Genomic DNA, 72,089 nt, shown 5'->3' on the forward strand with positions numbered 1-72,089 from the left:
TGATGTGTTTTCAAAGTGTTCCTTTAATTTTTTTGAGCAGTTTATATATATATATATATATATATATATATATATATATTTTGGATTGGCATTCTCGATGTGATAAACAAGCCTTATTGTAGATGCAAACGATTAAAGGTACGTCAAGATCCTGAGGCAGTGCTCTAAGTTTGATCCTGTTAGTATCTAAGAATTTGATTCCAACAAGATCTCACGGATCTGCCCTTTTTGCTCCTAAAGCAGTCCTATCGGATCAGAGTGTCTTGCACCGTTACTCTCTTGAGTGCTGATCCTGTCATATTCCCGTCACCTGTACTGGTACCCTCAAGTCTGATCCTGTGACATCTTAGGAGCCTGCAGTTCTACCCTCATTGTACTTTGCTTCAGTACAAACTCTATACCATCCTGCTTTGTGTCTTTAAAGAAATCCTTTATTTGCAGTGCGTCCATCAAATCAGCTCCTACTCCACCTTGGGATTTGTTATAATGTGGATGCTCTCAACATATAAAAAGGTGTGAGACCAGTAAAAGCTCAATAATCCAGGCCACAAGTGTCGCCAGCCTGCTCAGACATGGCCTCACCCCAGACAGACAGTCCCCAACTACCACAGGCAGGCTTTGGTCTGCATATGTCTAAAATAAGGCATGGCTTTAAAAGTTCAAATTATACAGGGTGGCGTAGGGAAACAGGAAATTTTCAATTGACGTTCAATGCACGAATAAACACATTACAAAATACATTTAATAATGACATATACTGTACAGGATATGCAATTAATAATGGTAATCAAAATTAATTTTTTGTTTTGACGAAAACATCAGGAAGGTGTTGTCCATTTCTCCGTAGACATTCTGACAGCCTGTTGTGGAAATTCTGCATGTCAAGAGGAATGCCAGTGATTTCCTCTTCAATCCTCCTTTTTAGTTCAGCAATGGCAGCAGGACGTGTGCGGTAAACTTGGCTTTTATGATGTCCCCACAGATAAAAAAAAAATCACAAACAGCGAGATCTGGGGATCGTGGAAGCCATGGAATGTCACCTTTCAAACAATCGTCAAAGACCTGCCATCAATTGTCAGGCAGTAGGCGAAGTGAGGTCCACCTTGGGACTTCTTTTTTTAAGGTTGGACACTTTTCTTCAAAATTCCATACCCATGTTGTAATCGCATGGGCAGACGGGACACAATCATGATGCCCTAATGATGCCGAAATTCCCTTTGCACAGCAGTCACCCTATCTCTATTCTTATTAAAGGCTTTCACTCGATGCGCACTGCTCCACTGGTCCATTATAACTCATGACAAGGGGTTCTAAACGAGGTTGCATTGGTCCCAAACAACTGCTGACGCCCCAGGGTCACCAACACCTAGATCCCCTTTTGAGTCTGACCCTGTATTTTAACTGTAGAATTTAGATAAAGAACACTCACAATAGAAATGCAAACTCCAACAGTCAATGGAGACACTTGCTCTCCAGCCTCATATCTACAGGCTGAGGGTGGACCTTTGGTGGTGACATCAATGAGGCCCCGCCTCTTGTGGCTCCACCCACACAGCACAAGGAACACAGGAGAACAACACTAAATACACAGAAGCTAAATAATAAATAAACAGAATATTAACAAAATTTATATAATCAATGAAAATAGATAATAATAGTAAATCAGAAATAACAAAAGGGACACAAGAAATAAAAATAAAATATGTTCTGTCTGAAACATGACAGGCTTTTAGCAGTTTCAGAGCCTGATCCTGTAAGATTTCAGTAATATGCCCCGTTTATTTCCAAGTCAGGTTCTTTCAGATCGTCGTTTCCAGCAGCTTTCTGATTCGGTCACATTCTCCTATCCCATATCTTTAACTTTTTTGAAGTCTGATCCTGTCAGATTTTACAAAAACATGCAAATTACCTGCTATGGTTGATTCTGTCAGATATAGATGTGCTAAAGTGCAGGGGTGTCGAACTCCGGTCTTCGAGGGCCGCAGTGGCTGCAGGTTTTTATTCTAACCATCTTCTTCATCAATGAGCAGGTTTTGCTGCTAATTAACTTCTTTTACTGTAGTTTTATTTTACTTGACTCGGGCCCCTTTGTTGTTTCCTTAATAAGCAACCAAACAATAATGAGACCCAAAACATGCCGCCACACAACCAGCTCACCTGTGCCCATCACACAGTATCTGAAAATAAAGAAAGGTGAAGGTCTCGGTAAGAGTGATCTGCTCAGGTCACCAAAACATTTTGACCGTGCTCTTAGTGAGAAGATAAGCAAAATGACCCCTTTTATTGGCTAACATAAAGATTACAATATGCAAGCTTTCGAGGCAACTCAGGCCCCTTCTTCAGGCAAGATGTAATTACATCTTGATTACATCTTAACTTCTAACTACATCCATAATGGCTAACATGGTACAACACCCTAGTACTACAGACAGTGTTCTTAGAAACACGAAAATCAAGTTTTGGTAATGTCTGTTATGGAAGAATGAGAGCAGCAACAAGCCATGAAATTGAATAATGGGTTTAATTAACAGCAAGAATTAGCTTCTCATTAAGAAACTGGTTGGAGTGAAATTGTTGGGGTTTGAAGACCCAATTTAGCTGGTCACCTGTTGGCTCACTTCACATCTCGTTTCTGTTTGGCTGCCATTTAATGAGGAAAAGAATCAACTCAGAGGACCGAATCCTTAAAAACAGGTGTATTACAATGAAGGGAAAAGAAATTAATTAGCAGTGAAAATGGGTCACAGATTAGAAAAAGGGTTAGAATGAAAACCTGCAGCCAGTGTGGCCCTCCAGGCCCGGAGCTGGACACCCCTGGTTTAGTGGCGCATAAAGTTATACCTGCATTGTTATCACTCTTTAATTTAATGTTGTTTTTTGTATCAGTAAGGTGCTCCTGGAGTATGTGAATTTCCCCTTGGGATTAATAAAGTATCTATCTATCTATCTATCTATCTATCTATCTATCTATCTATCTATCTATCTATCTATCTATCTATCTATCTATCTATCTATCTATCTATCTATCTATCTATCTTATATATAGTGCCTTTCTATCTATCTATCCTCACAGGTGGCGCAGTGGTAGTGCTGCTGCTTTGCAGTAAGGAGACTGTGGAAGATTGTGGGTTCGCTTCCCGGTTCCTCCCTGTGTGGATAGCGCTTTGAGTACTGAGAAAAGCGCTATATAAATGTAATGAATTATTATTATTATCTATCTAGATAGACTCCTGAGATTTTTTTTTGTGAGGAGTTGTACGTGTGACCTGGGCTGAAACAGAGTCCAGTTTTGTATTATTTTAAGGCTGATGATGCCCATGCATGGACTGGAATTGATTATATATATATATATATATATATATATATATATATATATATATATATATATATATATATATATATATATATATATATATACAGTGGAACCTCAGTTCACAAGCATAATTCGTTCCAAAACTCTGGTCGCAAACCGATTTGGTCATGAACAGAAGCAATTTCTTTTTACATACAATAGGATTGTATGTAAATACAATTAATCTGTTCCAGACCATACAAACTGTATGTAAATATATATTTTTTTAAAGTTTTTAAACACAAATATAGTTAATTAAACCATAGAATGCACAGCGTAATAGTAAACTAAATGTAAAAACATTGACTAACACTGAGAAAACCTTGAAAACTGCGGTGGGTTGGCACCCTGCCCAGGATTGATTCCTGCCTTGTGCCCTGTGTTGGCTAGGATTGGCTCCAGCAGACCCCTGTGACCCTGTGTTCGGATTCAGCAGGTTGGAAAATGGATGGATGGAAACCTTGAACAACAGAGAAAGCTAACACTGCAATAGTTCGTGCTATAGCACTACCAACCGCTGGCTAAAAACACTTTTTTTTTAATGAGTTTTAAGCACAGGTAAAAAAATGAACATTTGAAAAAATCTGGAATTTAATAAACCACCAAGAAAAGTAACATTGCAACAATGCACGCTACGAACTGATCGCTGTAAACAGAAGTGAAAACAAAATCAAGCCCAGTGCATTCTTTAACTGCCTTCCTACCTTATGCGTCCAGCCCTCTCTCTCGCGCTGCCTGTGTGTGTGCGTCTGTCTCTCTCTCACGCTGCCTGTGTGTGTGTGTGTGTCTCTCTCTCGCATGTGTGTGTGTGTGTCGCGCTCTCTCGCTCTCTCTCTCTTGCTTGCTGCACAGGAAATGCACAGGGAGAGACTGAACACGTAGAATCGAAAGGGAAACTGACTTGTTCGTATACCAAGTGTGTGGTCGTGAACCGAGGCAAAAGTTTGGCAAACTTTTTGGTCATAAACCGATTTGTACGTGTACCGAGACGTTCGTGAACCGAGGTTCCACTGTATACATATATCTGGGTTTCTATTTTTCGTCCTTTTTTTTCTTCATAATTTGATTTTGTCTTGTCACAGGATTATTTATATGTTTTTGTGCATCCTTTTTAAATCAATAACTGTTTTTTTTTTTCACTATTCTATAGTGGAATAATAAAATTTCCTGTTGTTTTGAAAATCTGCCTCTCTCATGCCTCTCTTATTACCCCCTCAGTCCTGGTCAGTCCCAAACTACTAGCAGGCCATCTGTTTTAGTAGACGGCTTGTGACACCCACATCTAAAACATTTACAACTGCGCACACAGTGCAATCATTTCTCAGTTGTGTGAATGCTATTGTCAGACATATTTCTTTTAGAGAGAAAGAAACATTATTAACTCACGGGCAGTTATACGTTGCGTTGTCACGATGTAATTCCAAACACGGAATCAAAAGTCAATGCAATATCGACGAAAAGGTAAAAGGAAAAAGAGATTGAATATATGGACATAGGTGATATGACAGAAGTATGTAGATATTGTAAGGCTTTAAAGTTTAAGTCGGAGACTTGTAGATCGTCTAATTTGTGTTGCCATCAGGAAAAAGTAGTGTTTCTTCCCAATGAAGAGGCATATCCGCGAGAATTAAAAGATTTGTTATTTGGTGAAAGTGAAATCCACAATTACTACAGGCAAAATATCTGAATGTACAATAATCTGTTCGCGTCCACAACATTAAGTACTCAGAACGTAGATTTACATGATTCAGGACCATACGCTATGAGAATCTGTGGTCCCGCAACAATTAAAGCTACAACAAGTTTAATTTCAGTGAAACCACAATTCAGTCAGGTTTAGATTTATGATCATGGAGAAGCGATGCAACATAGAATCGAAAGAGTTAAATGCTTGGATGTATTAGAAATTCTACAGACAATAAAGGATACAAATCCATACGTCCAAAAGTATTGCTCTTTACACAACATTCATCTGAAAAACACGGACAAAGAAGTTCTCTTGGATTTCAACAGTCTATGAATCTGAAAGATCACGCTCGCATATATAATAAACCCACATGTGATGAAATTGTCAGCAATGATGGTTTTGAAAGACGAAGATATCAAAGACAGAGTTGATATTCATGTTTGTCCAAAAGCACAGCACGATTCGACGCAAGTGGCAGATCCAAGAAATGACGAGTGTGTGGGGCCTGCACGAGGGTGGCCGAGCGAAGCAAGCAGGGGACAGAGCCCTCTAGTACTTCTAAGGACAATCCTTTCATATTACAGAATTCAACCATCTTTATATCCTTGCAGACACTTCTTGTCACTTCTCTGAAACTTGTGGTTGAAACCTTTAGTCTGAACCCATAATGCCTAAGGCTACTTACCTACAGAGCATTTACCAGGACTGCTCCAGGCCTACTGCAGAAGCTGTCAGGTTCAACACGAGCCTGATACTGTGAGATCTCATTAATATGCTGTAATCCTTTTAGATCAGCTGTAATCATGTGGAGTCATATCTTCATGCCTATTAGTTTGAAATCATTTGAGTCTGATCCTGTTAAATCTTAGCATGCCTGCTTACTTCCTCCTGAGCCTGATCCTGTCTGTTCTTAGTATCACATAGAATTAGGGACTCACACGTCTTATTGAGCAACATCACAATAATCTGCTTATTCACTTCAAAGAGAGATACTTTCATATCACAGGGTCTTACAACCCTTACCTTCTTGGTGATTTTTCCAATAACATCTTGTGGACGCCAAGGGGCGTACAGCTCCCAAACCCCAGATACAACAGACACTGGGCCCAAGTCCAACACACAACACACCTTTATTCAACTATGGGAAACGCTTCTGACTTGTTCCCCACATTGGGACAGTACAGTCGCGGCCAAACGTTTTGAGAATGACCCAAGTGTTGGTTTTCACAGAGTTTGCTACTTCAGGGTTTTTAGATCTTTTTGTCAGATGTTTCTATGATATACTGAAGTAGAATTACAAGCATTTCATATGTTTCAAAGGCTTTTATTGACAATGACATTCAGTTTATGCAAAGAGTTAATATTTGCAGTGATTTTCAGGACCTGTGCAGTTCGCTCTGGCATTCTGTCAATCAACTTGCGGGCCAAATCCTGACTGATGGCAGCCCATTCTTGTATAATAAATGCTTGGAGTTTGTCAGAATTGGTGGGGTTTTGTTTGTCCACCCATCTCTTGAGGATTGACTACCAGTTCTCAATGGAGAGTTTCCTGGCTATGGACACCAAATTTCGATGTTTTGGTCCCTGAGCCACTTAGTTCTCACTTTTGCCTTATGGCCTGGTGCTCCATCATGCTGGATTGTTCATTGTTGGTCACCAAACAGTTCTTGGATGGTTGGGCGAAGTTGCTCTTGGAGGATGTTTTGGTGCATTAAGGCAATCTGACAGCATCAGTGTCCTACAGCTGTAGTCACCTGGTCACAACACAGATTTGGTGTCCTGCAGCTGTAGCCTGTCCATATCCTACTGTTTCAGCCAGGGAGATCTGTCTGGTCCATTTTTGCTGCCCACCAGAATTACCCCCAGAGTGCCAGAATGCTGCCGTAATCTTCTAGATTTATTCACTCCTGATCCCGTAAGGTCTTAGTAAGCAGCTGCTTTATTTCAGTTAGAGTATCTGGCCTGCTCCTACCAGTCCTCAGTACCCAGAAGCTTCACATCCAATCTTAATCCTTTCAAATCCCAACACACTACTCATTTAGCCACTTTATACCTCAAACCTGTCAGATCTTGAAGTTTGGATTCTCCGGAGTTCAGTCTTGTCAGATCTCAGCATGCTTCAGCTTTATTAAAAGAGTCTGATCCTGTCGGCTTTCGGGGTCCCGTTGTTTAAGATCCTAGGCTTGTTCTATCAGAGCTGAGATCTATGAGGGGCAGTTATGGATTGAAAGCACCTGCGACTAAAGTTCTGACATAATCACATCACGCTCAATTCAGTGACCTGATCTTGTAACACAGGGCAATAAGATAAAAAGGGGACATTAGGCACTGCTCTCCTTTCGCACTAAAGTTTGCCACTTGGGACTGATAGAGTTAATGTCATTATGGCTTTGTGAAGAGGTGTCTGGCAGTGGGTAGCAGCCTCTCCCTCCTGCGTGCTCTCCAGGCGGAGACCCGGGATATCTGCTGGGAGACAGTATGCAATGCAACACTGCACATGATGGCCGGTTGCCTAGCAACTAGCAGTTGCTATGGAAACAGATACACTGCCTCCAGAGCTGTACAAGATGCGCCCCTCTACATTGCTCACTGCCCCCTCCCCTCCTGCCTGGTATGCAGTGCTAGACATTCCGACACAAACAGACTGGCCCTGTGAAACATGCCTTCACTCTGGCGTGCTCATTGCCTGGCACGGAAGGAAGTGGGCACAGTGGTCGGCACAAAATGAGTGGGACGATATTCTCTGGCAAACAAATTGTGAGCGGGCTAGAGGTGGGGTCCTTGCCATTTTCTCTTTCAGTCTTAAGGAGGAAGGCAGGCAGACAACAGGGCTGAAACGTAGAAGTAAGTGTACCTCACAGTCAACATATTACAAAAAGGTGAATGAGGGGACACACATCCTGCTGACAACAGGTGCTTCCCCAGGTGTACCTAATGAAGCATTTCATATCCCAGCATGCTCAGGGAGACATTCGGAAATGCAGCTCTGCAATCTTGGGTTAACATGGCTAGAAGACACTGACTGTGAAAGAGGATGAAGTGTTAAGGTTGTGTTATGATTAACAGTAGCCAAAGCAGGAGCGTTTCAAGAACACTTCCAAAAATGCCCACTAGAGGGGGAAATCCTGTCGAAATCCCCAGCTAGAGACAAAAAGGGCTACACGGAATCTCTATAAGATTTGTTATCAAATAATAATCAGTAGGCTTTGCACCCTAGGAACCAAGTTACCCACATTATTCTATAACATTTCAGTAATTATTACCGCTCTGATGATGATCTTTCCAATCATAAAATAGGTCATCATGATAGCAATTGACGAGAAAAATTCATAATTAATTGCAGAATTTGAGGGTTTCTCTAGGGTGCTGCCTCTTTGCCTTGCACAATTTGGCTCAAAAAGTAATCAGCACATTGTCATCTCATAACAGGCTTAAGTATCATCCTCAAGAAACTGTGACACACAGGCACAGAGCACAGACAGACTGGGACAGACACACACCCATCATCGAGATATTGATGTTTTTGGCATCAGGGAACCCTAAAATGTCAAAATTTTTGATGAATCTAAAGCTTTTGCTCCTCCCCTATAGATGATAGGTTACTGGGGGTGAGGCGAAAAGCAACAAATGCTCTTTAACTACATAAAGCTTCATGGATCACACAAGACAAAAAGGAGCCGCCATCAAAGGGACAAACCCACTGGTGAAGTAAAAAAAAATAAAAAACAGCAAAAATAGTCAAAAATCCAAGAAATCAGAAATAGCAGAAGCACAGCAATAACACTAGTAACACTCACCAAATCTCAAGTGCCTTTGAAATGAACTGCCAGGAACTGTGGAAGGGCCACCGAGATTTATATGGCAGAGGGCAGTCCTCAGCAGTGATTGACAGGTGGCCCCGCCTCTTGGGGAACCGCCCACTAAACACATGGAACACAACACAGGCATGGAAAACAAAGCAGACTGTGAATAAAAGTAACATTAATACACTTCAACGGGACAAAGCTGAACAAAAAGGTACAAACCGAGACTTTGATCGCCAGCCTAGCTGAGATACCACAGGTTTCTTTGCTGGAAGAACATCATCTGGAGATTGAGAAGAGAATACGGTACTCCTGCCTCTTCATGATATTTGAGTATTACTGTGAGGTGCAAATGGAAACAGGCAAATAACTTAACGTCAGCCATTTGTAAATTTCACTGTAAGGGTCCTAACCAGGATGAGGATTGTCCATCGAGAACTCAACAGGGTGGTCTTGTTGTCAGGAGGGAGTGTGCTAAGCAATTACAGTGCCTTCAGAAAGTAATCAGTCCCCATCATGTTTTAGACATTTTGTTATGAGGCAGCCTTATACCTATGGTAAGTTGTTTTTAATTTCATTTTTTCCTCTCATCCACCAACACTCAAAACCACCAGAAGGGAAAAGAGAAAACTGGGAAGTTTTGCAAATCGTCTCATTTTATTAATCATCGTTGAGATGTTTCTGCAGCTCATTTAGTGTCCACCTATTGTCAATTCGATCAACTGGACCTGATTAGGAAAGACATGCCTGTCTCTAGAAGGGCCCACAGTTAAGCAAAAACCAAGACATGAGGTTGAAGGAAGTGCTTGCACTAATCATCACCCTTCTAATACCATCCCAACTGGGAAACATGGTGGTGGCAGCTTCATGCAATGGGCGTGCAGGGACAAGGAGGGATGCAGTCAAATACAGGGAAGTCCTTGAAGAAAACCTGCTACTGAGTGTACGCCACCTCAGATTGTGGTGGTGGTTCAATAACCTGAAGCAATCATCAAGTGGCTCTAGGACAAGTCCCTGAAGGTCTTTGATGGCCCAGCCAAAGCCCAGACTGAAACCCCTTAAAACACCTGAGGAGAGATCCGAAGATGGCAGTGTACAGACGCTTCCCATCCAATCAAACTGAGCCCGAGAGGATCTGCCAGGAGGAATGGGATCAACCAAATACAGAGAAGTTCTTGAAGGAATGGATGTAACCTCTGACTGGTCCAACTGTTTACTTTTCAGGACAATAATGACCCAAAACATACAGCCAAGACAACACTGGAGTGACTTCAGGACAAGTCTCTGAGTGTCCTCGAAGTGTCCAGATGTAAACCCCATAGAACATTGATAGAGAGACCAATAGATTGGCAGTACAATTTACAGACGCTTTCAATCCAATCTAATGGAGCTTCAGAATATCTGCCAGGAGGAATGGGATCAACTGTCCAAATCCAGGAGTGCAAAGCTTGTAGAGACTCACCCAAGAAGACTCAAAGCTGGAATTGCAGCCAAAGGGGCTATTCTCCAAAATACTGAGCTAAGGGTCTGAATACTTTAATGAATGAGAGTTTTCAGCTTTTGACTTGTAATAAACTTGCAAACATTTCTGAAAACAGGATTCACATTGTCATGATGGTTGAGTATAGATTGATGGGTAAATTGCAAGGTTATCCATCCATCCATCCATCCATCCATCCATCCATCCATCCATCCATCCATCCATCCATCCATCCATCCATCCATTATCCAACCCGCTATATCCTAACTACAGGGTCACGGGGGTCTGCTGGAGCCAATAAGGTTAGCCATTTAAAATTAAATTTACAGCACAATAAAGTGTGAAGAAAATGAAATGGTCAGACTGCATTCTGAATCCACCGTACCAATACAGTCGAACTGAAGAACCCTGCCCCCACACTTTTGCACACCTGCACAAACACTCTTACCCACCATCTTACACACTCTATTTCACTTCGCACAGACATGCATTTTGACTCTCATCACTAGGAAAGGTGTGCCTATAGGCAGATTATACGTTTAGACCCCTAGACACTACATTCTGGGTAGCACAGTGGCAATGTTTCTGCCTCGCAGTAATGAGTTCAGGGTTCATGTCCCAGGTCATGGATTTAGCATGTTGTCTTTGTGTCTGCATGGGTTTCTTCTGTGTGTTCTGTGCTTCCTGCCACTGTCCAAACACACATAGGTTAAGTGAATTGGTGATGCTAAATTGGCCCTGATGTGTTTTGTGTGTGTGTGTGTGTTCACCCTGCAGTACACTGGAGCCATGTCCGCAGTGTGTTCGTCCTGCCTTGCACCATATGCTGGCAGGGATAGGCTCCAACCACTCTCTGACCCTGGTTTGGATGAAGCTAATTAGAAAATTACATGACATACATTACGTTGTCACAGATTTCTGTACTTCTGTCTTAAATTGTCCCATTAAGGTTTAAACGAGAGCTTCTCTTCTCTTCTCTTCTCTTCTCTTCTCTTCTCTTCTCTTCTCTTCTCTTCTCTTCTCTTCTCTTCTCTTCTCGTGCAGTCTGTTGGAAACGCTGATGCAATAGCACCATCTTGTGGCAGACCTGCGTATTGACCCTTCAAAGTCGATGCTCCGTTTTCCGCACGTCTTGCAGAAGAGTTACAGCCCGACGGATCTTTGGACTTGACGAGCGCCCCCTCCCCACCGTCAGCAGAGGTGACCCCCCTCCAGAACGGAACCGCCGTTCAGTACAGCCTCCCGTACCCGGCCGAGCGCAGCTCCCGAGGCTCTGCGCTCCACTGCTTCGGTCTGCCAATGAACAGCCAGGATGAATCTGCACTGCAGAGGAGCTCCAGGCCTGGGCAGTGAAGGCAGAACCAGCAGTGACAGGGAGATGTGGATGCTGCGGTCAGTTTCTCGGCCTGCCCCCTGAGCGTTGGCTCGGACCCCTCCTTGCTGTCAAGCCTACACCTGTTACTGAGTCTGTGGGGGTTGGGGGGGGGGGGGGGTCTTAGGAGCCGGATTCAGAGTGCAGGTTTGTGCCATGAAAGCAGACAAAAACAGCGCAGGTGAGCAGTCATGTGCATTGCATGTACTTGCGCATGTCCACCTTGCCTGTGGAGGTCATTCCATCCGCCTGCTTGTGTCACTCTGTCCTCCTGCATGTCCCTTGGTTCTGTCTGTCCTTCTGTCTGACCTGTGCCATTTACTCTTTCCAAAGCCCTGCAGGCCAGCAGGCCACACCAGGTGGACACATCATGTCTTGCCCTCCTGCTCCTGCTGCTTCGGTCTGGTAAGATATGGGCTGAGGGTAAGGGCTGCACGCTCACTGCTCTCTCAAGTGTGGGCAGTGCCACTCTCCCCCCTGTCTCAGGTGTGGGCTGTGCCACCCTTTCGCCCCTGTCTCAGGTACTGGGGAGCCTACTGCGCAGATTGACGGCCATCAGAGATCTCTGGCCACGATTCGGGAAAATGCCACACAACAATTCCACTGCCACTCAGAGGGAGGGCTTTCCGTGGCTCCACCCCAGCTCACCTGGTACCTGAACGGGCAGCGCCAGCTCAGTGAAAGCAACCAGACCAACCGACTGGTGATGACATCGCTTCAGGATCTGGGTCTCTTTAACTGGACCTCCTCCCAGAGCACATTCACACTGCAAGCCAGGAAGGGAGACCAGGAGCTCAACTGTACAGCGGTGGACCCCACGAGCGGAGACATGCACACGGCCAGTGTGGTGCTTAACATTGAGTGTGAGTCCAAATTATCATCACAGCATGGCTGCCTGTGTGTTTTAAAATCTTATTGATTTAGAGGTGGGTGGCAGGTCAGAAAGTTCAGTAAAATGCTTGCAAGGGGAGAGCTGGTGAAGTTAGGCTGCCATTGACCACATAGAGGAGCACAAGAGCAACAAGTCCCCTTAGGATACCATTGACCATCAGCTTGGCTAGGAGCTGGATTAGGCTATCATTGACAATAAGGGGGCATGAGAAGAGAAAGATCAGACTGTCATTGAAGTGAATACAAGAGGGTTGGGGGCGAGTCGGAAAAGGCTGATTCTGACCACTAGAATGGACAGAAGGCTGAATTAGACTGCCATAGATCAGAAGAAAAATGAGGAATTAGAAATCACCTCAGCCAACTACTGTCCACTAGTGGTCAGTAAGAAGAAGAAGTCAAAAGAAGTCAAAATCAAATCAGTCTGCTACTGACCACCAGGTGGGGCACAAGAGCGTCAAGTCAACTCAGGCTGCCACTGACCAATACATGCATATGAGTGTAATAATTCAGATCAGGCGAATATGAAGGGGGGGCTGAGACTGAGACAGGCCATCCAGTCAGATAGGAGAGTAGTAAACAAGATTAGGATACCAAGAATCCATAAGGATCCTGAGAATAGTAAGTGAGATCATGCTGCTACAGTGATGAGTTGATTAGATTAGGCTGCAGTTCACCACCAGATGGGGCACAAGAGCATCAAGTCACCTCTGGCCATCACTGACCATCAGTTTTGCATGAGAACTGTGAGGTGAGGTGAGGGGTGGGATGACCACCAGGGTGAGGAGAATGCAAAGGGTAAATATGTCAGATCTGGTTAATACCACCATGTGAGGCACAAGATCATCAAGTGCCACTGACCAACACTAGTATATGAGACTAGTAGGCCAGATTAGCCTAACACTGTCCATAAGGGAGCATGAATGACAAGAGTAAGTCAGATCAGGCTGCCATTGAAGAAAATGCAAGAGGGTTAGGATTGAGTTGGAGAAGGCTGATACTGACCACTTGAATGGGCGGGAGAGTAGCAGGCTGAATTAGGCTGCCAAAGATTAAAAGAGAAACTAAGAATTAGAAATCACCACAGCCAACCACTGTCCATTAGTGGTGGTGGAGGAAGTCAAATCAAACCAGTTTGTTACTGACCACCAGGTGGGGCAGAAGAGCATCAAGTCAGCTCAGGCTGCCACTGACCAACACATGCGTATGATTCAGATCAGGCTGCTACTGATCATGGGGACTGAGGTGAATATGAAGGGGGGCTGAAACTGAGAATGACCATCAGGTCAGAGAGTAGAGTAGTAAACAAGATTAGGATACCAATGACCATAATGGTCCTGAGAATAGTAAGTCAGATCAAGCTGCTACAGTGATGAGTGGATTAGATTAGGTTGCTGTTCAGCACCAGATGGGGCACAAGATCATCAAGTGCCACTGACCAACACTTGTATATGTGAGACAAGTAGGCCAGATTAGTCTACCACTGTCCATAAGTGAGCGTGAGAAGAGTAAGTCAGATCAGGCTGCCATTAAAGAATATGCAGGAGGGTTGTGAGTGAGTCAGAGAAGGCTGATTCTGACCACTAGAATGGGTGGGAGAGTAGCAGGCTGAATTAGGCTGCCAAAGATCAGAAGAGAAGCTAAGAATTAGAAATCACTGCAGCCAACCACTGTTCATTAGTGGTGGTCGGGGGAAGCAAGATAGAAGTCAAATCAAATGAGTTACTGACCATCATTAGGGGCAGAAGAGCATCAAGACAGTTCAGGGTGCTGCTGGCCAACACAAGTGTATGATTCAGATCAGGTTGCCTCTGATCATGGGGACTGAGGTGAATATGAAGGGGGGCTGAAACTGAGACTGACCATCAGGTCAGAGAGTAGAGTAGTAAACAAGATTAGGATACCAATGACCATAAGGGTCCTGAGAATAGTAAGTCAGATCAAGCTGCTACAGTGATGAGTGGATTAGATTAGGTTGCTGTTCACCACCAGATGGGGCACAAGATCATCAAGTGCCACTGACCAACACTAGTATATGAGACTAGTAGGCCAGATTAGCGTAACACTGTCCATAAGGGAGCATGAATGACAAGAGTAAGTCAGATCATGCTGCCATTGAAGAAAATGCAAGAGGGTTAGGATTGAGTTGGAGAAGGCTGATACTGACCACTTGAATGGGTGGGAGAGTAGCAGGCTGAATTAGGCTGCCAAAGATTAAAAGAGAAACTAAGAATTAAAATCACCACAGCCAACCACTGTCCATTAGTGGTGGTGGAGGAAGTCAAATCAAACCAGTTTGTTACTGACCACCAGGTGGGGCACAAGAGCATCAAGTCAGCTCAGGCTGCCACTGACCAATACATGCGTATGATTCAGATCAGGCTGCCACTGGTCATGGGGACTGAGGCGAATATGAAGGGGGGCTGAAACTGAGACTGACCATAAGGTCAGATAGTAGAGTAGTAAACAAGATTAGGATACCAGTGACCAGAAGGGTCCTGAGAATAGTAAGTCAGATCAAGCTGCTACAGTGATGAGTGGATTAGATTAGGTTGCTGTTCAGCACCAGATGGGGCACAAGATCATCAAGTGCCACTGACCAACACTTGTATATGTGAGACAAGTAGGCCAGATTAGTCTACCACTGTCCATAAGTGAGCGTGAGAAGAGTAAGTCAGATCAGGCTGCCATTAAAGAATATGCAGGAGGGTTGTGAGTGAGTCAGAGAAGGCTGATTCTGACCACTAGAATGGGTGGGAGAGTAGCAGGCTGAATTAGGCTGCCAAAGATCAGAAGAGAAGCTAAGAATTAGAAATCACTGCAGCCAACCACTGTTCATTAGTGGTGGTCGAGGGAAGCAAGATAGAAGTCAAATCAAATGAGTTACTGACCATCATTAGGGGCAGAAGAGCATCAAGACAGTTCAGGGTGCTGCTGGCCAACACATGTGTATGATTCAGATCATGTTGCCACTGATTATGGGGACTGAGGCATATATGAAGGGGGGCTGAAACTGAGACTGACCATCACGTTGGATGGGAGAGTAGTAAATAAGATTAGGACACCAATGACCATAAGGGTTCTGAGAATATGAAGTCAGATCACACTGCTACAGTGATGAGTGGATTAGATTAGGCTGCTGTTCACCACCAGATGGGTCACAAGAGTATCAAGTCACAACAATTTTGCATGAAAACTGTGAGGTGAGGGGTGGGGTGGGGTGGGGTGACCACCAGGGTGAGGGGAATGCAAAGGGTAAATATGTTAGATCAGGTTGATACCACCAGGTGAGGCACAAGTGCCACTGATCAGCACATGTATATGAGACTAGTAGGCCAGAATAGTCTACCATTGTCCATAAGGGAGTGTGAGAAGAGTAAGTCAGATCAGGCTGCCATTGAACTAAATGCAAGATGGTGGGGCTGAGTTGAAGTAGGCTGATACTGACCACCAGGAGAGTAGCCGGCCATGTTAGTGTAAATTTGCCCTATAGAGAACCTGGGAATTTCAAACCAGGTCAGCCTGCCACTGTCCACTGGTGGTTGGAGAAAGAAATGAAGAGATTAAATCAGATCATTGTGCTACTGGCCAGCAAGTGGGGCACATAGGCATGAAGTCAGCTCAGGCTGATAGAGACCACCACGGTGGGCAGGAGTGTAGTAGTCCAGATTAGGCTACCATTCATCAACAGAGGGTTGTGAGAAAATTAAATCGGATAAGACTGCCATTGAAGTGAACGCAACAATGTTGAGGAAGAGCTGGAGAGCACTGACACTGACCACCAGATTGGACAGGAGAATAGCAGGCCAGTTTAGACTACCATTTACCGAAAGAGAACCAAAGCCTTTTAAATCAGATCAAGTTGAGACTGTCCACTGGTGGTGGTGGGTGAGGTGTGGGCCATAGAAAAGGTCAAAGTGGCTCATACTGATACTGACCATTCACATGGGACACAAAAGCCCCAACTCAGCTCATGTTGCCTCTGACCAATACATACTATATGTATGAGAGCAGTAAGTCAGGTCAGACTGCCACTGATCATTGGGAGGTGAGGGGATTGTGAAGAGGGGTGAGTCAGATAAGACTGAGACTGACGATCAGGTTGGCTAGGGGAGTAGTAAACCAGATAAGGCCGCTACTGACTATCTGGTCCCCGAGAAGTCAAATCAAGTCACTATTGACCACTGGGGGTGGAAAAGAATGCAAGCAAGAAGTGAGTTAGATCAGACTGCTACTACTGACCACAAGGTGGGCCACAACAGCAACACTTACTTGATGTATGAGAATTGTAGGCCAGACCAGACTGCCATTGATCATTTGGGGGGGTTAGGGGTGGATGTCAGATCAGGCTGATACTTACCAACAGGTTGGTTGGGGAGTAGTAGGCCCAAATAGGCTACCATTGGCCATAATGGGGCCTGAGAATAGTAAGTTAGACCAAGCTGCTACTGAGCAACTTAATATAAATCAAATAAAAGTCCACTCACAATTGGGGGCTGTGGGAATGCAATGAAGGAGTGGACTAAATCGGGCTTTTACTGACCACTGGGTAGGGCACAACAGCAACAAAGTCACCTCAGGCTGCCATCAACCATCACCGAGACATGAAAATCGTAAATCAGAACAGACTGCCAGTGATGTTCCAGGGGGTGTGCATTGAGGGACGCAGTCGGAGTAGGCTGCTAGTGACCGTGAGCTGAGCCAGGGGTGTAGTAGGCAAGATTAGGCGACCATTAACCACAAGGGGACATGAGATGAGTAGAGCCGATGTCACGTTATGCAACTTTTTATCATGGGGCATGTCACATTTTACCGACTGGTCTTCCAGCACACTTGTGGTCACCCTCGTTTTCGGATAACCAATAACGTGCTGCCTGATGGACATGGCACTGATCAAAGGGTTAACAAGTGTAGCGAGTTGTGCCCTTTAATTCGTTTTTTTATTTCCATTCTGTTATGGTATGTAAAATGCGAGACACCAGACAGGTGAGCTTCTCCTCTGTTTGTGAGGTTCAAAACATACGTGCTCCTTATTCCTCATGGCTACACTCTATGTGTTGTACTTCTGGGTGATCATTCATTGGTTCATTTGGCTGTCAGTCCCCCTGCATACACAACCCATCCCTCCGACTAACAGGAAGTTCAAACAAGTTTGATTTTATCGTAGCCAGTCATTGGGTATGTCACATTAGACGGTTGTTCTTCACGGGAGTGCGCCACCGACTGCCTCTGACAGGCTACGATTATGTAGATAAAGGCTCCAACTGAAAATAGCTGAAAAAGTTGTTTAATGTGACCCGGCCTTAAGTTACTTCACGCTTCTATTGAGCACAGTGAGTGAGATGAATATGAAAGGGGGAGAGTCGGAACAGGCTGAGACTGGCAATCAGGTTGGATAGATGAAAAGTAGGCCCATTTAGGCCACCATTGACCATGAGTGGCTTTAGAACAGTGAAGTCAGGTCAAACTGCTACAGACCAAGAGGAATTCAAGAGGGAAGTGAATCAGATCAGGGTGCTACTGACCACTCAGTCAATTTAGGTCAGTTTACTGTAGGCTAACATTGACCACAAGGGAAAAGTAAGAGCAGCAAATCAGATCAGGCTTCCAGTGACCACTGGGGGTGGGCTGTGGACATGAACGGGGAAGAGTAGGTCAATCAGGCTTCCAATGGCTGATTGGACTGAATTTCTCTGAAGTGTTGTGTGTGTCATTTCCATTTGTCCCAGTGGCTTGTTTTGCTTTCACTGTCTTAGTGTTTTCTTTTCCATACACAGGTGTGTACTCGTGTGTGAGGTTTTGATAGTCACACCATTGCTCTGACTTGGGCTGTGTCTCTAAGATCGCTTGTCTCATCTTTGCTTTCAACACTGAACGTTGCCCCTTGTTTAGTCCATTTCTGCTGCCCTCTAACGCCTGTCCTTATGTTTGTATTTCCTCTAGTCCTGCCAGAGGTTGTGCAGATGAACGCGAGCTACAGCGACACCGACGAGGCCGGATTGTCTCTGATTCTGTTTGCGCTGATCCGCTCAAACCCCCCTGCTACTATCACCTGGCTGGATGACACCGGTCAGCTGGTGGCCAACACCACTGATTTCCTGATCCTGGACAGCAAGAACTACCCTTGGCTGACAAATCACACCCTGCACGTCACCCTGAGCAGCCTGCCCAGCAACATATCTGTGAGCGCAAAGAACCAGCTGGGCATCACCAACTCCTCCATCGCCCTTGCTGGTATGCTACTAGCCCACTGGGCACCATTAAAGTAGAAGTGCACACCCACATTTCATTATTGACTCCTATTACCTGTCAGATGGGAAGAAAAAACCTTATGTCTCTGTGGAAAAGACATTTTTACAGCACATCGCCTTTGGGTCCACTAGGTGGTGCCAGTGGACCTTTGCTCTTCCACTGGCACATAGTTGAGATGGCTGGTAGTGCTTCTAGTGCATTGTGCTAGTTGTGAAGGCCACAGCTCACTTTTACATTGTCACCTGGGTGCACTGTTCTTTATGTAGATGACATCCTCCTGCCTTCTGCCATCTTCTTTTTGACTTCCAAGTGACTCTCCACACTCTGTTACTTGGTTTCCCCTCACTTTTTGACATTCTAGTGCCTTCTCCCTTATAACTTCCGAACGCACTCTCATATCCTGATGACCCCTGGCATCCTGCTCATCCACTAACCCCATGACATCTCAATAATCCACCATTCTTATTATTTCCCCTAACTTCCCCTAATTATCCCCTAACCACATTATTTAACTCCTGAGAAGCTAGTTATTCCAACACCATTATATGACACCCGAGTGACTTCCTAGTTATGCACCGACCTCATTATTCAACACCTTGCTGATCCCGTGATAACCGAGAGATCTCATGTAACCCCACACTCTGAATGGTTAGAGATCTCTCCACTCCCTTACACCCTCATAACCCTCAATCTGAATCTCTGACATCCAACTTACTCTACTGACCCCCTAGTCATACAACCAACATCATTATTTGTCATCCTAGTAGTTTTGCTGACATTGTAGAGGTCACTCTACTCTCCTTTGATACCTGATATCCTAGTGATGTAACTATACGACATCCTAGTGACCTTCATGACTTCCAAACTATTCCCCAGCCACATTATATGTTTACAGAGTGATCGCCCAATCAGTTCCCATTATTTGACAGCTTATCGATTCCCCAACCCCAGTAAGTAATAACCTGGTGGCCACTATGACCTTCTAGTTTTCCACCAACCTCACTGTTCAACACCCTACTGATCCTTTGATATCTCAGAAATTTCCACAAACCCACACTGAATGATTAGAGATCTCCCCCACTCCCTTAGAACCTCATAACCCTCAATCCAAATCTCTGACATCCAACTTACTCTACTAACACCCTAATCATGCAACCAACATCATTATTTGTCATCCTAGTAGTTTTTCTGACATTGTAAAGGTCACCCTAATCTTCTTTGATACCTGATATCCTAGTGATCTCTTGTAACCTGATTATATGAGATCCTAGTGACTTTCCTGCTCTACAAATTATTCCCTAAGGACATTAGAGGTTTAAGGAGTGCTCCCCAAATCATTCCCCATTATATGACAACCTAGTGATTTCCCAACCCCATTATGTAATAACCTGGTGGCCACTCAGACCTTCTAGTTTTCCGCCAACCTCATTATTCAACACCCTACTGATCCTTTGATATCTTAGAAATTTCCTCAAACCCACACTATGATTGATTAGAGATCTCCCCCACTCCCTTAGAACCTCACAACCCTCAATACAAATCTCTGACATCCAACTTACTCTACTAATCTAGTAGTCTCAATGGCATCATAATAGACACCATAATCATTTTGGATACCCAATATCCTAGTGATCTCTTGCAAACTCATTATATGACATCCTAGTTACCTTCCTGCTCTCCAAATTATCCCCCAGGCATATTGGAAGTTTATGGAGTGCTCCCCCAATCAGTCCCTGTTATATGACAGCCTAGTGATTCCCAAGCCCAGTACATAATAACCTAGTGACCTCCCTGATCTTCTGGTTTTCCACCACCCACATTATTCAACACTGCACTGACTCCTTGTCAGTAGATATTCCCAGTAGATTTCCTCCAACTGGACACTTTGAATTGTTAGAGATGTCCCCACTCCCTGCTACCCTCATAACCTCCAATCTGTCTCTCTGACATCCAATGGACTCTCCTGATATCCTAGTCATATCCTCAACATCATTATCTGTCATCCTAGTAGTTTTGCTGACATTGTAAAGGACACCCTAATCTTCTTTGATACCACCCCAATACCCAAGGCGGGTTTAAGGCCTCCACCGGTCCCTCATTGTCGTGGCTCCTAAACAGAGAGTTGATCATATTTTTAGCAATGCTGTGCATGGACATTGGGTCATTTAATGCAGCATAGTATTTCTCACTTTGGATTTCATTGTAGTACTGGTCATTTTGACTCACTGATACTCAATTGTTTCTTCAGAGGGGGTGATCGGTAAGTAGGTTCCTTGCTCTCAAGGGCCCCTGGACACACACCCAGAACGCTGTGATGTTAGATTTGGCCCTCCCAATATCCTAATGATCTCTTGTAACCTTGTCATGTTATAACTTAGTAACCATACCAACCTCCAAATTATTCCCCCAACCCCATTATAGGTTTATAGAGTACAGCAGAAATTCTTACTTACATGTACTGATCAATATGCAACATGTCACCCCTCTCCAAAGCTAAGATTATCGAGTTACCTATGTTACCTCAAAATTTCTGCCTTCCTTATGTGACAATAAAATATATGACCATGTATTGACCTCGCTTGACATCCTTAGTGATTCCCCAATCAGATCTCATAATTTGACAGCCTAGCAATCCACACCCCAGTATAAAACAACATGGTGACCTCCCCATCTTTTAGTTGGCCACAATCCTCAATATTTGACACTCTACTGACTCCTTCATATTTCAGTGATTTCCTCCAACCCCAATGCTCTGAATGCCTACTGATTTCCACACTCCCTTACACCATCATAACCCACAATATGATTTTCTGAAATCCCACGGACCTTCTTGACATCCTTGTCATGCCCATATCTTCATTATTTGTCCTCTTAGCAGTCTTCCTGATATCTTAATGGACACCCAAGCTTCTTTGATAGCCCTGACATTCTAGTGACCTTCTCGTCCTCAAACCCATTATAGGTTCATGGAGCACAGCGAAATTCTCACTGGTATTTGATAATCAACACACAACACATTGCCACTCTCTGGTGCCATGATTAGTGAGTATAACTACCTCACCTGTAAATGTTGGTCTTCCTTATGTGAAAAATAATTAACAATTTATTGACCTCGCTTGATGTCCTTAGTGATCCCCCAATAAGATTCTATAATTTTACATCCTAGCCGTCCTCCAACCCTGTATATAACAACATGGCAACATCCCTGACCTTCTAGTTATCCATCAAACCCATTATTTGGCACATCCAACCTCAACTGACTCCTTGTTGTCCCACTGACTTCCTTCAACCACATTTTCCCCACTCCCTTACATCTCCATAGCCCTCAATCTGACTCTCTAACATCCAACTTGACATCCTAGTCATACCTCATGACCTCAGACCTCATTATTTGTTTTCCTAGTAGTCTCACAGACATTGTAATGGACACTCTAATCTTCTTTGATACCCCCAATATTCTAGAAGATCTCTTGCAACCTCATTATTATGGTGACTTTCCTGACCTCCATATTGTCCTTCAACCCCATCATACTGTAGGTCCATAGAGTACACTGAAGTTCTTACTGTCAAGTGTTAATCGATTTACAATATCCTGCCACCCTCTTGAGGCCATGATTAGTGAGTAGAATTAGCTTACTTCAAAACCTTTGTCTTCCTTTCATGAAACATACTCCACAATGTAGTGACGTCGCTCGACATCCTAGTAATCCCTCAATCTGTTATGAAGTGATTCCATTTTTGATTTCTTTGGGTTTTTCCTTTATGTTTTGCTATCATTTTGGACCTGTTTGGATGATTTGATACATGATGATTCCAAAATTGGTTTTTGGATCTATTAATTATATAAAGTGTTTATTTTCATACCATTTTTGGTGCTATGTTTGGTTTCATGGATTGCTGCCAAATTCTTGAGATGTCATTAATTGCGACAGGTTAGACTGTCACTGTAGATGCCTCCTCTTCATCTGAGGACTACTGTATTACAAATCTTTATCAGTAAGTTCTTCTCATTAAGACCTTTAAGGTAGGTTTCTCAGATTCTGATTTCTGCCTCACATTTTGATTTTGACCGTGGTACTTTCTAGATCAGTGGTCTCAAACTCTGGTCCTGGAGGGCCCCAGTGGCTGCAGGTTTCCATTCTAACCCTTTTCTTAATTGGTGACCAGTTTTTGCTGCTAATTAACTCCTTTTCCTTTCATTTAAATTGACTTGTTTTATAAGATTTGTTCCTCTGAATTGCTTCATTTCTTTCCTTAAACAGAAATGAAACATGAAGTGAGTGAGCCAGCAGAAGAGCAACTAAGTCAGGGCCTCAAACTCCAACCAGTTTCACTCCAACCAGTTGCTTAATTAGGCGCCGAGTCTTGTTAAATAAACTCTTCCTTTAATCCCGTGGCTTGTTGCTGCTCTCATTGTGCAATAGCAGACATTTCTGACATTGTTGAGTTTCTCTTTTCTAAGAGCACTGGTCAAATGTTTATGGGACCTGAGCAGATCAACATTCCTGAGACCTCCATCTTTCTTTATTTTCAGCTATTCTATGATGGACACCAGTTGTTTTGTCTCATTTTGTATCTCATTATTGTTTGGCTGCTAATTAAGTAAAAAGAAACAATTGAGGGGTCTGAGTCTCCAAGAGCAAGTCAATTAAAATTAATTCAAAAGAAGTTAATTAGCAGCCAAAACAGGTCACTAATTAAGAAAAGGGTTAGAATGAAAACCTGGAGCCACTGTGGCCCTCCAGGATTGGAGTTTGAGACCCCTGTTCTAGATACTCCCTATTGCTACTTTTGCTTTCTTTTATGTCTCATCTTCTGGTCCTTTCTCTTCTCCCTACTAAATTCCATCAGTCAGATTCCATTATTTACCCCCAGTTGACCCCATGTTGTCCTATGGATTTCCTCAAATGTGAATTTCCAAATGCTTAGTAATCACCCTACTTCCTCACGTCCTCATAACTCTCAAACCCTTCTGAACCCTCCAACAAGTTCCCAAGTTCCCTCTAATGAGCGGGAGTGAATAACAGATACTATAAGTTGGTACTTTCTGTTTACAGCTGGTTTCTTTAATCCCCGGTGCTAAACAATATCATATGAGGTGGTGGTCTACTGGCCCCGGTGAACTCTCCATTGATTGCCACAAAACACTAACATGAAAACAACAAGCCTCCCCCGTAAAATATCAACACTAAACATGATGAATGTACCATGATGTAACAAGTACAGCGAGACTGCAGCACATGAATGAGGAGTGTGGGGGAGGTTATGACACCGAGGAGTTCTGCGAACCACAAGTGAAGGTAGTGATAACAGCTGCACGTCACTTTTAGAGCTTAGAGGGAATGTAGGTGACAACAGCTTCATTATTTGTCATCTTACTGGACATTCTAAACTTCTTCTTTGATACTCTAGTGACCCCCTTACATCTTGGTGATCTCAACCAGCCCCACAGTCTCCCTGATACTCCTGCAATCCCCAAACCCACACTCTGACGCCTATGTGAATCTCTCACATCGACTCATCCCCCCCCCAGGGTTCCAACAACCCGACATTCAGGTGCCATACAGTTCTCTTTTGATTCCCACCCCAATCTCTCTTGCCCTGTTGACCATCCTTTCTGTTTCTCCACAGACTTCCTCCGCTCACGGGTGGAGGTCCCTGTTCTGGCCATCTTTATTGGAGGGTCACTGGGTTTCCTCTCTCTGGTGCTCTTGAACCTCCTGCTCTTCTGTATTGTCTCCAAGCGCAGGAGGAGAGTGGCTGGTAAGCGCCCACGGTGGTAAAGTTCTGACCTCTGAACCCATTCTGGCTGAGCATTCTGGACTGATATAACTTGTTTCTTTTCAACCTTTTAGATAAGAACGTGGAGCCCCCCTTGCCCAAAAGGTGCGTTCAAATATCTCTATTATTCTGCTTCCATTGCAAGGTCAGTCAGTTCAGTGTTTCTTGTTGACCTTTCCCCTTTGATCCTCTTCTCAGTGGCTCCTCCCGCTTCGAGTTTGACAATGTCCTCTTACCCAGAGAGAACATGTCGCTTCCCTCCAACCTTCAGCTGAATGACCTGAGTGGGCTGTGCAAAGGTGAGTTCCCTTTCCCACCATATTGGTCTCACTTTGCCTCAATCAGCCTAATGATTCTTTGGTCATCTGGCCTCTTACTTCTCCACAGGTGTGGCTCCTGATGTGGTTGCCCCAGTAGCAGAAGACGAGAGTGAGCACTCTGATCGGTCAAAGACCCTCACCACTAGAGGTCATTGGACCATTTGTTCTTTTTGGTTGCTGTCCATTTTCTTTGTATAACTCACCTTTTCTTTCTTATCTTCTCTCTTCTCTCTCTCTCACAGGTTTTGTCCGTTTACCCATGGTGGGCTACATCTACAAAGTGTCCAGCATGAGCAGCGATGAGATTTGGCTCTAAATGTGTCCTTGACATGACTTGTGCCCACCACTACATTCAGTATGCCTGGGCTGATGAAGGAGGGGTGGCGTCTCCCGAGCTGGCACTGGGTCTTCCTCACAAGTTCATCTGATGGCCGGGACTGACCTCTTTTTCTAAGGACTCATCCATCAGTACTCTATTGACCAAGGACACTCGAAATAATCTGGAATGCCACCCTGTCTGATTCTGTCCACCATTCTTACCCTTCATGGCTCCTATATTTCCTGCACCTCTCTGAGCCTCCTTTTTGTTCCAACTGAAGGGCTCCCTTAACCCTACACCCATACACAGGCCCTATTATATGCCTTGCATCCTAATTCATTTAGCCCTACCAAGTGCACTGACCCCAGCCCCCTAAAACCTCCCATGCCCACCCACAGCACCTGCATACTCACATGCATGAGGCTCAGCTTAAATGAAAGTGCCCTCTGCCTGCAGCCCTGAGCCCCGGAGTCAGTATGCCGCTTGTCTTGCGCTTCTCTGTTCCATGGCTTACAGTTCTTAATAAAGTCACTCATGTGTCCCCCAGCCTGTCTGTCTGCGGTGTCCTGATTTTAAGAGGGTCACATTTAGTAGCAGCAAGGACAGGGAAAGCATCTGCCTGGTGAGGGACTGGGTTGGACAGTGTCCTGGGGAAGTGAGGTATGTGTTCATAGACATTGCTGCAGGTCTCTCTTATTATGGAAGACAACACCAGTAGCGGTATTCAAAAACGTGGTGAAGATGAGCCAAACTGCATTCATTCAGTTAATTTAAAATTACTACAAATCAGCACGCGGTCTTGGCATCAAAGCAGAAAACTACAACTCATCGTAAAATGAACCTGAATGAATGTCTGCCAAAGCCGTCCTTAGTCGTTCTGTTTCTAGCATGTTCTGAACAGCAGCATACACTAAAAGACTGGGCTTCATTCAATTTCATTGTGGCTTGGCTCTGTCTCATGGAGCAGTGGTGGAACCAGCAAGGGAGCTGGCAGTGGGCTGGGGGGGAATTGACACCACCTGGAAATGTGACAAACAAAGTCTTTATAACAATGTTCTTCTATACCTCCTAATATAAAATAATGCAGTTTTGAACTTTAAAGGGGGCACCTGCTGATTGTGTAAACACATGACCTCACCCACCCTGCTATCTATCTATCTATCTATCTATCTATCTATCTATCTATCTATCTATCTATCTATCTATCTATCTATCTATCTATCTATCTATCTATCTATCTATCTATCTATCTATCTATCTATCTATCTATCTATTGTGGAAGCCAGCCCGACCACAGACAGACAGACAGACACCATTTCAAGTCCACCACACACGATTTATTTACAGTATATACAATGTCCACAGTCCCACACAGCACACAGTGCTTCCAGCACCAAACACCTCTCACTTGACCTTTCCCTGGTCCTCTTTGGGCCGCCTTCTCTCCACCCTCCGAAGCCTTGTCTCCTTCTGCCCGACACCAGCTCCTTGACTGTTGGAAGGCAGCCCCTTTTAAGCTGCCCCGGATATGCTCCAGGTGCCCTTTGATAAACTTCCGCTGGCACTTCCTGGTGTGGCGGAAGTGCCAGCTGAGCAACCGGAAGCAATCCAGTTGATCCTGGAATACCTTCTGCCAGCACTTCCTGGTGTGGCGGAAATGATGGCTTCCAGGCCTTCAGCATCCAGAACCCGTTCCCTGGGGGTGGCCATGGACCCCTATAGGGTTGCGCTTTCCAGCTCGGTTCCTGTGACCCCCATAGCAACCAGGGTGGCTGTCCTCTCCTGGCAGAGGTGCTATATATATATATATATATATACCTCAGTATGCGCGCCTCGGGAACTGCAGGTCTGACATTGTGGTCAGCAACACAGGAGTGCCTGCAGGGGACTGTACTTTCTCCGGTCCTGGCAGCCTATGTACATCGGACTTCCAATACAACTCGGAGTCCTGCCACGTGCAAAAGTTCGCTGACGACACTGCTATCGTGGGCTGCATCAGGAGTGAGCATGAAGAGGAGTACAGGAACCTAATCAAGGACTTTGTTAAATGGTACGACTCAAACCACCTACACCTGAACACCAGAAAAAACAAGGAACTGGTGGTGGATTTTAGGGGGCCCAGGCCCCTCATGGACCCCGTGATCATCAGACGTAACTGTGTGCAGAGGGTGCAGACCTATAAATACCTGGGAGTGCAGCTGGATGATAAATTAGACTGGACTGTCAATACTGATGCTCTGTGTAAGAAAGGACAGAGCCGGTTATACTTCCTTAGAAGGCTGGCATCCTTCAACATCTGCAATAAGTTGCTGCAGATTTTCTATCAGACGGTTGTGGCGAGTGCCCTCTTCTACACGGTGGTTTGCTGGGGAGGCAGCATAAAGAAGAAGGACACCTCATGCCTGGACAAACTGGTGAGGAAGGCAAGCTCTATTGTAGGCATGGAGCTGGACAGTTTGACATCCATGGCAGAGCGACGGGCGCTGAGCAGACTCCTGTCAATTATGGAGAATCCACTGCATCCACTAAATAGTATCATCTCCAGACAGAGGAGCAGCTTCAGCGACAGACTGCTGTCACTGTCCTGCTCCACTGACAGACTGAGGAGATCGTTCCTCCCACACACTATGCGACTCTTCAATTCCACCCGGGGGGGGGGGGAAACGTTAACATTATACAAAGTTATTGTCTGTTTTTACCTGCATTGTTATCACTCTTTAATTTAATATTTTCTTTATCAGTATGCTGCTGCTGGAGTGTGTGATTTCCCCTTGGGATTAATAAAGTATCTATCTATCTATCTATCTATCTATCTATCTATCTATCTATCTATCTATCTATCTATCTATCTATCTATCTATCTATCTATCTATCTATCTATCTATCTATCTATCTATCTATCTATCTATCTATCTTCCAAAACTAGAACAAGAAGAGATGGTTGGAAACGTATTAAGGACTGATTTCACACACATCTTGAGAGATTTTTCTACACGCAAAGAACCATAGACACGTGGTATAAATGACAGTGTGGCAGACAATCGATGTTTAAGGACTTTCAGATATCGACTTGATGTCATTTTGGACAATTTAGATAAATACGCTGGACGAATCGTCATTTCTAGTCACAACCTTTCTAATGTTCTAATGTTCAGGTGCTGCTTGCACGTTCAGAATTAAACCAGCATCCAAAGTCAAGTTAAATGCTATTTTGTTCTTTCTAATGTGCAAGTTTTTTTTTCCCTTCTTCACTGTTTTGATGTGTGTGTGTGCGCGCGTGTGTGTGTGTGGGTGTGTTTTTTGAGTTGAGCAAAAAAAAAAAAATGTTTTTCAGGAAATGTGTGCCCTCGGCAAAATACACACCCCTGGTGAGAAACAGTTACAACTAATAAGAGATAATGAGGCAATTACGATCACAGAGACATACACTTATTCATACACAAACTGGCAGATAGACAGAGGGAATCCCAAGTCATCGAAGACAGACAGACAGACTCACATGAATAGAAAGACACATTTGAGAAACAGGCCAGAGCGCATAACTTGAGACTCGTGTAGAGAAACGGAAAAGAAAAAAGCTTTCCATCATTATGCGCGCGCTTCATCCGTCACCAGGAGAGGGCGCAGTAGTCTTGAAAACTCAGGGCTCGGTTGAGCGGTAGCTTTTCACATTACAGTAAATGAGCGTTAAAGCAGCCAATGCGCAGGTGCTGCTGTTGTACTCGCGTTTCAATGCGAAGGACAAGCTTTAAAATCCTAATTCCTTAATGACACTTAACCGGGATGTATGGTTCCTCGTATTGATTTCTTTTTGGGTTCTTTACATATGACATTGGTTGTTTAGGCTTTGAAAAGGTCCCTAATGTGAATTTCCATCCATCCATCCATTTTCCAACCCGCTATATTCCTAACTACAGGGTCACGGGGGTCTGCTGGAGCCAATCCCAGCCAACACAGGGCACGAACCAATCCCGGGCAGGGTGCCAACCCACTGCAGGACACACACAAACACACCCACACACCAAGCACACACTAGGGCCAATTTAGAATCGCCAATCCACCTAACCTGCATGTCTTTGGACTGTGGGAGGAAACCGGAGTGCCCGGAGGAAACCCACACAGACACGGGGAGAACATGCAAACTCCACGCAGAGAGGTCCCCAGATCTCCCAACTGCGAGGCAGCAGCGCTACCCACTGCGCCACCGTGCCGCCCCAATGTGAATTTCCCCTTGGGATTAATAAGTATCTATCTATCTATCTATCTATCTATCTATCTATCTATCTATCTATCTATCTATCTATCTATCTATCTATCTAATGTGTGGACAAAACAGACATCTTTAGTGTGTTATAGGCCACCTGTCAGGATATGATACATCAAGAAAACTTGAACTTAGCTCGTGTGATTGTATGCAGTGAGAGTCCTTTTACAATTAGGAATGTCACAAAATTATTAACATTTTATTCAGGGTTATTTATGGAGCCTGTTACAGATCTAAATAAATTAAGGTTCTTTCTGAAAGCTTCATGTGGATGGTTCTTTTGGAAACCAAAGATGGTTCTCCTATGGCATCACACTGAAGAACCAGTAGGAGTGTGGGCAGTAAATACTGGGAATGGTAAATTCAAATATTTTCAGTTTTTTTCCACATTTCGTTTGTTGATGAAAGTTTTGATGATTATGAAAAATAAACTTCTGCTGCTCATTAATCTTTTGCTGCACACAGTCACACACACACGCATTCACACACATCTGTGTTTTCCATCATTTGTTTCTCTGCTTCTGTATTTTTCCCGTCTCTGATTGGCTGTTACTGCCGCCCTGTTGTCAAGGTTTATAGTGTCTTGCACTTCATCGCATTAGTGGGACCTGCTCATGACTAACATTTGCACCTGTGATGCTTCCACAGGGTCTCTGACTGGCGTTGCTGATGACCAAGTGACACCCATCCACATTCCACTTCTCTAACCCCCCTACCAATTTGCCCTTCATTTCTATCACCGTTCCCTTCAGGATGCTCGTTCGTTTCTACGCCTTTGTGACGCAGCAAGCGAGCATCTCTAATGCTGCACACTCAAACCACAGGCGCTTCCTGCCACACACACATCTCTGACAGTTGAAGGTGTCGTGTCACCCCAGAGGAGCTGATCAAGCCAGAGGACGGTGAGTCTGGAAACTTCACTCATTTCCAGTTCTTAGTGGGAAGTTCAGATCTTCTTTGTTTGGTGGACTCAAAAAGATTGGCTCATTGTGGGGACCTTTGCTCTCGAACAAGAAATGCTGCTACGTTAATGGGTGGTTGGATGGTGGAATCTGAAGCTTCCGATCTGTGATCTCAAGACCCCAGAGGTCTCCAGTTGTTCAGAGACATACTACTAGTTGGACATACTAACCTCTCTTTTTAGTTTCAGCCTGTGAGTGACTCCCCCTCCCAAACGAGAAGGAAATGGACATCGGTGGTCGACTGGTTTTGTCTTCGCTCATCATTGCAGGTTTCTTAACTGGTGAGAATGCAGTTGTTATATTTTTGTTCAGACCAAGGCCTTAAATAGGCAAACAGAATGAGGTGATCTACTGCCCACCCAGGAGATATGAGGCTAGACAACACCCTGATGTATCCTTGGGGTATTTTGAGCCTGATCAAATTGTCACTTGGCACCTTTTCATCTTGTGTAGGCCTGTGATGTGCCTCTAATGTCCAGTCCCAGCTGTGAAAGTGATACCACAGCAAATGGCACACGGGTCCTTGTCAAGGCCATTGGCCCACTCCAGCAACCTGATGCCCAACGTGCAGACAGTTGCCTGCCTGATGTCCAAGGGGTCTCTCTCATATATTTCTTTGGAAGGGGACAGTGGGACTTCTGCTCCAGCCACTCATTCAGTGACCTCCAATCCTTGTCTGTGTTTCCTTTGCAGGGCTACAGTGTGCTGACCCTAACGGTGAGTCTCTGAACTTCTTGATTCTCTTCTTATCGACGGCCTGCGGTGGGGTCTTCATCTCGACTTCTCGTAGCAGCTAACTTTACAGTTGCACGCAAAAAAAGTAAGTGAACCCTTTGGATTTCTGCATTGTTTACAAATAAAATGTGGTCTGATCTTCATCTTAGTCTCAATTCTGGACAAACACAAGCTGACTAAACTAATGAGATGCACACCATTGCACTTTGATGGGCACATTGAGTAATCGTTCACTTCAGGCAGGAACAAGTGATTGACCCCTTAATTTCAATAACCTGTAGACCCTCCTTTAGCTGGAACAACATCCACCAGACGTTTCTTGTATCTGCTTAGACGCCTTGCACAACGTTGAGGATGAATTTCTGAACCATCCCTCCCTACAAATCTGCGTCAGGTCATCCATATTTTTGGGTTGTAGCGGTCCAGTGCTGCTAAGATTCACACCGTCGATGAGATGGTGATTAATTTATTTTTTTGGAGGAGATTCCAGGGACGCACCCAGCCTTGGCCCGACCCGCATACACTACCTCACAGAGACAAAAAAGCAACCGGTAATCAATAGATAGATAGATAGATAGATAGATAGATAGATAGATAGATAGATAGATAGATAGATAGATAGATAGATAGATAGATAGATAGATAGATAGATAGATAGATAGATAGATAGATAGATACTTTATTAATCCCAAGGGGAAATTCACATACTCTAGCAGCAGCATACTGATAAAAAACAATATTAAATTAAAGAGTGAAAAATGCAGGGATAACAGATAGTAACTTTCAATAATGTTAACGTTTACCCCCCCGGGTGGAATGGAAGAGTCACATGGTGTGGGGGAGGAATGATCTCCTCAGTCTGTCAGTGGAGCAGGATGGTGACAGCAGTCTGTCGCTGAAGCTGCTCCTCTGTCTGGAGATGATCCTGTTCAGTGGATGCAGTGGATTCTCCATAATTAACAGGAGTCTGCTCAGCGCCCGTTGCTCCGCCTCAGATGTCAAACTGTCCAGCTCCGTGCCTACAATAGAGCCTGCCTTTCTCACCAGTTTGTCCAGGCGTGAGGCATCCTTCTTCTTTACGCTGCCTCCCCAGCACACCACCGCGTAGAAGAGGGCGCTCGCCACAACCGTCAGGTAGAACATCTGCAACATCTTATTGCAGATGTTGAAGGACGCCAGTCTTCTAAGGAAGTATAGTCAGCTCTGTCGTCTCTTGCACAGAGCATCAGTATTGACAGTCCAGTCCAGTTTATCATCCAGCTGCACTCCCAGGTATTTATAGGTCTGCACCCACTGCACACAGTCACCTCTGATGATCACGGGATCTATGAGGGGCCTGCTCCTCCTAAAATCCACCACCAGCTCCTTGGTTTTGCTGGTGTTCAGTTGTACTGTATGTGGTTTGAGTCGCATCATTTAACAAAGTCCTTGATTAGGTTCCTATACTCTTCCTCCTTCCCACTCCTGATGCTACCCACGATATAGTCTGATGTATATGGGCTGAACAGGACTGGAGAAAGTACAGTCCCCTGCAGCACTCCTGTGCTGCTGACAGCAATTAAAAACAGCAATTAAAGAATGCATTAAACAATAATAAATGAAACAACAATCCCAACCCATTTCCCCTTATGGCGTTGTACAATAAACACGAATTCGACAATTACAAACCACTAACAAAAACCAAACACTATGAAGTCCATGAAAATGGCAACTGATGAAATGAACTGATGGTAGACAGTCCAGAGATCTGCACGTTGTAGCCTATGTGAATGTAAAGGTCAGTCCTACCGGTGTTTCCTGATGAGCTGATGGCGTATGAATGGGATCAGGAGCGCTCCTTTCTTCGCAACATGACAACAAATCCTCAGACAGTCCTCATGCAACAGGAAGACACCAGACAGTCCATGCACCCAAAACAGGAGACGATCGAGGACAAGACAAGAATCCACAGGTAGCAAAACGGGAAGGCAAACAGACAGGCAACTCCAGACACAAAACACAAAAGTCTTCTCCTTCTTTGCTGTATAACTGGCCCCCTTTTAAATGTTGCGCCGGTCTCCTTTTACCAAGCAGCCTCTGCACCCTCAGCAGATGACCAATCAGAGCCACTGCAGGGACTGCTGGGAGTTGAAGTTTCAATCCCCAGTTGCACCGCTACAGGGTTGTCTTGATTGCTCAGCCCTCTTCAGGTCATGCCACAGCATCCCAGTACGGTTAAGGTCAGGATCCTGACTTGGCCGTTCCAAAACACAAATCTTTATCTTCTTCAGCCATTCTTTCGTTGGTTTACTTGAGAGCTTTTGGGTCATTGTCTTGTTGCATCACCTAACATCTCATCTATCAATCAATCAATTTTTTATTTACATTGTTACAGTTTTTCAAAATGTAATAACTGCTTTGTATACGAGGCTCATTTGATAAAATGGCACCGCAATTCATCTGGTGGCATCACAGCTAGCAAGTGTCACTCTTCAAACTAGGTCAGGTGACGCGTTGTTTACGTTGTGCAATTTTTTCTAAAAACTGTGTTTAACTTACTTTTTCACCATACTTAACAAACGACCCTCATATGTCATTGCACTTTTTTATGTGATTGTTTATTTTATAAATAGCCAAGGTGGGGATTAGAGCCAGTCAATCCATTAGGTGACAGAGTAGGGCCCCCTCACCTGAGGGCTGGTATTTATGAAAGTTAAGGAACCTGTGCTCCAGACACTCAGGGGTGCCATTCATGTAATCAAACAGCACATGGTCTGGAATCCCACCCACACTCCCTACTTCTCACCACCCGCTGCACTACCAAAACCAAGGGGTGCAATTCATGCAAGTTAAACAACACACACTCTGGAATCCAATGTCAGACTATGGACACTGAGGAGCCAACATTGGACTATGGACACTGAGGGACCTTTATTTGACACACACGTGGAGTCACTCAGTACCAAGAAGGAGATGGACTTAATTGCAGCTGTTCATGACACTCCTTAAATGTACTGTTAATTACAAAAATACATGATAAGCTTAATTTCTAATTTCCTTGCAAGTTACTGATAAATGGACCTTTGGAGGCAGAATTCTGCAACAATAGATTATACTGGTTCTCTTAGCAATACTTAACATTGCAGAGAGGTAACAGCGAGACTTGGTCACAGATCAAGAGCTTTTAATTAAAACACTTTCTAAGAATGCTAAAGGCAGAAGCTAACAGTTAACTACTCTACAAGTCATTCAATATAATGAAAATATAATTTAAATAGTGAAAGTCATACATAACAATAAAAAGAAACTCTAACAGATGCTGTTTTGGTAACTCAAGGGGCACGTGTTCTGGACATGGAGGAGGTACCCCAATCCTGGAAGTCTAATATTACTGAATGTGTGCTATGAACCCTGAGAGGCACCATGTATGTAACACAAAGGGGCACGTGCTCCAGACATGGACGGGGTACCCCCCCAATCCTGGAAGTCTAATATTACTGAATGTCTGCTATGTACCTTGAGGGGCTCCATTTATGTAACTCAAGGGGGCACTTGCTCCAGATGTGAAGGGGTATCCCCCCACACCAATCCTGTAAGTCTAATATTACTGAATGTGTGCTATGGACCCTGAGGGGCTCCATTTATGTAACTTAAGGGTATGAATGCTCCGGATGTGGAGGGGGTACCCCGTCCAGTCCTGGAAATCTAATATTGCTGAATGCTTACTAAGGACACCAAAGGGTGCCATTTATGGATCACCAAAGGGAAGGCAGTCTGGAGGGGGACCACTTCCTGCCTAGAGCAACATCTATCCATCCATCCATCCATTTTCCAACCCGCTGAATCCGAACACAGGGTCACGGGGGTCTGCTGGAGCCAATCCCAGCCAACACAGGGCACAAGGCAGGAACCAATCCCGGACAGGGTGCCAACCCACCACAGGACACACACAAACACACCCACACACCAAGCACACACTAGGGCCAATTTGGAATCGTCAATCCACCTAACCAGCATGTCTTTGGACTGTGGGAGGAAACCGGAGCACCCGGAGGAAACCCACGCAGACACGGGGAGAACATGCAAACTCCACGCAGGGAGGACACGGGAAGCGAACCCAGGTCCCCAGATCTCCCAACTGCGAGGCAGCAGCGCTACCCACTGTGCCACCGTGCCGCCTAGAGCAACATCTACTGGAATGTATTTTAGAAGGCATGTAGTAATAAAATGCAATGCATTTGTCATTCCAACCAATGGCACCTGAGAACTATTTCTGTTACTAAAATGCATTATTACAAATGTCTGTGATGTGCAATGAGATATAAATGAGTTATTATACCCCTGAGGTAAAAGGGACACACTGGTGAGTCAACCTTACCCCAACAGAAGAGGCTGGATGGTCAAGGTAGAAGCATCATACTGGGACTGGATGAGGAACTGAATGCGGTAAAAACCAGCCGGCCACAACTCAGACAAGGAGATCTTCTGGTCGGTTGTCTGTTCCCATTTCATCCATGAACTTTGCTGCCTTTATTTAAAGGTCAGGCACCTGTGCCACCCACACTTCCATTCTCATCTCCTTAATTGAAACCCCTTTGTCCAATTAGCTTCTGGAGATGTCCTTTCCGCAGACATCCACTTACTTTTTCCAGCCCGCAATGTGAACAATTGCTGAATGTGCTCAATAAAGACATGACAGGTGCAATGGAGTGTTTCTTTGTTAGTTTAGTCAGATTGTGTTTGCCCAGAATTGTGACTTAGACCTCAAGCCACATTTGATTAGTAATCCATGCAGAACTCCCGGGAATTCAAAGAGGTTCACTTACTTTGTCTTTCAAGTGTATGGTGAGCAGGTGGAGGGGTCTATTATATTAGTACATGGATAAAAGTGTCATGCAGGAGGTCTTTTCGACTAGGCACCACTGTCTGTGGTAGGTGACACAACTGGCCTCAGTGACATGACACCTTCACTCCAGCCAATTTGCTATTCTTGATCACCCTTATGCTGGGTGATAATGATAAAGAGTAAAGGACATATCGGGGTGGGGGCAGTCACTTAAATAAAGTTCCCATGCTAATACTGAATACAATTCAATAATGCCAGGCAGCACTGGCATTACTGGTAACACTGAGAGAGTGGTGAGGGTGTAAATATTTCTCAGAAAATGTCCATTTGCCTTGAGGGGGGTTTACAGGTGGCATTTGCCATGTTGGCTTTGGAGCTCTCATTATTTCTTTTTCGTCTTCCCACAGAAATCAAAGACCTAAGTAAAGATGACCAAATCCTCCTTTCGTGCAATACGGACTGGAAAGGCGAAGATATTAAAGAAGGCAACAGCACTTTGGTGCTAAGAAACATAGACAGTAGCATTAAAAATTACGAATGTGGGTCTAAGAAGATTACAATAAAGATAAGACGTAAGTACGCTGACTGGCAGATGGGCATGTCACACAAGTGCCAGTCACGCTTGAAACAGAAAGCAAAGGGTTAAAGGGTGATTCTTGGAGAAAACGTCAGATCAGAGGGTGCTAGCGAAGTGAAAATTCATCCTGGTCAAGGTGCTTTATTTTCCAATTGGTCAGGAATGTCTGGCATGGCACATGAAGTAAGGACAGCAAAGCCCTGGGCAAAGAATAATAAGAAAGTCAGGAGGATTGAGGATTGAACACGGAGGATTTATAAGGGAAACTGGAACACAGGACCACCTAAAGAGTTTAGAACTGGGGAATAGAAGCAATATGGATTGTTGGAAGATTGGCATTACTGGGGATTCTGTGGTGAGGAGGATGAGTAGATTGGGCAGAACTGGTGGGCAATGGAAGTCAAAAAAGTCAGGATGAGAGGAGGGTTATCAGGAGACTGGTGTGGAATTTTGACTACAAAAATGGCCATAGAGAGCACAAGTGCTAAACCTTAGGTCATGAATACTGGAGGACTGGAAATTTAAGGAACATTAGGGTGAGGAGAGCTGGGAACAGAGTGGGGTTTTGGAGGAGCATGGAAGATGACAATATTTTGAATGAAAGAAATGGGAAGAATATGAAGGGTTTTTTGGAAGGATGGCATGGGACTGGGCAGGCTAGGCATGGAGTGCAAAAAAATTTGGATGGGGATCATCCATGGGATGTGGTAGTGGATGAGAATTTTGGAACAGTTGGGGTAGCCATGGACATTGTAAAGAGGGTTTCAAGAACATGCAGGCTAGATAATGGAAAATTTTACTTTAATCCATGTTGGAATATGTCTTAAGATAACCCAGTGGTTCCTGCCTTAAACCGATGACATCAGAGAAACCTCAGGCTCCCCGTGACTCTGTAATGGAACGAAAGACAATTGATGGAGAAATGGACAAACTGGCATGGGAGTTGGCAGCCTGGATGAAGGGGTAATGTACATAGGAAGAATTAGACCCACCCAGATCTTAAAAAAACAGGCTGGGTGCAAATTAAAATGCAAACCAGACAACTGAGGATACTATAATGCAGACTTTAGGAGGATTGGTACTAGACTGGGCATCCTGATGGCAGAGGCAGAAAATGATTTAGGGTGGATTTGTCCATGGGTGGGTATAGTACAGGACAGGTTAGAATGTGAGTTATGTTATGAGATGAGGGGGTTTGTGGCTCTTATAATATGAATTTGTGCCCAGGTGAGGTATGCCTGGCAAACTTGCATAGGACTGGGCAGACTGGCATCAGGTGTAGAATAAAATTAGGGTGGGATTAATTCTGTGATGTAGTAAATGATAAAGTGAGATGCAAGACTTGAGAAAAATCAGAAGACTGGTGATTGTATGATGTGGATTTATGGAATAAAGTGGAAATGCTCAAGGAGTGGGCACAATACACATTGGCAGAGGCAGAATAACATCTTAATTGGAATTATGCTATAGATGTGTTATATGTCAGACAGAAGTGTATGTTATTGGAAGATTACAGAGGTCGGGGTATAGACATTATGGTATAGATTTTGGCAGAATGGGGAACTGGGCAAGTTGGCAGAAGACTGGGCAATTTAGAAACAGGTGTAGGATAAAATTTGGGTGGCTGGTGCAGCTGTTCCCTTCCACATCTATAGGGCAAATTATGAGAATAATAAGGGGACTGTGGATGCCATGAATGGGAGCACAGTAGTAATGGGAAAGCTGGCATCAGATTGGGCAGCATGGTGGAAAGGGTATAATACATTGTAGCCTGGATTTGTCCTATGGATCTGTTGCTGGACAGGCCAAGATGAGCAATGCTGCTATGATGAGGACCATGAGAGCATATGGAATGACCAGATAGATAGATAGATAGATAGATAGATAGATAGATAGATAGATAGATAGATAGATAGATAGATAGATAGATAGATAGATAGATAGATAGATAGATAGATAGATAGATAGATAGATAGATAGATAGATAGATAGGTTGTTACTTGTCCCCAAAGGGAAATCTGGCTTTTTACCCAAACTTTTTAAATAGATAAATACATAAATAGATAGACAAATATATATATTTCATCCACCCTATGGTCTAAGCACACACCAGAATGACTCAAAATAAAGAAAATATAATGTAAAAGGCAACATGGGTTGGCTGGCATCCCAGCTGGGATGGATGATTCCTTACCTGACCAGGAAGAATATAGGTGGACAAGAATCCTGGGTTAGTGGTACCTTTCCTGGTTGGGAGGCCATTATAATGAATGGACAATTTTGGGAGATTTCTCTCCAGGGTGATGTGCTTCCCTGGTTCACTAGGTGGTGACATCCCTCTGATGTGTATCCCATTTGGGCTCCCGTAGGACTCTATGGGAGTTGTAGTTTTAGTGGGCAGCCCTGTTGAGGGCTGTCAGGTGCCACTAGGGGGAGCTGCTGGATTCAGGCTCTCCTATCATGGGGAGGTTCCTGGATGCAGTGTGTTAGCACAGGAAGTACTCCCAGGTCTGGTATAAAGGAAGCTGCTCTGCTTCACCCGGGGGTCAGAGTCGGGACAGTAGTCAGAAGAAGCTCACCTGGGTGAAGTGGAGAAGGGGAGAGTCAGAATGCTGAAACTGTGGAATACACTAAGGTGCTTGTTGCCCTAAATCTCTTTACTGGAATCTGAAATGGTGTCTGTGGTTTGGGGTGCTGCAATGCCCCCTAATGATTCTCAATACAAATAATGTAAACTTCTGACTTGGCACTCCCAGGCCTAGTGAGGCATTACACAAGTGTAATGCTGTTGGTATAAAGAAGCCCCCCGTAGCATTTCATGACATACTTCTGCTGAATTTGTTGCCTGAAAGTCCTCATGGACCGGTGCCCACATCACCAATGTAAAAAAATGCCATTCTACCCACCTTCTTTTATTTTAACATCTTGTCCTCTTGTCTCCACAGCTTGTGACACCTGCATTCAAGTAGATCCTGGCACTGTAGCTGGCATTGTGGTTGGTGACATCTTAGCCACGGTGCTGATTGCGGTGGCTGTCTACTTCATTGCATCTCAGCAGAGGAACAGGATGTACATGGGCAATAAAGGTGAGCTCATTTCAGAAATGGTTAGCTAATAGTCATAAAAGAGTAGCCAAGGAGGAGGTAAAGAATATTAGGAACACTTAAGGGCAAATTTCATACAGATGTTAGAAACATTTACTTCACATTGAGATCCACAGGCACAGTAGTGTGGTGGGGAGTAGGACTTTAGGGACCCCCAAAGCTTGACTCAATGCTGTTTTGGAGATCCGAGGAGAATAGGAATGGGGAGCTTATTGGGCTGAAGGATGTATTCTTGACAAACTTGTTCTACAAGTAGGAAATGTCTTGAGGCGGTGGAGGATGGCAGGGAGGAATGACCTACTGGACCTTGTTTGCCATGTCTTGGCTGCTGGCACTGCCCTTACTAACTTGTCTCTGGTGCCTCCTTTTCTTCACAGCTTCCGACCGGCAAATGCTCCTGGCACATGATGGAAACAACAGGCTTTATGAGGTGAGCTATACACGGCCCCCCTTTCAGATGAATGACAGGCTTCCCGTTTAGTTTCTGACCACCAATGTGGGCATTTCTCATTTGCACTGACCACTTGCCCAGCTCTTTTGAGGTGAAGCTGAAGTTTATAAGTCGACCGGTCAACTGATTTGTATTTTTTTTTTCATTGTTTTTGATTTTGCAGCCACTGCGTGAACGTGATGGTGGGGCTTACAGCCAGCTGGCTCCCCGAGGGAACCGTTGACCACTCTGCTGGCCCCTGGCCCAAAACACAGCTGACCGAACTTCTGCTCTCACCTTTACTCCCAGATACTGCAAGGCGGCCTCACTTTGTGCTTTCTTTATGTTCTTCTTTCACAGCTTGTGACTTTGAGTCCCCTGTGAGGCTCAGTTCATTATCGGGGACCACCGAGAGATGTGAGGGCAGCAGTCAGTACTGTCTATTAGTGGTCCCCATTGCTTGTGAGTGGTTGTGTACAAATTCATTTCTGTATGTGAAATAAAAACTTTAATAAATCAAGCAGTTTGACCGTTCTTGTATTGTCCGTGCCATGCATAGCCTTAAGGTCTCGGCCCCCTTGAGAGACCATTTGATAATTTAGAATCAGACTGGCAATTGCCAAAGGTACACCACTCTGCTGTGTTCCATTTGTCCCCATGTTTCAATGTGTCTTTACATCTCTGTGTGTCTTCAGTGAACTCTTCCATTGTGTCCTCACTACTCCATGTTTGTCCTGTCTGGGATGGCCTCGCTGTTTAGACAGTCCCCCTGATGTGTGTTCATATGTCCCCCTTTTGGGACTTGGCTCCACTACCCTATGACCAGTGTGTCCACACAACTCCATGCCTGTCGCACCTACACGCCACTATCTGCAGCATGTCCTCAATGCCCCATGGCCAGTGTATACCCACTAGTCTTTATCTTGTATGCCCTCAGCACTTCTGAGCTTCAGTAACTGCACTGTCCAGTCTGCCCTGACACTGTCTCCTCACATTTCCACTGTTTGGTGACGGCTGTGTCTGTACACCAAGTTGGCTGCACTTTTCGGCTAACACCACATCCACCAGGTCTTCAGTGCTCCGTACCTGAGATGTTCAGGCCGCTAAATGATCTACTTGACCACACTGCTCCATGACCTCCGCTCTGCACTTCTCTGTATGTTTCATATACACAAGTTCCTCAAGTCCGTTATGCCCACACTATTAGGGGCTGCTTAGTACTCTGTACTGCTCTGTGTCCACTGTGCCAACATGGTTATGAACTGACCTGTGTCAGCTGTGCCAGTATTGGTCTGTGCTGTCCTGTGTCCACTGTGTCTACTGTGCCCACACTGCTCTGTGATGTTATGTGTCCACTGTGCCCACACTGTTATTTCATTTTCTGTGTCCAAGGTGCCCACACTGCTCTGTGTTCACTGTGCCCACACTGCTATGTAATGTCCCATGTTCACTGTGACTACATTTCTATTTACTGTTAAGTCTCCAAGGTGCCCATACTGTTATTTACTGTCCTGTGTCCACTGTGCCCACACTGTTATTTAATTTTCTGTGTCCAAGGAGCCCACACTGCTCTGTGTTCACTGTGCCCACACTGCTATGTAATGTTCCATGTTCACTGTGACTACATTTCTATTTACTGTTAATTCTCCGAGATGCCCATACTGTTATTTACTGTCCTGTGTCCACTGTGCCCACACTGTTATTTACTGTTTTGTCTCCAAGGTGCCCACACTACTCTTCCTGTCCCATGTCAACTGTACCCACATTGCTATTTACTGCTTTATGTCCACTGTGCCCACATGGTTATGAACTGATCTGTGTCAGCTGTGCCAGTGTTGGTCTGTGCTGTCCTGTGTCCAATGTGCCCACACTGCTCTGTGCTGTTATGCGTTCAATGTACCCACATTGTTCTTTACTGTCCTGTGTCCACTGTGCCCACACTGTTATTTACTGTTTTGTCTGCAAGGTGCCCACACTGCTCTTCACTGCTCTGTGTTCACTGTGCCCACACTGCTATGTAATGTCTCATGTCCACTGTGCCCACACTGCTATTTACTATTCTGTCTCCAAGGTGTCCACACTGCTCTTTCCTATCCCATGTCAACTGTACCCACATTGCTATTTACTGTGCTGTGTCCACTGTGCCCACACTGCTATTTACTACTGTATTCTCTCTCTCCAAGGTGCCCATACTGCTCTTTATTTTTATGTGTCTGCCATTCCCACACTGCTCTTTACTGCCGTGTCCATCGTACCCACACTGCTGTGTGCTGCCCGTTGTACTCATATTTCTCTGTACTGCCCTGCATCCACGATGTTCACACTTCTTTGCCCTGCCATGTGTCCAGTATTCTCACACTGCTCCGTGCCTGGCCGTGGGCATTGCCCCCTTGTCTGTTGTGTTTTCACTGCTCAGCCTTTTCCCATCTGTTCTGCAGCCATTGTGTCCACGCATGCCCATGTGAAGCGCTTACTGTCCTTTGCCAAAGAGATGCACACTTGGCATGTTTGCCTGACACGTGTTTATCACGTCTGCTCGACACCACAACAGTAGAGCCACTGATTCCGCCTCCAGTGCCGCCTCTTCACGCAGGTCTGCTTTGTACTGTAAGCTGCACCACCACCTGGAGTCATTTCTCGTAATTCTTATTTATTTTTTTTTCTTTCCATTAGTCACCAGAGCTTACTTCGATTTTCTCCTACTGACTTGTTTACTTACACAAAGGCAGCTCTGATGCTATAACTTACGTAGCTGTGGCGTCTGCCATCATCCGTCTGCCAAACCTGACTAATTCAGCTTTAAGGGCTGGAGAGTGAAGTGGTATTCGGCTTTGGGGGAAAAAACGAATCCAGGAGACATCAGGGGGTGCAAGGCAGGGACCACCGTAGTAGCCCTCAAGGCGAGCATTTAGAAAACAACTCGGATTAGACCGCTGATTTGTAAAATGTCCTGAAACAGAACGACTTTAACGACTGATGGAGCTCCAGGCTCAACCACTTTTAAAAAATGCTGATAAGTGTGCGCCTGCACTCTTAAGAACAGTGGCTTCAAAATGGCATCTTACTGGACTGCGGGTGTCCTCCGTGAACAACTGCTTGACACAGAAACGTTTAATTCTAGGAAAGGGTTTCGTTGCATATGAAATTTGTTCTTTCAGCTTCCTAATATGTGAACGGCACAGAAATACTTAGTGTGTAGATTAACATATCAAGAAAACCTGAACTTAGTCAGTGTGATTGTGTACAGTGGGAGTCCGTTGAAAATCAGGACCCCACTGCTGTTTCACAAACCTGTAATCATCTATTCACGGTGGCCAGAGGCTCACCTAAAGTGTGTGGTACCCCTGCAGGATGAAAGGGGGCGCTGTGGCCTACAGACTTGTCTCCTTACTCCCCGCCCCTTGAAGGCAATGAATTCAAGGAAGCCCCGCCCCTTCCAGTCTTCTCGGTATAAAAGGTCGGTGCTTCCGGAAGGTAGCGTCTCATTTCCGGAGCTGACTGCAGTACTGGATACTTGAGAGAGTGAAAGAGAGAAAGCGTGTCCATGAAAGAGCACTGGTTCAAGGGAATTGTCCCTAACAAAGAGCACCTACGAGTGCGTGTTTCTGTTACAGTTTTCCTGTTTTTCTGTTGGAATTAAACAGGGTTTTGCTGCATTGGCACCCCAAGAATTTGGCTTTTCCCCTGCCTCATCATTCGCCACGCTGCAATGGCTATTTATGGAGTCTGATGTGGATCCAAATAAATAAAGATTCTTTCCGGAACCTTCTTCTGGATGGTTCTTTTGGGACCCCAAAATGGTTCCTTTATGCCATCTCTAAACTCTTTAAGAGTGTGATTAGGGTCAAATTAACACTGCAGGCGTAAAAAAGGGCTGCTTTAGAACGCTTAGCCTGGTGGTGCAGTTAGAAATATTGAACATGGTGGGGTGTTCCCCCTTGGCGTTTTGCACAGCACAATCAAAGAGCAAGGGGGGTGGCGGCCCCCTTGGCATTGCTAACAGTGTGATTGAAGGGTTAAGGTGGGGGGAGGCATCCATGTCAGTATTTTGAGTGACAATTTCATGAGTCTGAATCATGATTGGGGGGACAAGACAACATTCTTGGGGGGGTGGATGGGTTTAGATCCTCCTAGCACCCCCTCCAGATCTGGCCTCAATGTAAAATTTCACACTTTTTCAGTGTAGATGTGACACTGCATTTAAACTATTTATACTCAACACTTTTAAAGTTGTTAATGGTTTCACACTACCAAGTTATAATTTATTTAACATTTTGTATCATACAAATGCAAATATAGAAGGACATTTTCAATCCTACTTCTCCCAATTGTTGAGAGTGATAATAATAATAATAATAATTCTTTACACTTATTTAGTGCTCTTCCCACCACTCAAAGTGCTTTAGATAGTGAGTGGGGAGCCATCATTAAAATGTAGCATCCACCTGGATGATGTGATGACAGCCATTTTTAGACCAGTCTGCTCACCACACGTTGGCTGTTATATAGTGATGTGGTGAGAGTGACAGTCAGTTAGAGACAGGGAATGATTAGGGGGCTGGGATGATTAGGCAATGGAGGGCAATTTAGCCAGGACATCGGGGTACCCCCTACTCTTTATGAAGGATGCGCAGAGATCTTTTATGAGCACAGAGAGTCAGGACCTCAATTTTACGTCTCATCCGAAGGGCGGCACCATTTTTACAACATAGTGTCTCTAAAACTTCACTCGGGCATTGAGATCCACATTCAGACCACAGAATAGGTGCCCTCTGCTGGATCTAGGAGAAAAGATAAAAGTCAAGAAACGCTGGGTGATCAAAAAATACAAGTGTCAAAGCCAAAATGAGAGATGAGACTCATAGTCAAAAAAAGACCATGAGAGCCAAGATGTCATTAAGCAAAAGGCTTTTAGCAGAAGAATAGGGAGTTGAATCTGCAACTCAGAGGGAGTAATTCCTTTGAGAATACTTTAACCTGTGGTGTTGTGTCACGGCCTCAGAGGACACACCCCTAACAACAAGAGTATTTGCCCTAACAATAGGAACTCAAAAAATGGCAAGGAGTGAGAAAATCAAAATGGCTGACAAAAAAATCCTTACCCATTGCTGTCCACGTGCATTGGAAGACATCCTTGCCGGCTCAGTTAAGGTATATAATAACCCGCCAAGATGAGAGGGGGCGCTGTGTCTAATGTTGACATCTCCTTCTCTCCCCACATCGCTGAGAAATCGCCTAGTGAAGGCATTTAACCCCGCCCCTTCCGGTCCTGCTGCCATAAAACCCCGGGCGACTCTGTTGGGAGTGTCATTACTGGCCAGAGCAACCCACCAGATGGAGCTCTGTTAGAAGTGACAACCCTTTGATCATTTTACCTGACATTCCCGCTGAAGGAACAAATGCCCACGAGCGTCTCTTCTTGTTTTTGTTGGTGCCCGAAAAAGTTCTTTGCTAATTTCAGATCTAACATTACCTGGCCACATCATCAAAGTGAAGGAGGATCCCCACAACTGGAGGTCAGAATCAAACTCAGTGACTTCAAAATCCAAGACGAGTGTCAGGATATTTGACCCACTCAGGTGGTACAGTGCTGGCGTTGCTGCCTCGCAGTAAGGAGAACATCATGGGTTCGCGTCTCAGGTCCTCCCTGTGTGGAGTCTGCAAAGTGCTTTGAATTGTGAGAAAAGTACTACATAAATGCAAAGTATTGTTATTAGAATTGATATGGAAAAATGTACACAAACTCAGAAAACGTGAGGCAATCCTAACAACAGATCTCCGTTTGGAAACAACTCTGGACGGTGTGCCAGTAGATCGCAGAGTCTGCACAAACACACAACTGCAGGGCCATCTTAACAGAATCATAGGCCCCCGGGCAAAGTAGTGTGCTGAAGCCCCATTTTAACAGCAAAACAGAAACAAGCAGCCACCAGCTGGTGCCCATTGTGCCCCTATGTTAAGAAGGCCCTGCCTTGACAATAGGGGCAACTTCAATACAATCATCTCACAGCAGCCAAGAGTGCAATTTTCTATGTTCGGACAGTGGCGTAGATAGGGTAGATAGGGAGGGGGCCGGTCTGCCCCGGGTGGCACATTTTTGGGGGGCGGCATTATTGGCCAACAGGCTCAGTACAACTCATGTGTAAGCAGCAGGGTTTGGAAAAATATCACTCATGAATGTCCTTCTGTGATGGCATCAGCCACAGCAGTTGAAATTTATGAGACAATAACAAAAATAAACATAAACATTATACCGATAATAATTTCTAGGAAGATTAACAACTAATTTACAATTTATAATTTTGTTTCGTTATCACTCTGAATGCGTTCTTGGTCTGTGCAGAAAACATCCCCACCTATCACTTGTACCCTACAACTGGTTCTGGTTTTCACAGCGTAATTATATTAAACTCATAATTAGAACGGGGGCGGCACGGTGGCGCAGTGGTAGCGCTGCTGCCTCGCAGTTAGGAGACCTGGGTTCGCTTCCCGGGTCCTCCCTGCGTGGAGTTTGCATGTTCTCCCCGTGTCTGCGTAGGTTTCCTCCGGGCGCTCCGGTTTCCTCCCACAGTCCAAAGACATGCAGGTTAGGTGGATTGGCGATTCTAAATTGGCCTTAGTGTGTGCTTGGTGTGTGGGTGTGTTTGTGTGTGTCCTGTGGTGGGTTGGCACCCTGCCCGGGATTGTTTCCTGCCTTGTGCCCTGTGTTGGCTGGGATTGGCTCCAGCGGACCCCCGTGACCCTGTGTTCGGATTCAGCGGGTTGGAAAATGGATGGATGGATGGATTAGAACAGGGCTTATCAGTGTGTCTATACTATATTCTTGTCTAGTTGATGCTTATAAATAATTATATGTGACAAATTATTGCTGTTTCTCTATATATGAATAAATCTATGCAAAATCTTAATTTTTCTCTATACGTCATTTTAATTTTCTATTTAAATAGGTCAACATATTCAGATATGTTGGAGGACGGCAAATTGAAGCACCACCCCACACAAACTCGAGCTACGCCACTGTACTCGGAGTGAACACTTCACTTTGTAACTGGATCTTGTATGTGACGTCAGAAAGATGACAGACAGTACGTGTTGGCACACCATTAAAACTGAGCACAGGGCCCCTCAGGGTGCTTGATCACCTGTTTCCGGTTACATTTCCAGGTGGGGCTGAAGACTCATCCAGCCGGGCTCAGGGACCCATGCAGTGCCCCCTGGCAGTCACCCCAGATCCCAACAGGGCTGTGGAGAACTCCATCTCCCATGGAGCCCTGCGGGAAACTGAAGCACTACCGCCAGCCAGGGAGGTGCCACCAAGTGTCCCATGGTTGCTCCCCATGAAACACACAACGAAGGGGCGTCCCAGCTGGGCATGGGACCCAGCTGTCCACCACAATATATATATAAACAGTATATAAATAAATAAATATATATATATACACACACACACACACACACACACACACACACACACACACACACACACACACACAGACACAAGGACAGACAAATACTTAGTATTGTATATATGTACATAATTAGCCCCACTATCCCAAAGACACCAGTGAAAAATTCTATGTATATATCCTATTTACCCCGAGCACCTGACTATACAGTAATAAAAAACAAAATACAAAGCCCTCCCTTGCCCCTAAACAATAAATGAATACACACAGAACATGAAACACAAACACAGATCAATAACAAACGGCAGTTGAAATGTATGTGATATCTGAGTCCTGCAATAATTGAATACTGGCTGAAATGATATTTTGGTCCTTCCCGAAAATACAAAATGATCTCACAGTATAAGTCCTCAGCAATGGATAACTGAAATCCAAACCCTGGGGCTTCTCCACACTGGCTGTTGTGATGATGTTCCAGATAATGAAAAAGCAAGCAGTGAAATTGCGCAATGAACGTAAGTGATGATTTGGAAAATGGATGCGTCGATCTCCTTTCTCCTTCTCTCTCCTCGCTCTCCTTCTTTTTCGCTCTTCTCGTTTAAATAACAAATGTCCCGGAGGTAGTGTTGTGAAAACAGGAAATTCCACTCTTGATGTCTCGGTCTCCCTGCATCATCCTTCCCCGTTTGTTTCCCGGGGACAACATTTACTTACACACACATACACACTTGATAGTAAACGGGACGATGTGAACAAAACGTGACTCAGCACAAACATTAAAAAATACCTAGCCCCGCTACACCCTTGCTCTATGGATGATTTGTCCCCATCTGTCAGCTCAATCGGTCATAACTATTGACAGTGTTGGGTTCAAGAGGCTCCCAAATGTGAAGAGGGAGCATGGAGTTGGACACGCATCGTCACACCGGTACCTAACTTTCCTTGCAGACCTCAATCTCCAGACCACTTGCACCAAAATCGGAGTCCAACAAGTCAGAGTCCAATTGAAAATAATAAAGTATGCACAAGACATCATCCACTGAGTATTTTGTTTTGGGAAATCGGTTCACTCTCTCACCATTCTGGACGTTGTTTACTCTACGCTACTCACCCACATTCAGGGATTCGACATCAGGTCGATCATTCCTCCTAGCAAAGAGGGTCTACCTATAAAGTAATGGTCAGTTTTATCGATGTTTACAGCTGATTATCACCCTCCACCCATGGATGTTGGCCCTCAATCCTGTTGTCGACAAAAGTGACTTCTGCCCTAAAAATGTTAAACAGGCAAAGATTGCGGGGTGAACATGCAAATCAAGGTTAGTAATGTAGACATTTCTGGAGTTAATGTGTCCACATATGTAAAAAAAAGAGTCTTAGAGGTCAAAGTTCAAAAACTCTTTTTCACGATAAAAACATCCAAGTGACAAACTGAGTGAGCGACAACACATGAATACACAAGCCAGGATCGCATCAGAATGTGGCAGCATCAGGGCCGCAAATAACTGAATCTGGGATTGCGTGTTACTCACTTTGAAGCCCCGCCCCAAACATCCAGCCCAACCCCTCTCTGCACACAGTGGTGAGATGCAATTGGATGACTGTGTAGAACACCACTGCCACACATTTCACTCTTTATGTATGTAAATTTCTGTAAAGTGGTTATTCCTTAAGATGGGGACGCCTGTATTTTATAAAATCGTAAATCGTAGTAATCGTGCTTTGGATTAATGTTAGTAAAACGAACGCGTCCAGCAAAATATATCAGTGTAAAAATTGACATTTGCAGTTAAAAATGTAGAGTAGGAGAAATGAAACAAAACTTAGTAGTCAAGTGAAATAGAAATATTCTCAAAACATATTCAAGTCCAATCAATACGACACTGTAAAAACAACTGCGGATTTCGAGATATCTAAAGCGCGTTCTGAAAAATTTTTAAACTATCTTTGTGTGCAATTCAAGGTCCCTCAGAAATATTTCATGATATCTTAAAAGGACAGGACGTCGTCGGATTGAGAACATCAGATCATTTGCAGGAAGCCGTTTTGCAATATCTTCAAATGTATTTTGCGGTATTTCACAATCCGCAGAGCTCTTTTGTTATTTTTTGAAGCGATCTTGAATGGCTTCTCAAGAGGCACATGGTTATTTTAAGAGCCCTCAAATGAACATTTTTTCAAAATGGATGGGAAGCTATTTTTAGACGTTTCGAAATGCATGTGAGAAAAATCATAAAGATGCACTTCCGATACCTGAGACTGAGCAAAAACTAATTTAAGGTAACATGAAATGGATTTGTGAGAGAGACAGAGAGCGAGACACCAAAATGCATTAAGACATCTTATGGGGGGACGAATGTTTTAGTTTAGTTTATGGTAATGAGTATCGAGATGGCAAAGAAGCAGAAACACCGCAGGGGATGCTCTTGAAATTGTTGGTTCCAAGATGTCACTTGACTGGGTTGGGTGGTTCCTCGACCTTTTCTTATCAATGAGACGTTTCATTTTGGGTTCTTTGGGTTTTTGAAAAGCTTTGTGTTATGCGGAACAAACAGAAATCTTTGGCTACGTAGAGACAGATCCAGAACGCTTGAGGTTAGCTTGTGTTATTGCATGCAGCGAGAGTCCATTTAAAAATCAGGAACCCGTTGCTATTTTAGAAAATCGTCACATTTATGAAAGCAGTCCTTGAAGTGGGCACATCAATATGTGGTATACTGGCACCTTTTTCAGTTTCAACACAGAGTACCGTCACCTTTTCTTAGAGTATCAATGAGTACTTACGCCTCTTTGTTAATTTTCAGAAGGGTCTGCGCTCTCCCCACCCTGATCTCTGATCGACTGTCATTGTAAAGCGACGATCGAAGTTTCATCGTATCGACACCTGCATACCCTTGATAGCCAGGACTGCTTTGGGAATCTTCACCAGAGACGTGCAGTGAGGTTCATGGCTGGTGAGGCACTGACTCTTTCAGAGTGACATTTACAAATCTATGAACCCCAAAGTGTAGCTTATTCACTGTTCGACTGGCACATTGACTGCTGGTTATGTTTCATATCTCATCAGCATTCTTTACACACACATAGGTGAGGTTCATATTTGGCTAAGAAAGAACGTTACATTTATAGCAGCGAGAGAGAGCGGAGAGAGCGCATGTGCTCCGCACCTTCCATGTGTTCTAAATGTGCCGTTGCAATTCCACAATTCATACTCATTCAATACAAATGAAAGTATAGAGAGGTGTACAAAAATAAATGGATTTCAATTTTGACCTTAATTGAAATATTTAGTTGTTTTAAACAGATTTTAATTCTGATGCTTTAATCAATTTTAATACCGACTGTTCAACAAAAGGATAATAAGAAAACTCCAAAAAAATTTTTTTAGGCCAAAATTTAGTTTTTAAGTATTACATTTTTTTTTCTTAGTCTGATCCCAGTTTTTATTAAATTGAAAAATGTTTATGATCTTAACTTAATTTGTAAATGAAGTCCATGCGCTTATCCTTCTCCACAAAAATCGTCGTCACTTTCTTATAAAAGTCCTCCTTATTTTCCTTTATTTTTAAAAGTATTAATCTTCCATTTTGGCAGTCAGTTGGAACAAAAAATAAAAATAAACAGACCGCTGCAGCGCACTTGACTTTCTGATGTCGCTAACTTATTGGCGCCTCTGCAGCAACGAGCACCTGTTTGGCTCACATGCGCCCCCTTCAGTACAGCACGGTACTGTCTGCCTCAACTTGCGCCTTTTCACTGCAATTTTATGTCCAATCAGCAAGACTAAATATATCACACACATTCATTAAAGATATTAGCCAGACTGTGGAAAGTCAGGGTGTATAATAAACGTGTCTACAAACCTTATATTGGCGACACACAGAGAGACAGCAACAGAGACGCGCCAATTGCAGGCATCAACGCAACATGTGAGGGAGAGCGCAGTCCGAGGTGAGGTGAGGCTCGTCGCTGCTGCACCTCATGCTTCTCCTCTGTATTTGAACAGGAAATGTGCTGATTCAAAGATTTTGACTATAAAAATGATTGAAATAATTGGAATCATACAGAAAACAAATAGCTTAGACCGATGGACAAATATATATTATGTTATCATTATTAGTTTTTTTTTTTTTTTTACTTTTCATGATGACAGGACCCCCAAACAATTTGATTGAATGTTACTGTTTCACCATAAATAAGAGTCCCACTCTTTGAGTCTAGCACTGTATGAAACTTTCTGGAGCCTTCATATGGATGGCACATTTGAGAAATAAAAAGAGTTAATCTATGGCAGGGGTTCCCAAACTCGGTCCTGGTGACCCTTTATTGGAACAAAAACCTGCAGCCACACGATTCTTCATATAATAATTGATCTCCTTCAGCAAGCTGGTCTTTTGTTCTGTTATTCTACATTTAGCAAAGCACTGCACTATGATTTTTACATTATAGATAGATAGATAGATAGATAGATAGATAGATAGATAGATAGATAGATAGATAGATAGATAGATAGATAGATAGATAGATAGATAGATAGTGTAGAAGAAGGATGTTCTCCTCAGCACCATGTATTTTGTGTGTTTAGTAAATTAGAATTTTTATAATAACTATTTTGTAACTTGCCAGTGAGAGACGCTTTGGCTTATGAACTAACAAAAATATGTTATTCCAGGGTTCAGGAGAAATAGTGTCCACATGAATAAAATCTAAGCTGTTTCTTGTTTTCCCTTTCTCAGAGTGAATGTTTCAGGGACAAGGTCACAAAGCTGCAGAAAGTACATGTAGTTTATGCAAAGGCGTCTCTCCTGAGAACACAGATAATGCTTAGCTCAACAGACATATTGTTTAACTTTACTGTTTTGATAAGGATGTTCTGTCTTATTAATCATGAAATGCTGAATTATAAAAACCCCTCCTAATTTTTTCTTGGTGTTCAATTGAGCTTTGCAGCAATAAGTTATGCTCTTTTGAATCTCTACTTACTGTGACTCCGAATGAATAAAAAAGAGAATTGAGAAAATATTATCTGCCTGTTTTCAGTGTGCCTTTTTCGTCCACAATAGATAGATAGATAGATAGATAGATAGATAGATAGATAGATAGATAGATAGATAGATAGATAGATAGATAGATAGATAGATAGATAGATAGATAGATAGATACTTTATTAATCCCAAGGGGAAATTCACATTCTAAATTACATTTAGAAATACTTTGATTTTTTGCTATACCTTTAAATGCTTAACTCTTTTTGTTGCTTTCTTGTTTTTTCTCTTATTCCGTGTACTTTGCTCCCTTCATCGTTTTCTAATAGTGATAATTTAAAAACAAGCAAAGCTGTCATCTGGGTGAACAACACTAAATGATGAAAGACTGCAACTGCTTCAGCATCAGACCCGCTCAGTAATCGAAAGGCAGAATGGAAATCAGGATGACCATAAATGAAAGCTTTAAATAAAATCCACACATGACTGCTTAGTTTTTATTCAAATGTATTTAAACACTTACTTTTGTAATTTCTTCATTGACTCCAATGACTGCAAAATAACAGCTCACTCAATTAGGCTAGGAGTTCAATTAAAAAACAGAAGTTGGTTGGAACAAAAACCTGCAGGCCCAGGAGGACCCCAGGATCGAGTTTGGGAACCCCTGATCTATGGCTTCTCTCTTCTTGTATTATGTACAGTGCTGTGGTGACCCTATTTTCCCCTTTTATACTCTTTATTGTGTAGACCTTAATGAAATGTCTAATATTCCATACACTTAGCACTCAGTGATCGGCTACTTTACCTCTTCATTCTCCCTTCTCTTCCACATCTGTAACCTCAGGCAATTAGACAGAGGAAAGAAAACAGGCAGGAGTTCAGTTACACATTTACTTATGTATTATTGATAAAAAATGACCAAAAATATTGAAGAAGAAGAACACAATGTGAATACTGGCAAACCGTACCCTTACAGCCTAAGTGGCAATACATCTCACGTCCATTGGCAGCTCTCAGCTTATCTTGAGTTTAGCCTGCTTTGCTACCTCATGGGCTTTAAATGGAGTATTGAAACAGACCACATGCCCATCTCAACATGGCTGCCAAGATTAAGTCTTCTTCATCATGGCCAGATGGTGAGAGAGAGAGAGTTAAAGGCAAGGTGGCCAGCTTTGCAGCATTCTTACCACAAACCAATGGGGCGTTGTAATACAGAATGGCCGTCTGATTCAAAGCCAATCACAAACAGCCAAAGTTTAGACCAATAGAATTAGTTTACTTGTGCCTTCCTGAGTCATCAGTTAAAGCAACAAATGCTGCTGTTTAAGGCTAACATAAGCAATTACGGGTTCAAAATCTTAATAAGCAAGTCAATGAAAAATGAAAATAAAAAAGAAGAGTGTCACTTGAGCAATAATTCATCAGCAATGAATGATTTCAAATGGAGCAATTGGGTTGGAGCAAAAACTGAAGCCACTGCAGCCCACCAGGACCGACATTGCTCAGCCCTGATTTAAAGGGTCTGAGTCTTAAATAGCAAATCAATTAAAGGAAGTAAATTAGTAGCAAAAGCTAGTCACTGATTAAGAACATGGTTAGAATGAAAACCTGTAACCACTGTGGCTCTCTGGATCTGAGATGGCCACCCCTGGCCTTAAAGGCTCATGTCAGTCTAAACCAGGGGTCTCCAACTCCAGTCCTGGAGACCTACTGTGGCTGTAGGTTTTCATTCTAATCCTTTTCTTAATTAGTGACCAGATTTTGCTGCTAATTAACTCTTTGCCTTAATTTTAATTGAAGCACAGTTTAAGACTCAAGCCCCTTAACTCTTTGAGGGCTGAATTTTTTTTTACAAAAAGCTTGGTTTTCTGAAAAGCACACAATGCACTGATTTCACACATAAATCAACATAAAACGTCTGTTGCTACGTGCTGTGGCTGCTGTTGGCACCTCTTCGGCATCTCTGGCAGCAGTGGCTGCACAGTGGCAGCTTGATGGCCAGCAGGAATGCATGGCAGGGTGGCTACATTTCTGTCTTCACACAGCAGGTGGGCAACAGTGGCAGTCGCAGTGTGACGCAATATGGTTTGTACCTCTTGTCATCATAAGTGGTGGTCCTCCCAGGTGAATGCTGCTGTAGGCGTATCCGCTACAAGAACATGTTCAGTTGGGGACCGATAGGCTGATGTTGGTACTTCACTTTCATTTTCCATCTTCAGATCACTTGCATCAAACTCATAGTCAGAGTCTGATTCAGCAATAATACATAAAATGTTCATGGAGTATTTTGCTTTGCACATTTGCTTTAGTCTCGCAAGATGTCGCTGCCATTTTAGAGGCTGTTTGCTCTTCACTACTCATAAATGTGCAGGGAATCAAGGTCAAATCAACAAAACTACGTAACTTTCCTTCAAGCAAAGAGAGTTGAACTAAAACATAAGGGTGAGTTTTCTTGCAGTTTACAGCCGATCACCATCCTCTACCCCTGAATTTCGACAAAAGTCTACATCAGCCCTGAAAGAGTTAATTATTTCTTTTTTCCTTAATTAGCAACCAAACAATATTAAGACACAAAATGAAGCAACACATAAACAACAACCTGCGTCCATCACAATAACTGAAAATAAAGAAAGGTGAAGGCCTTGGTAATGTTGATCTACTCAGGTCCACAAAACATTTTGACAGCGCACTTAAAAAAGAAAATCCACAGTTTTGGAAATGTCCTCCATAGCAGAATGAGCACCATGGAATTAAATAACGGGTTTAATTAGCAACGAGAATTGGCTTCAAATTAAGAAACTGAATGAAGTGAAGTTGGTTGGAGTTTGAGGCCCCAACTTAGTTGGTCATCTGTTGGCTCACGTTACATTAAATTTATGTTTAGGTGCTGTTTAAGGAAAAAACAATCAATTCAGTGGTCAGAATCTCAAGAAAAGTCAATTAAAATAAAGGAAAATAGTTAACCAGCAGCAAAAAATGGTCACTAATTCAAAAAAGAGAATGAAAACCTGCAGCAACAGTAGCTCTCCAGGACTGGAGTTGGAGACAATTGTCAAGCTGGTCTGTTCTCATCATTGAAGTAAAACAGACCTCCTGAGACACCAGCTAATATTGCATTTACTTTGCCCAGCTTACAAATAAAGACATTCTAAATGTTTATCAACTTATATGCTAGAAATCAGTCCACCGCATGTCTGAACAGCCACTTTGCGTCTTAACTTTTAGGGGTGCACTCCGGTCCTCCCATTTATAAACCTGTCCAATCAGGCCTAAATAAAAAGCTTTTTTTAAAGGAAATTAAGAGTCATGATTGGCTGATATGGGCGCGGCTCCATCTCAGAGCAGGTGACTGACGGTTCAATTTTTTTTTCAGAGGTCGGATGTTTGATTTGTCAACGCGCCACAAAAAAAAATGGTGGTCATTCAAAACTCGAGCTCAGAGGTAGAGCGGCAAAAAAGAAAGACAAAAAGAAGCCAAAGTAAAAGATGCCGTATTGATGAAAACTGTGCATGACTTCAACAACGAATCATTTGCGACGAATGAGAGGGACTCTACAAATACGTCAGGAGATGGCGGATATCACCGCTTACGGGAACTTTAGCGGCTTTAACGAGCGGTTCGATTCTGCGGAGTCTCAACTCAGACATAGACGTGAAGACGAGGCAGACAACGACAAACACCAACAAAGAAAATACTCTTTCAATGCTTTCATATTATTTTATGCATATATGAGACACCAAAACGCACAGTTGCAAACTGACAGACCTTTTAAAATATTTAATTGATGTTTGTTAACTGTGCTGTCAGATGTGATGCGGCGCTTATCGACTGGTTTGTTACATCCAATAATATACGCTAGTGAATAAAAAACGATGGTCAGGATGACCCGATATAAAGTGAAGTTTTTTTTTCTACTTCAATCCTTTCATTTATTTCTGACATACGTGGTGTTCATATGTGTGGGTCTCGCGGGGGCGTCCTCAAAAAATAAATCATTGAATGAACTTTTATTAATATGCCATATATTTCCATTCAATCAAATAGTGTTGATTTAGATAGATAACATATATAAACGGCTTTGCAATATTTAATTGAATACAATTGTTGATAGAACTAAACTGAAGCAAGGTGTTTGGCTTTTATTAATAAAAACCGACGTATATGTGTTACGAATTACCTTGTCATTAAAACAATGTATGTACAATCAACGGAATATTATTTCTTTATTTCAGGTGATTTCACTTTCCGAATAATCACAATATTTCTGATTCTGTTGGAGCAAAGAAAAAGATGCTTATCAGATGTAGGTGGATAACACATTTGCCATTGTATTTATATATATATATATATATATATATATATATATATATAATATATATATATATATATATATATATATATATATATATATATATATATATATATATAATATATATAATTTCTCTTCTGGTTCGTCCTGCTTCTACTTCAAAATCGGTCCCGCCTTAACCTTAAGGCCACGGACAATACTGTTTTAAAATACACGGGCAAATTTATCACCAAATCTCTCCACTATACACTAATACTTCTACCTCTCCAGGATACGGACAGTTGTATGTTTTTGATACGGCGAAAGCTACTGAAGTACGCTTGCAAAATAAAGCAAACTCTGCATGCAGCGAAAATTTACTTCTCCAGCTAGATTCCATGCTCAGAACCATCAACCCCTTCGCTAAATCATACAAACACATGCATGAAATCGCTCAGTCCAATCTAACAGCATCTGTACGAATGGTGTTCAAGGAAAACCCTGGGCAGGATTTACGACGATACAATGCCCCGACATGTCACCCCGATGTTGCAGCGATTTTCGTCGGAGAAGATGGCGAACCCCCTGCCGAAATTGACATTTGCATATATCCCATAGGCAACTCCTGTAAACAGATTTCCACGCTCAATATGAATTGTGATCCTGTGGTTTAGCCACTTTTATTCCCTTACGGAGACATTGGCTGGCACAAAGATTTACAACATATTCCCGATAAAAGAACCACCAACTACGGACTGGCAATTTTACGCGTACAGATTAGCAATGAGGAATACATTTAGTATTTTGCACTCCAGTGGTGTGGTGGCTCTGAGGCTAGGGATCTGCACTGGCAATTGGAAGGTTGCCGGTTCGAATCCCGTAAATGCCAATAGGGACTCTGCTCTGTTGGGCCCTTCAGCAAGGTCCTTAACCTGCAATTGCTAAGCGCTTTGAGTAGTGAGAAAAGCGCTATATAAATGCAAAGAATTATTATTCCAACAGTACGTCGTAGATGCGTACTGTAAGTTAAAACAGAGGGTGCGCGTCTCAACTATCTCAGAACACATTTCCAGGTAGTCCAAGATACATGCAACAAAACTGTCAGGATGTCATGGCCATAGTACGTAAATTCGGAAAGCCTGATTTCACAACTTCGTCTTTCAAGAAGTATTTATTTCTTCTTGATTTCTGAATTCCTTTCTCACCGTTTTCCGTTCCTATTCTTACACCGCGTCGGCTAGTATATATATAATCATAACTCAGCATCCACAGCCACATAACCAAACGGCATTTGGAAAAAAAAAAAAAAATGAAAGTCTTAAACTTTCTTTGCAGCTGTACAAAGGTGTAAGGATTCCCTGACCACAACGCAACAAAAGAGACGATCTTTATGGAAATATTGGACAGTCACATTCAATTAATGTGAGTTATAACATCTTAATCCGTCGGTGTATAGTGAAAAAGGGTATACCGTGTTATTTAAAAAAAATGTTAATTTTGAATAAGATTAAGTTAAATTAGGTAAGTAATGACAACGGGCCACAAGGCGGATTTCGCGTCTGTTTAAAGAATGCAACTTAATGTTTTTGTTTCAATGCGATTTGATTATGTTAATGTGACATCTAAGAGAATTATGTCAAAAAGCTACGTAACAACAAGAAACACGATTATATAAAGTTATGCTAATTAAATCAGAACAATGAAGTTAACAGCCCCGCTGGTTTATTGCTTGAGTGCGAGGAGGTATAAAGCACCTTTTGAGATTTGGAGGTCTTAATCCGGTCCTGAGCCGACACCACCGCTTTGCTGACTTTATCGACATTCTGCCTTGAGTGTGGTTTGCAATTAAATTTTTATTTGCTGAATGTCTCTTCCTTCCAATCATCCAGCCGGCTCTCCGAATTCTGAACCCTCGTGCTTTTCTAGTAAGTAACAGGGTCGCGTAATGAACTAGCAGTCTGTCCACACAGGAACAAACCACGGACCGGACGTCCATAAAATCAAATTTGTGACACAGTCACGTACAACACTGATTATCGCGGTAATTTAAAACTTTTCAGGCGAAATCCTTTGCGAACAACGGGAGAATATGCAGGAGAGAATCAAAGGGCAATCGAATGACTACAAACACGTATCTACTCCGAATTTAAAATTAGTTCTAACCAAGTCATAGACAGACAGATAGAAAGGAAAGGCACTATACAGTAGACAGATACACAGATGGACAGATATGAAAGAAACTATATAATAGATAGATCGATTGATAGCTGGATAGATAGATAAATAGATGGACAGATATGAAAGGCACTATATAATAGACAGATATATAGATAAGAAAGGCACTATATAATAGAGAGATATGAAGAGCACTATATAATGAATAGATAGATGGACAGATATGAAAGACACTAAATAATTGACAGATATATAGATAAGAAAGGCACTATATAATAGAGAGATATGAAGAGCACTATATAATGAATAGACAGATGGACAGATATGAAAGGCACTAAATAATAGGTAGATTTGAAAGACACTATATAGTCAACAGGTAAAAAGACTATAAAATTGTCCTTTATATGTAAGTGCCGGTGTCGGTATGACGGTGGTGCACTTCACTGTGTGCAGTTGGGAGGTCTCTGACACTAATTGAGCTTGCAATCGAAATAACGGGTGCCCAGTAGGTAGGTGGGTGTATACAAAGATGTCAGCAGTCTATGTTTACTACTATAATGCCAGTTTTGCACAGCTCATGGCCCCCCTCATTGTCCACTCTGTTGAGGTGTGATGTGATTGTCACTTGCTGGGGTATTTAAATTTAGAATGTTGCTTTATTTTGCAGCAGTCATTTCTCGTCTTCTGCAACAGGAGGCTGAGTGCAGGAAGCCTCTACATACCCACAGTGTTACCACATTCAGAAATAAAAGCGATAAGATACCATTTACATTTCCGAAATTTGTAAGACTTTCATCTTTAAATGTAAAGTGAAAACATCCCTTTCGCGTTGCTCCAGCCGCTCCTATCACTCATTCCTCAGGGCTCTCTCTGCCCTGTGCTGTTGGCATCATGAGCCCTGATCTATGGCTTTATGACTGGGTGTCTACATAGTGTTGTTCAGGAGGTCTGCTGCAGGGGGCACCTTTTCTCTGTTTGCATCACTTTGCCCTTACCCGAAATGTTGCTGTGTTCTTACCTTTGCTTCGTGCCACTCTTTTGAGGTGGGTGATCCAGTCTAAGTGATGTTTCCTCTCATTACCCCTCAGAAAGACAAAGCAGCAAAGTACAGCCGAGTCTGATGACCAACAATGCCAGCAGTCAACCACCCGTGGAACAACAATTGCGAGGGCATCTGGAAATGGAGCCTGTGGAAATTCTGAGATTGCTGAGAATGGAGTCCGACACACTAACATTTATTCAGAGCTCTGTAAGTCAAGATTGTGTAATAATGTTAGATCTTTATTAAATATAGTACCCTTCACAAAGAAAAAGCATCATAAAGAACTTTACATACAAAGAAGAAGCACCACAGTGGGATAGAAAGACTAAATGGGTGGGGAGTAAATAAAAAGGAGAGGTGAAGAGGGTGAGGACAAGTTGGAAAGGATGGGGTGGGATAGTTGGAGGAAGGATGAGGGCGACGTGTCAGGCATGGGTCTCATTTAGGCGACAAAAGCTTTAAAATAAATGAAGCAATGGCGTGCAGACCCTCGCCTCCACTAGGCAGATGACAGAGGGAGAAGAACATATGACCAACAGCCAGATATATCAGTTGGGAATGGAGGGGATGTTCAGCCCACAATCTTAGGTCCTCTTGTTCAAGCCGCTGTACGTTTCTCTCCCGGCTGCACGGATGGGCTGTGTGGAGAAGAGAGGAGGTCAGTGTGGCAGTCAAGTCATCATGGGCAGTGGTAACACAGTGGATTCAGAAAGAATTCAGACCCCCTTACTGTGTTGGAGATCTCATTTTAAATAATGCCCTTCAACCTACACTCAATAACCCATAATGACAAAGTGAATACGTGTTTTCAGAAAGGTTTCCAAACTAATTAGAAACAGGACTCTCCCATTTATATTGTGACCCATAATTCAGTACTTTGTTGAAGCCCCTTTTTGCAGCAATTTAGTTTGGAGTCTTCTTAAGTAAGACTCTACAAGCTTTGCACAAGCTTTGAATGGGAAGTTGATCCCATTCTTTCTGATAGATCTGTCTCACACTCCATTAGATTAGATGGGAAGTGTCAGTAAAGTGTCACCTTCTGGTCTCTCCACACATCCTTTATGGGATTTAAATCTGAGCTTTGGCTGGTCACATCCAGGACAGTCAAGAGACTTGTCCTTAATGTCATTGTTGTGCTGAAAGATGAATGGTTGACCCTGTCTGAGATCACATATTTTATGGAGCAGGTTTTATTCAAGGACACCTCTCTGTAATTGGCTGCATTTGTTCTCTTCTCAGTTCGGACCAGTTCCCCTGTCCCTGCAGCCCCATAGCATAACATTTCCACCCTCATGTTTCACTGTAGGGATGGTGTTAGGCAGGTGGTGAGCAGTGGCTGGCCTTCACCAGACATAGTGCTTGGAGTTCTACCCAAAGTGTTCAATTTTCACGTCATCAGACCAGAGAATCTTTTTCCTTCTGCTCTCAGAGTCCTTAAAATGCCATTTGGCAAACTCCGAACAGGAGTCAGCTCCTCTACCTTAAACACCAACTGTGCCCATCCCATAGTTTCCCCCAATGGAGAGGTCAGGATGACCATTGTGTCTGATATGCTCACATCTTACTCAGAATCTAAAACAAAAAAAAAGCCAATGATTTCACATTGTTGGCCCAGTGGAAGCTGGTGACACTATAGTGACCTGGAGCTGTGAACACCAGATGCTTCCTACTGATTTCGGTGATCTTGGTGGGCTTTGACAGCACTGGAGATCACACTCGTCAATGAGTGCTTCATACAGAGCCCCAACCTTTGCAATAGCTCCCAGTTTACCATTATGTGGCAATTACAGTTACCGCCCAGTCTCCTGAAGCATAAACCCCATTGTTCCAGTCTTTAAGTTGGCTTCTTCCGCTGACTCAGGGTCCATTCCTGGTCTGACCTGTTCACCTCACCAAATCATCTGCTGAATAGTCCAGACTTTTATCTTTCCAGGTTTATACAAGATAAACCTGCTTAAACCCAACACTGCATTGAAAGAGAAGAATGGCTATGAGGAAAGGGATGAAGACCTCAGCATGGGTTGATGGAGTGCTGCTGAGGTGGTCATTCTTCCAACAGGTTCTCCAATCTCTGAAATGCTGTTGGAGTGAGCATTGGGTTCTTCGTCACCTCCCTGGCCAAGGCCCCTGTTGCCTGATTACTTGGTTGGTCAGATGGCCAACTCTAAGAATAGCCCTGGTGGTTCCAAACTTCTGTCATTTCACAATTATTGAGGTTATTACACTCCTGAGAACACTTAAAGCTTTAGACGTGTTTTTAAGTCCTCAACCCTAACCTATTCCTTACCAGAATTTGATCACGGAGGTCTACAGAGACCTCATGGCTTGTTCAGTTTATCCTGACATGCAGTGTCAATTGTGGACCCTCTATACATTGCCTTTCTAAACTTAGTCAGGACCAGGTGGACTCCGATGAGGTTTCCAACCCACCTCAAGGAGAACAGAAGCAAACAGGTGGCATCTGACCACAGTTTGGAGTGCCACAGCAAAGCATCTGCTTCTGTGAAGGAGAGACTTGAGTTTTTGATTTGTAATAAATTTGCACAGATTTCTGAAAAAAAGGTCATGTTGGGTTATTGAGGATAGGCTGATGGGCAATAACGACAAATGTATCCATTTAAAATGAAATCTGCAACACAATAAAGTGTGCATAAAGTGAATACTTTCCAAATCCACTGTATGCACGGGAGTTGAAGGGGCTTTGCTGTCCCCTGCTTTTGACCAGGCAAAGGCTGCAGCGCCTACAGGTCATTAATATAGCAGTTGAGCTCAGCAAAACTCCTACAAAGCACCACAGGGATTTTGGCTTTACTTACCTCATAGTCAGGATTAGGGACGGGTGGCGGGCGGTCTTGACGGACTGGCCGTCCACCTGCGATACAGAAACAGCACAAAGACTGTGAGTTTAGGAGCAGAGTGCTTCGTCTCACCCCATCTGATAGTAAGTCCCCTTTACCTGCTCCGAGGTTTGTTGTTCCTTTCTTGTTTTGAACCCAGAAGTACACCATGAGGGCAACACCCAGAGTGACCAGCAGGTCCCCAATGATCACCCCAGCAGCTGTCATAGAGTCCATCTCCACACAGCCTTCACAAACTGAAACCAAAATGCAATGGTCAGAGAGTTTAGTGCTTGGCAGAGTTTTGCGGGAGCATGGGTGTGTGTTTGAGGGTGGACGCTGGTAGTCATTATGGGGTACTCACCTTTCACCTTTATGTACAAGTAATGGGAGGATGAACTGGTTCCTTTGGATTCACAAAAGTAGAGCCCGTTCATATGAGCAGTGAAGCTGTTGAAGGTGAACACTTTGGTGTTCTCATCAAAGCTCTTCTCTTCATTCCATTTGTGCCCATCCCATTTTTTCAAAGTATTGTCATCCCATGGACAGGTCAGGATGACAGTTGTGTCTGATATGCTCACATCTACCTCAGTAACTAAAACAAAAAAAAAGCCAATGATTTCAAATTGCTGGCCCAGTGGAAGCTGGTGATGCTATTGTGACCTGGAGCTGTGAACACTAGATGCCTTCTACTAATTTCAGTGACCTTGGTGGGCTTTGACAGCACTGGAGATCACAATCGTCAATGAGTGCTTCACACACAGCTCCGATCTCTGCCACAGCTCCCAGTTTGCCATTATGTGGCAGTTACAGTTACTCCCAGTCTCCTGAAGCACAAACCCAGTTGTTCCAGTCTTTAAGTTGGCTTCTTCCACTAACTCAGGGTCCACTCCTGGTCTGACCTGCTCTCACCTCACTAAATCATCTGCTAAATAGTCAAGACTTTCAATTCTCCAGGTTTATGTAAGATAAACCTGTTTAAACCCAACACTGCATTGAAAAAGAGAAGAATGGCTATGAGGAAAGGGATGAAGACCCCAGCATGGGTTGATGCCAGTTTCTAGTGACACGTCTGGCAGACGGCCGGCTACTCACCCTGGCCGGGACACCCAAAGAGGAGAATGATGGTGGAAGGCAACTACTGTGGGACACTGCCTCCCCCCAGACACCAGATGGTGACTTCCCTGCAGCATAGTGGTACCCCGGATTCCCGCAGGGCATCATGGAATCTGTAGTTCAGCATCACAGCCCTGCTGGGTACCGTGGGTGCCGCCAGGACATGCTGCAGGCAGATCTGTGGATTTGTATTTCCCATATAGCCCGGAAGTACTCCCAAGTCACAGGGTCGGATGCCCCAAAGTACTTCTGGGCTGAAGAAAACCTCAAGTCCTCCATCTGATCCTGGAAGTGCTGGCAAGTCACGGGGATGGAAGAATGGAGGCACTTCCTGGTCAAGAACTATATAAAGGACTACTGAAGACCCAGCAAGCAAGCCGGAGTTGAGAGATAGTAGGACAGAGCTTGTTGTGAGTAGAGAGAATTGTGTTCTTTATTGTAATTATTGTTATTATATTTGTTACCTGCCTGTTTATGGTGGCAGAGTTGCTTTTGGGCACTGTAAAATCAGGAAGAAAAATAAAACCTTCTTGGTGATTTTACCCTGTAAAATGTGTGTCTATCTGTTGGGTTGAAAGAGTCAACAGCAACCTCTAGCATCTTACACATGACGTTGGCTTTGGTGACACTTCATGGATTTACAGTAGTGAGGTTTTCCCAAAGGAACCTTGTCCATGGACTGGAGTTCCCAGTAACTGTTTGGTGGGCAGCTCAGTGGCAAAGAGCAACTTCTAGTGACTCATTTTTGGAGCATTAGATGCCAGTTGTTATTTCCCCTGGCTTTTCTTCATTTTGGGTATTTTCATGTCTTTCATTTGCTGGGGAAGCCTCACATCTCAAGGGCCAAGGTGAAGTTCTTGGTTTGGTCAGGCTCTATTTGGAATTTGTATGTTCTCCTTGCACATATTCTCAACTTTCCTTGGGTACACCCAGCAGGCCCAACTCTATCCCTAGGCAAAGCTGCAAATCGTTTCCAAACACAAATAGCCAATCATATGACCCAATGACATGAGAGTTTCATAAATGTTAAATTATTGCTCTTTTACTCATTGATATACAGTATAACCTTTTAATCTCTGGTTTGTAATCTGGTAGTTTAAATTGATTTTGAACTGATTTATACTTTTGCATTCATGCATTCATTTTATGTGGACTGCAGGTAGATGATTTATTGTGGTGGAGTGATATGTTGCATGTAAGTTGATAAATATTTTCTGTGTCTTTATTAGTAGAATTAGCATTTTATTTGTTATAATGTTTAAACTGGGCGGCACGGTAGCGCAGTGGGTAGCGCTGCTGCCTCGCAGTTGGGAGACCTGGGGACCTGGGTTCGCTTCCCGGGTCCTCCCTGCGTGGAGTTTGCATGTTCTCCCCGTGTTTGTATGGGTTTCCTCCAGGTGCTCCGGTTTCCTCCCACAGTCCAAAGACATGCAGGTTAGGTGGATTGGCGAAACTAAATTGGCCCTAGTGTGTGCTTGGTGTGTGGGTGTGTTTGTGTGTGTCCTGCGGTGGGTTGGCACCCTGCTCAGGATTGGTTCGTGCTTTGTGCCCTGTGTTGGCTGGGATTGGCTCCAGCAGACCCCCATGACCCTGTGTTCGGATTCAGCGAGTTGAAAAATGGATGAATAATGTTTAAAGTGCAAGGAAAATGGACAAATCAGTTTTTTTTCTACCCCCAAAGCTTTAAGGATGCTGTTTTTTATCACTGACTTGCTGGCCACCTGTGACAGAGTGGGCTAGTACGATTGCTTAATGACTTGCATTTCCATTCTTGGTTGTTTGTTTGAAGGATGCTGACAAAAACAAAATGACTTTAGGTTTATCTGAGGGTGGGCGATGGGTGTGTTTGTGCCTGAGCTATTCCACTGGTGAATTACCCAGAAATGTATGATTGTCAGGAGCGCCACATGGACATTACAGCGAAAAAGGCTTGCAAAGGCGTCCTCCCTCTGTGCCAAGTTGCATCCTGATGAAAGCAGACCGGGATGACGACCTGAAGAAAGCAGGCTGCCTGGGCCTGTGCTGATGATGAGTTGACCAGGAAGAATCGAATGCAACTAAAAGTCAATGTGCCACCTGAAATTACACATTTTACACCTTACACGTTACACTCTGGAGAGAGCAACATACAATTGTCCGTGACTGAAAACTGGTTTTGGCAGATACAGGCATATTGTTTTGAAAGTTTGTCCCTGTACCTTATTAATTGTCATTGCAAAGGCCAATCTAACAGGAAATTGTCTGCGTGGAAAAGTAAAAGGCAAATTTGAATCTGATGGGGTCAGGGATATCCGGGGAATAAGGACAGTTTGTGAGGTAGGAGCTGCGATAGTTTTACACTCCAGTACATTGCGGTGAATGCTGGCAACAGTCAGTCTAGTGCCATCACAGAGACTTCTTGCTAGCATGAGGTTTCTGAGAAGCATGACGACTGAATTCACTTTTAATTTTGAGTTTATGCGGAGGCATGGCAGTGGGAGTAAGACTGTTAAGAAATTCTTTGGGGAATGAAACTTGATCTGTGGAATCGTCTGTGACGATGTAGGCAACGCTGGTGAAAGTTACTTCGTCGGTAGGGATAAGTTTCAGCACCTGTTCATTAAGGTGTAGCGAGTCTTCGTTGGTGACGCTTAATATAGCTCGCGTACTGAGTTGTTCCGGAGTCACAGTTGAGAAGTCGATGTCACCATATAGTTGTTGAACAGGATCAGAAATAAAAGGAAAACAATGTGAAGGTAATGGACGTGGGAGGAGGGTTAGAGTTGGCGGCAAGGGGCTCTGTCTTATGTGCGTGCGTATCCCATGGTCGGGCGACTTGGTGGATTATATATAGAAAAGCAGCTGGAACCGAACAGAACAATGAAAAGTCAACGTGGCTCAGAGGTGCATGTGGACTGTAGCAGAGACGAAAGCGACTGAGGCGGTGTTTGATGAGGTGTTGCGTGCTGGCACATGAGCAGGCAGTGTGCACGCCTCGAGAGCGAGGGTGGACTCGGGAGGAAGGTTAGAGTTGGCGGGCGGGGCTCTGTCGTGCGTATCCCATGGTCTTAGAATTGGTGGATGGGGCTCTGTGATTTGGCGGGCGTGGCTCTGTCGTGCGTATCCCGTGGTCTCTGTCTTGCGTGCCATGGTCGGCTGCTTAGTGAATTGTTGGTGGGCGGGGCTCTGTGAGTTGGCAGGCGTGGCTCTGTCTTGCGTGTGTCTTGCTTGCCATGGTCTTAGTGAATTATATATATAGATTGCCTAATCTTATTTTTATATTTCTATTTTTTATAAACTTTTCTTTCTTCATCTTGTCAAGCAATTTGAGTTACATCATTTGTATGAAAATGTGCTATATGTTTAATGCTTTGTTAACGTGACACATCAAGCTTACTGTTTAAGTCTTTAGAACTACACTGCAGTTTGTTCGTCACAAAATTATTATTCCACTTCTTCATCATTGATTTACCTGTTCAGATTTCTTCTTTAGTTTTTGGAATAGTTTAACATTACAAATCAGAACCAGCCAGCTAAGCAACATTTTATCAGTGACAACGGTAACAGCAGGCGTGGTTGTTTATTCTATCAACCGTCAAGTTACAGAGTTGGGGTGCAAAGGGATTTACTGCACAATAAACTACAGTATATGTAACGGGTGGGACCTCCTTAGATGTTTAGAGGAAATGGTTACAATTAACTTAGGGGGTCGTAAAGGACCAGCATGCAGGTAGCAGAGTTTGTTGCCTGGTGGTTGGTATGTGGGAGGAAGAGCCTTTCTTCTAATTATTTATTTTATTTGTTTACGCACTTCACATACTAATTATTTGTTTCTTCTTTTTAGTTTGTCGGCGCTTTTCTCACTCTAAAAATGAACTAACAAGGGTTTTTCACTTTATTAATCTAAACCACTTCAACTTAACATAATCATGTTGCTGATACTACATGCCTTTTCAAGTCACATTGACACAGTTCTCTCAGATGTTACATTAACACTGTTAAGTCACGTTGAAATAAAAGTAATATAGTTTTTTTCTTTTAACAGAAGCATAATCCGCCTCGGGGGACTTCTGTCTTTACTCACCTAATTTAAGTTCATTTTTCTCAAAATCTTCTTCTTCAACTTTCGGCTGCTCCCGTTCGGGGTTGCCACAGCTGATCATCCAAAATTGTTATCCGCATATTGATCTGGCAATATTTTACACCGGTCAAAATGAACACTTATTTTTAATATTCAAAACACGGTGTGCCCATTTTCACCACATACCGTTAAGCTGACTTAACTTTAAAGGACCTCGGTTTTATGCACGTGACTGTCCAATATTTGAATAATGAGACGCTCCTGTTGTTGCATTCTGGTCCTAGAGATCCAAACAAATTGGTAAAGTTTTCAAAGAAAGTTCACATCTTTTTAGTAAAATTGATTTTTCCTGAAGGCCACGGGTTCTGTGTGGTTGTGGAAGTGGATTTATCATAGTTTTTTTTTATATTTGTTGCCCAACCTGTCTGCGGTGGGTTGGCACCCTGCCCGGGATTGGTTCCTGCCTTGTGCCCTGTGTTGGCTGGGATTGGCTCCAGCAGACCCCCGTGACCCTGTGTTTGGATTCAGCGGGTTGGAAAATGGATGGATGGATGGATGCCCAACCTGTTTTACAAAAGTATCTTTTTCATTGCTTCCTACACAACAGAATTCCTAATGTTCAAATTACATAAATATGCAGTCATCCAAAATAAACTAAAAAAAGTCTTTGGTATATTTAAGTGTTTGTGTTCATGCATTACAAATGGCTAATATAATATATAATATAACTTAATTAATCTGACTCATTATTTGAAAAACAAATATTAATATAAAAATGGTCACTGCAACTGTAGTTAAATTAAAATTTGGCTTTGGGCAGATTTAAGAAAAGATGTTAGTTTAAATAACATATTTAAGTTTAGCTAATAGGAAAACAGTTAACTTAAAGTGTCAAAAACCAAAGTAACTGATTCAATGTTTAATTTTTTACATTGCTCTTATTACAGTTGTACTGTTTGTCTCAGCTCTTTATTATTGTTTTGTACGTATTATTTTTTTTACTGCTGTTGATATTCTGACCCTGTATGATGAACTCAATGTCGCTTTGTGCTTGGAGAATCGGTGACGTTTAGTTCATTTCTTTTATTCAAAAATGTATATTTTGATATTCCTTGGTTTAAGTATTCTCACTGTTAGATTACTTGATTCGTGTGTTTTTTAGTATTATGAGCACTCAGTTCCCCCATAGCAGTTACTGTGATAAGGGTTTATAACGGGCAGTAATAAAGCATTGTATTTTATTGTACAAGTGTATTTTTATATTTCAATAAAATTATATTATTATTTTAGAATTACCAGATTATTAGTTTATATTCTTATTCTGTAGGGTTTAATTTAATGTCAGATTGTGCTCAGCGAACCAGTAACGTTTACTTCACTTCTTTTATTTTATACAAATGCATATTTTGATGTCATTTTAATTCACTATTTGCACTAGTCTATAACTTGATTTTTTTCACTTTATTAATGTTGTTCATTGTACGGTTTCCCCATAGCAATCATTGGGATACACCTTTACAGTGTATCCGGAAAGTATTCACAGCGCATCACTTTTTCCACATTTCGTTATGTTACAGCCTTATTCCAAATTCATATTTTTCCTCAGAATTCTACACACAACACCCCATAACGACAACTTGAAAAAAGTTTACTTGAGATTTTTGCAAATTTATTAAAAATAAAAAAACTGAAAAAGCACATGTACATAAGTATTCACAGCCTTTGCCGTGAAGCTCAAAATTGAGCTCAGGTGCATCCTGTTTCCCCTGATCATCCTTGAGATGTTTCTGCAGCTTCATTGGAGTCCACCTGTGGTAAATTCAGTTGATTGGACAGGATTTGGAAAGGCACACACCGGTCTATATAAGGTCCCAGAGTTGACAGTTCATGTCAGAGCACAAACCAAGCATGAAGTCAAAGGAATTGTCTGTAGACCTCCGAGACAGGATTGTCTCGAGGCACAAATCTGGGGAAGGTTACAGAAAAATTTCTGCTGCTTTGAAGGTCCCAATGAGCACAGTGGCCTCCATCATCCGTAAGTGGAAGAAGTTCGAAACCACCAGGACTCTTCCTAGAGCTGGCTGGACATCTAAACTGAGTGATCAGGGGAGAAGGGTCTTAGTCAGGGAGGTGACCAAGAACCCAATGGTCACTCTATCAGAGCTCCAGAGGTCCTCTGTGGAGAGAGTAGAACCTTCCAGAAGGACAACCATCTCTGCAGCAATCCACCAATCAGGCCTGTATGGTAGAGTGGCCAGATGGAAGCCACTCCTTAGTAAAAGGCACATGGCAGCCGCCTGGAGTTTGCCAAAAGGCACCTGAAGGACTCTCAGGCCATGAGAAAGAAAATTCTCTGGTCTGATGAGACAAAGATTGAACTCTTTGGTGTGAATGCCAGGCGTCACATTTGGAGGAAACCAGGCACCGCTCATCACCAGGCCAATACCATCCCTACAGTGAAGCATGGTGGTGGCAGCATCATGCCGTGGGGATGTTTTTCAGCGGCAGGGACTGGGAGACTAGTCAGGATAAAGGGAAAGATGACTGCAGCAATGTACAGAGACATCCTGGATGAAAACCTGCTCCAGAGCGCTCTTGACCTCAGACTGGGGCGACGGTTCATCTTTCAGCAGGACAACGACCCTAAGCACACAGCCAAGATATCAAAGGAGTGGCTTCAGGACAACTCTGTGAATGTCCTTGAGTGGCCCAGCCAGAGCCCAGACTTGAATCCGATTGAACATCTCTGGAGAGATCTTAAAATGGCTGTGCACCGACGCTTCCCATCCAACCTGATGGAGCTTGAGAGGTGCTGCAAAGAGGAATGGGCGAAACTGGCCAAGGATAGGTGTGCCAAGCTTGTGGCATCATATTCAACAAGACTTGAGGCTGTAATTGCTGCCAAAGGTGCATCGACAAAGTATTGAGCAAAGGCTGTGAATACTTATGCACATGGGATTTCTCAGTTTTTTTATTTTTAATAAATTTGCAAAAACCTCAAGTAAACTTTTTTCATGTTGTCATTATGGGGTGTTGTGTGTAGAATTCTGAGGAAAAAAATGAATTTAATCCATTTTGGAATAAGGCTGTAACATAACAAAATGTGGAAAAAGTGATGCGCTGTGAACACTTTCCGGATGCACTGTATAACCGGCAGTAATACATAATTGTATTTTTATACTATATCTAAAATTCAATTATAGAATTATTTTATAATTATAGGATTATTATTTTATGTATGTATATTTTGATTTTTATTCACAATTATCACTAGAGATCACTTGATTGTTTTTGTTTTCACTCTTTTAACGTTGTTCATTCTAATGTTCCCTCATTGCAGTCGTCATGATGTATGGTTTTATAACTGGCAGTAGTAATAAATCGTTGAATTTTATCCTACAAGTGTATTTTTATACTACCATAGAATACAAAGGGACTCTCATGTTGTCCTGCAAAGCCCATTGACAACATCAGACTCTGCAGTGATATGGAAGAATTCTTCAGAAAACTCAGACTAAAAGAATTTTTCCACAAGAAAGAAAACAGTAACACATGAACCAACAACAAGCAGTTACAACAACCCCACCAATAAATCCACATGGACACCAGAGCTGGCAGAAACTCCACCCTGGATAATTATATAGACTACTTCCAACAGAGAGTGAAAACAGGAATCTTAAACAGGCAGCAAAATCGGATAGAAAACATTACTGGAGATGAGCAGAGAGCCATACATTCATTAAGGGAAAATGCAGAAATCTTTATCAAACCAGCAGACAAAGGGGGTGCTTTAGTCATCATGAACACTTCAGATTATATACAGGAGGAACAAAGACAATTGTCCAATACTATGCATTTTTACAAACTGCAAGAAGACCGAACAGATCACTACAAAAAGGAACTAAAAAAGATAGTAAGTAGCTTTCCTCTTGACATCAGGGATCATGTAAACTGTTTAATTCCTGAGAACCCCAAAATGGGTTACTTCTACATGCTTCCTAAAATCCACAAAGAAGGGAACCCAGGAA

At 43.4% G+C, this 72,089-nt stretch overlaps 3 protein-coding genes across 3 annotated transcripts in view; 2 read left to right on the plus strand and 1 right to left on the minus strand.

Annotated features, from left to right (window-relative positions):
* Positions 1-12,014: 12,014 nt before the first annotated feature.
* LOC114656882 (transmembrane protein 25) lies at positions 12,015-25,575 on the plus strand (the record flags this gene model as incomplete). The annotated part of the gene is made up of 8 exons (XM_028808477.2): positions 12,015-12,099; positions 12,216-12,557; positions 18,526-18,816; positions 24,466-24,597; positions 24,690-24,720; positions 24,814-24,914; positions 25,003-25,083; positions 25,178-25,575. Coding segments are annotated over 8 exons (1,137 nt in total), but the record flags the coding sequence as incomplete, so codon positions are not given.
* Positions 25,576-30,313: 4,738 nt separating this feature from the next.
* On the plus strand, positions 30,314-40,671 carry LOC114656881 (T-cell surface glycoprotein CD3 delta chain-like). The gene is made up of 7 exons (XM_028808476.2): positions 30,314-30,420; positions 30,663-30,761; positions 31,174-31,197; positions 36,448-36,612; positions 39,563-39,703; positions 40,099-40,151; positions 40,336-40,671. Exons 2-7 carry the CDS (start codon positions 30,704-30,706, stop codon positions 40,393-40,395), a joined length of 501 nt encoding a protein of 166 aa, XP_028664309.2. The 5' UTR covers positions 30,314-30,420; positions 30,663-30,703; the 3' UTR covers positions 40,396-40,671.
* A 19,595-nt stretch (positions 40,672-60,266) lies between these two features.
* LOC114656883 (T-cell surface glycoprotein CD3 epsilon chain-like) overlaps positions 60,267-72,089 on the minus strand; it is a 21,386-nt gene continuing 9,563 nt past the window's right edge. Inside the window, exons 5-8 of the mRNA XM_028808479.2 lie at positions 63,250-63,480; positions 63,005-63,142; positions 62,865-62,920; positions 60,267-60,686 (exon numbers count right to left, since the gene is read on the minus strand). Coding sequence (XP_028664312.1) covers positions 60,633-60,686; positions 62,865-62,920; positions 63,005-63,142; positions 63,250-63,480 — 479 coding nt within the window. The 3' untranslated portion in view covers positions 60,267-60,632. The remainder of the gene's footprint in view (positions 60,687-62,864; positions 62,921-63,004; positions 63,143-63,249; positions 63,481-72,089) is intronic.

The sequence above is a fragment of the Erpetoichthys calabaricus genome, chromosome 9 (assembly GCF_900747795.2).
Source record: "Erpetoichthys calabaricus chromosome 9, fErpCal1.3, whole genome shotgun sequence".
NCBI classification, from domain to species: Eukaryota; Metazoa; Chordata; class Cladistia; order Polypteriformes; family Polypteridae; genus Erpetoichthys; species Erpetoichthys calabaricus.

Bases quoted from the DNA above. Each gene is read 5' to 3' on its own strand.
- LOC114656881 (XM_028808476.2), top strand. From the start codon at position 30,704: ATGGACATCGGTGGTCGACTGGTTTTGTCTTCGCTCATCATTGCAGGT. The intron at 31,198-36,447 runs GTGAGTCTCTGA...GTCTTCCCACAG, and splicing joins ACAGTGTGCTGACCCTAACG to AAATCAAAGACCTAAGTAAA. The intron at 36,613-39,562 runs GTAAGTACGCTG...TTGTCTCCACAG, and splicing joins GATTACAATAAAGATAAGAC to CTTGTGACACCTGCATTCAA.